This window comes from Microcaecilia unicolor, chromosome 1, assembly GCF_901765095.1.
Source record: "Microcaecilia unicolor chromosome 1, aMicUni1.1, whole genome shotgun sequence".
Taxonomy (NCBI): domain Eukaryota; kingdom Metazoa; phylum Chordata; class Amphibia; order Gymnophiona; family Siphonopidae; genus Microcaecilia; species Microcaecilia unicolor.
The window spans coordinates 408,289,717-408,361,805 of record NC_044031.1 but is presented as its reverse complement, the minus strand read 5'-3'; the positions used below and the strand labels follow the sequence as shown (position 1 = coordinate 408,361,805).

The 72,089-nt window shown below is 41.2% G+C and overlaps 1 long non-coding RNA gene across 1 annotated transcript; it reads left to right on the top strand.

Moving 5' to 3' along the window:
* The first annotated feature begins 36,614 nt into the window (after positions 1-36,614).
* Positions 36,615-61,971, top strand: LOC115460301. The gene is made up of 3 exons (XR_003940452.1): positions 36,615-36,677; positions 41,881-41,886; positions 61,952-61,971. It is a non-coding gene; the product is annotated as an uncharacterized LOC115460301 (long non-coding RNA).
* Positions 61,972-72,089: the final 10,118 nt, after the last annotated feature.

The following is a 72,089-nucleotide window of genomic DNA, read 5'->3' as shown; positions in this document are numbered from 1 at the left end:
GTCAGAAAAGGGGTAAATTGTTGAAGACCTAAGTCAGAAATGAAATGAAGAAAATGCGATCAATAGATTGTAAGAGATTATCAAATTGAATATTAAAATCACCTAGAATTATTTTGGGTCCTTTTACAAAGCCACGGTAAAAAGTGGCCTGTGGTAGAGTGGGCGCATCTTATGGCACGTGCTGGGCCACTTTTACCACAGCTGTAAAAAGGCCATTTTTTTAATGGGCCAGGAAATAGGCTTGCACAAAAATTTAAACTAGAGTGTGCCTATCTATGGCCTTAGCCCTTACCGCCAGCCATTGACTTAGTGGTAAGGGCTCATGTGCTACACACGTGGTAACCATGCAGCTCGTGCTAACATGGCCATGCTGCCAATTATGGCCGGGAACTCCCCCTGTGGTAGAAAAAAGAAAATAGAAAAATATTTTCTACTGTGGGATTCAGTGCGTGCCAAACTCAGAATTACCACCAGCACAGGCGCTACCCTGGCAGTAGTGTCAATTTGACATCACGCTACCCACACTTTAGCCCTCCCGTGCCTTTGTTAGGGCCCCTAAATTAGGGTAAGAAGAGGTGGAGGGTAATAGATAAGAAGAAAATGAATAGCAGATGATGTAAATAGGCGCAGAAAGAGAAGTTCAGGGTATGAAAGGTTTAATAAAGGGAGTTCAGTCAGAGAGAGATTCACTAAAAAAAATTAAGGCAACAACCCCACCTTGTCTAGAGATTTTGGAGGTTAAAAAAAACAAAACAAATCATTGTCTTGTGGAAGACAATGAAATAGAAATAGTTCCTTGCTGACTTTGGGCCAGGTTTCTGTCAGGAATAGGAGCTGCAGGTAATGAAAGTGAATGAGATCATTATTATGCAATGGGCAGAGGAGGTGGCAGGCAGCTATACATTAGCTGCATCCTCCTTCACTGTCATTTTGGCTCTAAATTTCAATTGCAAGAAATATGGTAGAACTCTGCAGTCAAAATTATGTTTTATTGTATGCGATGTATGTTTTTAAATGATGTTATGCCTTGAAGGTTAATGATTGGTGAGATATAAATGCTACAAATATTTATCTTGCTTTAATAGATTATCATGTATGGTTTTGGTTATTGATCTGCAGGATGTATAGCCAGTGGTGGTCAGCATTTTTTTGGCTGCCACTCATTATGCATGGAAATTCAATGCTTCAGTGCTATGCCATGTCTAGGCACCAGTATTGAATATCCAGATATGTGTGGCCAGCTACTGCTTATGTGGTTACGTGGGATATTCAGTACATAACTGACTAAGTCAAACCAGACAGATAGGACAGAGTTTTATGCAGTCTGAAATGTCCAGTTATCTTAGGCGGTTAAGTGCTGAATACTGACACTTAACTGCATAAGTACCAACTCTACCGTCAGAATACCTACAAAATCACCGCCTATGGCTTTAGTAGTTTGTGCTGATATACAGTGGCACTAACCAGTTCAGCCCCACAAAAGCAAGTTAATCAGTCAGGAGCCTCTCCTGCCCAGTTAAATCGCTTAGAATAGCGACCCCATAGTGACTGCATTTTCTGTTTAAGGGCTTGGAGCTAGATTTTTTAAAAAACATTTACTATGAATTCTACCTCAAAAATTAAAAATTCTTGGAAACAATTTGCACCAGTGTGGACATTACATTGTGCAAACATTTTTTCCAAGTAAATGGTAAAGAAAAAAAAAATCTCATTCCCAAACATTGACCAACAATACAGTCACTATGCGGCCCGTTTACTAAACTGTGTTAAAAAGTGGCTGGAGGCTTTCTCACATGTTGAGGCCTCTTATAGCATAGCTGTAAAATAGCTGCATTTACAATTTTCTGTATTAATGGCCATGTGCTAATTTCCCAATTAGCACATGGCCATCAGCGCGGGAGCCCTTATTGCCACCTATTTACTAGGTGGTAAGGGCTCCAGCACTAATCACACACTAATCGGTTTGCACATGGCAATAGAACTGTACTAACCAATTAGCACTGGGGATGCCTACTCTCTGCCCCCCCCTCCAAAAAAAACATGCCCCAGTACTAAAAAATATTTTTAAGCACATGGGTAGCACACGCCGAACACAAAACTACCACGAGATGCCTTAGCACACCCCTTGGTACTGGATTTTAACCTGCAGTAAGCAGCTTAGTGAAAGGACCCCTATGTTTATTCCTCTTTCCCTGTACATTTGCATTAGAGGACAGTCTGACTAGACTGGTTGTCAGTTTGAAGCAACAGGTACACAACAAGTGTCTTTGTAATAATGTCCCACAACATTTAGCACTGAATGTTAAGCAAGCCAGTAAGTGCCTCTGTCCTAAGGGGCCTTTTTACAAAAGCTTAGAACAGTGGCTCCCAAACCCAGGAGGCACCCTAGCCCAGTGGCGTAGCCAGACAACTGATTTTGGGTGGGCCTAGGCAAGAAGTGGGTGAACATCAAGTGTTCTCCCCCCTCCCCCACCACAAAAAAAAATCTCTCAGCTGACGGGATAACACTTCTTTCCACCTAGGCAGTCTGTAGCAAGCATGCGCTAAAAACTGAGAATGCACAGGTGCCAGTATCAAGGAGAGTAGCGTTTTCGTTACCATCAGGGGGAAGTCTTCAGCTGGCAGAGATTGGGATTCCCACCAGCTACCGCTAAACATGTGCTACTGTTAGGTGGGCCTGAGCAGTGGCATTCCTAGGGGGGCTGACACCCGGGGTGGATCGCCGATGTGCCCCGTCCCCCGGGATGCAGCGCAAACCCCCCCCCCCCGGTGAAAGGACCCCACATGAAGGAACCCCCTGCCCGGGTGCACGCTGCTGGGGGGGTGCTGCGCATGCCTGTCCGTCATTCGTGCCATGCTCCCTCTGCTCCGGAACAGGAAGTAATCTGTTCCGGGGCAGAGGGAGCATGGAACGAACAACAGACAGGCGCGCGCGGCACCCCCCCAGCGGCGTGCACCCGGGGCGGACCGCCCCCACCGCCCCCCCCAGGAACGCCACTGGGCCTGAGCCCTAAGTGGGTGAGCCCTGACCCACCCAGGCCCACCTGTGGCTACGCCACTGCCCCAGCCAGTAAGGTTTTCAGGATATCCACAATGAATATTCATGAGAGAATTGCATGCACTGTCTCCTTGGTGTGCAAATCTCTCTCATGAATATTCATTGTGGATATCCTGAAAATCTGACTGGCTGGGGCAGTGGCGTAGCCACAGGTGGGCCTGGGTGGGTCATGGCTCACCCACTTAGGGCTCAGGCCCAGTGGCGTTCCTAGGGGGGGGGGGGGGCGGACCAGGATTGGGAGTCACTGGCTTAGAACACGATAAATGCTAAGAAGCCCATAGGTATAAAATGGGCTTCATAGCATTTATGGTGCACTAAGCTTTAGTAAAAGAGCCACTAAGTGAAATGCCACTGTTTATAATGCTACCCACTCAAACAAGCTGGTTACGTCAGTCTACCACTGGGAGCTTGAGGCTCCTTTCCTCTTCCCCACAAGAGTCCAAAGTTAAATCTGGCACCAAAGTAAAATGAATCTTAAGTAAAATCAATGATCCCATAACTTGCATAAAAGGGCCATCTATTTTTATTACAGAAATAAATTGGATACAATATTCTGCAGTGAAAATCATTACCGAAAGAGTCCTACTGACAAGGACAAGGCCAGAAGACAAGGAGAGAGAAAAAAAAACTCCTTCTCAGAGAAATAAATTACACATTAAAAAATAAAAAAAGTTATTAGATCTGATTTCAAAAGGGAGTCATACATTTTGCAGAATATGGCGTATATTTTCAAAAATTATATGGATTCAGATGAGAAACATCCATTATAATCTTATTCACTTCAACCTCCAGCTGGGAGGCTATATCTGAGTGGGGAAAGTATTTGGTTCCTCAGAGTAATGCAATGGCTAAGATTACTCTGAGGAACCAAACACTTTCCCCACATAGATATAGCCTCCCAGATTGTCTCAGCAGTAAGCGTCTTAAAACAAAGGGGGCCATCAGAGGAATTGCTGTTTCAGCAGCAGAAGAAACTGTGAAAGAAGAAGTTACTGGTTGAGGATCAGAATTTGGTTAATGCTATATTTCGTATTTGGTTTTCTGTTCTTTTATATATTTCATTATTTGCTTGGCTTGTTTGGAATAATTGCACTAACAGAGAACCTCAGAGGGATAAGGAAGAGAGGTTGCAGGAGGTGGAGGTGGAAAAATGGGGACTAGGTATGAGCATGGAGAAGAGATCCTTGTGCTTCAAGAGCAAGGATCAGATCAAGCACAAAACATTCTTTACGTGACATTCCCAGTCCCGTGAACTTCCCCTCTATGCCAGTTGCTATTTGCTCTAGCAGCTTCAGCCCAGTAGCCATTGTACTATCCACATCGAAGAGAAAAAGTCACAGCCTTGCCTTGAGCCCCAGCAGTGGATTTGTAGTGGATGCCTCTGGGTCAACAGAAGGAAGCTGGCTAGCAGCACAGAATGGGAGGACCTGCAAATAGAGGACTACCTCCTAACTACCATGGAAGGAGACCTACATGGAACGACACAGAAGAATGGGGGGAAACAAAAGTGGAGGTTGTTGTTTAGGGCCAGAAGCTTCTGAAAGCTCACTGTTAGTAGGTCATGGAGGCTCAATGCCCAACTCCTTGGCTCCTGCTGAAAGTAGAGATAGACATTTGAAACAGTATGAGAAATGTCACTGATATTTGCCAAGTAATTTCATGTCAATTATACCCACTGTACCCCAGGTTCTATAAGTATGGTGCATGCACAACTTAATTGAGTAACGAGCCAATTAGAACCAATAATTGGACACTAGCAATCAATTATCGGCAACAATTTGGATTTGCACCTGCATCTTGCTAACACTATTCTATAAAAATGCACACGTAACTTGTAGTGTGCAACTGAAAAGAAGAACACAGTCATGGGAGGGGGGCATAGGTGGGTCAGGAGCATTCACTAAAGATGTGTGCAGTATTATAGAATTTGGGGGGATCCATGCCTAGCTTATGCAAGAGGATTTATATCAGGTTTCAGTTGGTATAAATCCTTATGCCCAAAGTTGAGTGTGGATCCCAGCGCTAGATGCTATTGTATTAATGGCGCCCAACTTGGAGCACACTCGGGAGACAGCAAAGGTGACTAAATGAAACAATGATACTGTATGAGCTATTCTTTAGACAACAGACTAGATGTCACAAGTCTAGAGGAGATTCTAAGTGACTCCTGAGGTAGGCCATTTGGCCGAAATATGTCTGTGTCAAGTCATTCTTGCCGATCAATAAATCTTCTAGATCATATAGCATCATCATTTCATTTAGTCACCTTCGCTGTCTCCCGAGTGTAATTTTCTCTGCAAGGTTTTTGTTCTTCTGTATTTCTGCCCAACTTGGAGCACTATTTATACAATAGTGCTCAACACTCATTTTTTTCAGTGCCCAAATTTGGGTGCCCTTTACTGAATCTAGTTCTATAAGTAGGCACCCTGATGTCACATGGGGACTCTCCTCGAGTCACTTCACTGGCTTCCTATCCGTTTCCGTATACAGTTCAAACTCCTTTTATTGACCTATAAATGCATTCACTCTGCAGCTCCTCAGTACCTCTCCACTCTCATCTCTCCCTACACTCCTCCCCGGGAACGCTGTTCACTGGGTAAATCTCTCTTATCTGCACCCTTCTCCTCCACCGCTAACTCCAGACTCCGTTCCTTTTATCTTGCTGCACCATATGCCTGGAATAGACTTCCTGAGCCGGTACGTCAAGCTCCATCTCTAGCCGTCTTCAAATCTAAGCTAAAAGCCCACCTTTTTGATGCTGCTTTTAACTCCTAACCCTTATTTTATCATCCTCACTTTAATATTCCCTTATCTCTTATTTGTCCTGTTAGTCTGTCCTAATTAGATTGTAAGCTCTGTCGAGCAGGGACTGTCTCTTCATGTTCAAGTGTACAGCGCTGCGTACGTCAAGTAGCGCTTTAGAAATTATAAGTAGTAGTAGTCTTGGGATTCCGGACTCTTGCTACTCTTTGTCCTTATCCCTTATTCGTCCTGTTTGTCTTAATTAGATTGTAAGCTCTGTCGAGCAGGGACTGTCTCTTCATGTTCAAGTGTACAGCGCTGCGTACGTCTAGTAGCGCTATAGAAGTGATAAGTTGTAAAAGAGAAAGAGAAAAGTTACTGAAATACTGGGGAATAAGAGGCTGTGAAAGGAGATAGAGATGGGCAATGGGGAACTGGAAGCATTAGTATGCTTTACATTGAGGAGTCCAAAGTTACACCAGCAATAGACTTGGTCTAACATTGAGCACCTAAATGCAGCAAATGCCTGCATACATTGCAGTATTCGGTAAGTTGTGCTTATAAGTGGCAGTTCCACCTATGCCCCTCCCATGTTCCACCCCTATGCATTCACACTCTGTGTTCTTTATGTCAATTTGCTGCCACCTACATGCGTAAGTGTACTCTTATCCAAAAAAGTGCTGGGATTCTGCATACTTACACAGCCTGGACCTGTCAAACAAGTGTGGGAGAATGTGCCTGATCACATGCTCAAGGAACAATCCTCCTGCACTTCAACCCTATGATCAGAAGAACTAATAGCGTGCCTAAATTTGCATGCTATTAACTTTGATCATAGGGGCGTTGTAGCCTCATGCTGTTCCAGCGCTATTTGTAGAGCACTGTTTGGAACAGCGCAAGGCTACTGATCATCAGCACATAAGTGTCTTTTTTGCCTTTTTTTTTAAACACTGAACTTGGGGTAGAATTTTTGAAAACTTAGGAGTCTTTTTATTAAACTGCGGTAAGCACTAATGTGTGCTTATGGCAGCTTAAAATGCTTTATCTCTGGGTATGCTCAGGTGTCCCACAGCCATTTTTCCATTTGTGTGCACTACCTACACATTAAACAATAAAATTTCATATTTTGCGCTGGGGGCAGGTCTGGGGGTGATTCAGTGGGCAGAGACTAGACTTGTACTCTGCTAATTAGTTAGTGCAGATACATCACCATACACTAACTGATTAGCATATGATTAGTGCAAGAGCCCTTACCCAAGTGGCAAAAGTGACCTTAGCCCATGGGAATGACCCGTGTAAGCACACACTGAGGCCAATTTTTACTGCAGTATGGTAAAAAGGTGCATAGACTTGAGCCCTTAGCGATGTATAAATGAACTGCAAGTGCATCTTGAAGTGCTTTACTATATTATTATAATGATAAAATAATTGAAAAATAAATATTAATGAGTTTAATAAAGCTCGGGATAATGGATGTCGATATTCAGACTGCGGGAGGTAGCTAGGACGCCACGCTGAGCCCAGATATTCAATTTCGGGACATGGTGACCAGCACTGAATATTTGGGTTAATTTTGGCCAGTTTCAACTTAACCGACAAAGTCAATATTTAGCGCTGGTTGCTTAAGTTGAAACCAGCCATAGATAGACCTGCTGTTTTGGTGGCCCAATTTGGCCACCATACCTAGCTGGTGATGTACAACTACTACTACTAATCATTTCTATAGCACTACTAGATGTACACAGCACTGTACACATTATAAGCAGGTACTTTCTCTGTCCCTAGAAGGCTCATAATTTAAATTTTTGTACCTTGGGCAATGGAGGGTTAAGTGACTTGACCCAAGGTCACAAGGAACTGCACTGGGAATCAAACCCTGCTACACTAACCATTAGGCTACTCCTCCACTCTGAATGTGCTGAATATTAATGGATAGCCAGTTATATCATGCAATATAACCAGTTATTTGCTAAGTGCTAACCAGCAATATTCAGCAGGAGATAGCAGGTTAAGTGCCATTTAACCGGCCAGGAGCCATTCCTGGCCACTTAAATGGTTTTAAATATTGGGCAGTTGGTCCATATAGAGTGGTCTGGTGGGACAAACTCAGTATCTCTGAGGTCTTTTCCTCCAATATTTTGACTAAATAAAAGAGATTCAATCGAATGAATTACTATTTTAGCCAGCAGTTGCTCAGGCTTTATTGTTGCAGGTTATACATACTGCTTTCCTGGCCTACATATCTGGGAGGATTTGGAATTAAGAGAGTAAGTAAAACAAAACAACAACAACAACAACAAAAAAGATATTCAGGCTAGTTTATGAATTCTAGGTGGAAATAAAAAAAAAGTCTTACGGGCAAATATAACAAAAGATGAAAACATATACAAATTAAAACCTTCCTTACACATTGAAATGGAAGCGGCTACATCTCAGTTTCATGCATGAGCCTGACTGGAATTTCAATACTAGCAGAGAGATCAAGCTGAGTTTATTACAGCTCCATTATGCAAGTGTGAAAACCCACAATTCCCTCTGGTGGAAAACAGCAGTTACTTCCAAGAGATCCCTCTCTTACAAAGGCATGAATTCATTTTTTTTAAACATTATCCTGCATTACTTTTGTATGATGAACAGACAGGCAGGCACTCCTGCTGCATCTGTTCAATTTGTGCTGCCGCTTCTACTATTGAAACATAGGGACCAATAAATATCACCAGTCGAATGTAGTCTGTTTTTGAAAAGTGGACAAAAATGCTTGGAATAGAAAAAAAAAAACCTTAGCATAGTGAGAATGATGTTCTTCCACCATCTTCAGAAGACTGAATAAAACAAAATTTGGCAACTTCACATTGGAAAGAAAGAAAGAAAAAAGAAAGAAAGAAAAAAAAAAGAAAAAGAAAGAAGGAACGAACCTGCTTCATTATAAAACTATTTGCCTATGATTAAACATATGCCAGGGTAAGGGACGGTTTTTAAATGAGTATGTATAAAACAGATTTATGTAATAAATTACATAGGCTATGAAAAGACAAGCATTTGGACAGAAAAGGAAAATAAAAGTGTTGGTCAATGTTAGGATGGCTTGCATCATTCCTGTATGAAACAGATCTGAAGATGAATATAAACCTGCCACGCTGCCTAATGAATAGTGGAAGTCACGTTCTCAATTTTTCTCAGAACATATCCACCAGAAAAATCAGTGTGTCATCACCTTAATCTGTAATATCTCACCATGTTTAGAAAGCGATTTAGAAATCCAGATGCTCCTTTCATATGGTACAATTGATGTTTTGCCTAGATCGGGTGAATGAAAATAACCATCTCCTACATTTTGGCAAAAAATAACTGGGAGAAACCCAAAACAGTGTGACAACACTGCGTAATCCCACATGGCATGGCTCCTGCATCCTATCATGCTCTATGTTCCTGGCATCATTGTAGTATATGTGACTCGTGGCTTCTTTTCAGATATGTAAAGGCACTCTGCAGACTGTAGCAAAATATGGAACTGGGCATAGAGGTGAGAAAAAGGTGCCCTTTTACTACGCCCATTTTTAGCGCAGTCGTCAAAAAGGGCTTTTTTCCTTTTTCAAGTTCAGCTTTGTCTTTTATTTCATATACTGCCAAGGGAGAATTGCATTGTAGTGAGTCACAATGACAAAATGAAGATATCAATAGAAAAGAACTACGTTTCTAGGACAGACAAAGGAAAAGAGGTAAAAGTAAGAAGGACAGGGAGGGATGTTAAAGAAGAAACTAGCAATGGGAGGGAATACAGAAGAAGAGATCAGGCAATACTCATGGAAGCTATCACTACAATGTCATGTGGGGGGTCATATACTTGTATGAACAGGTAAGTGTTTCAAGCAGCACAAAACTCAAAAAAAGAATGTTGTTGCTGGAGCTCTCCAGGAAGAGCATTCCAAAGAGCTGAACCAGCTACCCAAAACATTGCTTTCTGGAAGGTGACCAATGAGACTTGTTTAAGAGAGAGAGTCTCTAATAATTGTTGCTTTGAAGAATGGAGTGTCCAGGAAGGTGAGTAGAATGATAAATATTGTAATATAATAGGGGGCTGACCCAAATGAAGAGCTTTGTGGGTTAGTATTAATATCTTATTTATTTATTATGATTTATTTACCACATTTTTGAAGGAATTCACTCAAGGCGGTGTACAGTAAGAATAGAACAAACATGAGCAATAGGCAATCACAGCAGTAAAAATATTTAAAAATAATACAAAGTACGGCATGGTATACTACTTACAATGTCAACAAAATACGTGATAGAACATTATAATTGATAGCGAAGGGTAAAACAAAGATGTAACATATAGATAGGTAAGAAAGTAGGAAGAGTTAGAAAGTAAGGTGATTGATTTAAAGAAAGTTGCACATGAGGTCAGAGAAATGGCTAAATATTAACTTAGCTAGGGTAGGAGTGGATAAACGTGTCCTGCTGCAGTATATGCAGCCTGAGTCACTCCTTGTGTATGTGAGTGAGACTAACGAGTTAGTTTCTTCTTCCATTAAAGGCCTGGTTGAAGAGCCATGCCTCCACCTGCTTCCTGAAGTAGAGATAGTCTTGTGTTAATCAGAGCCTCTCAGTCAGTGCATTCCAGAGTGTGGAGGCTACTCTGGAGAAGGCTCGCTTGCGGGTATCACATCGTGTAATGAATTTTGGAGAGGGTGTGGTTAGTGATAGTCCTTGGGAGGACCTTAGTGTCCTTGGTGGTGTGTGGAGGATCATCCTATTCTTCAGGTACTCGGGGCCATTCCCTTTCAGGGCCTTGAAGATCAGATGGAGTTTTAAATTTAGCCCTATATTATACTGGTAGCCAATGAAGTTTTTGCAAAAATGGTGTGATGTGGTCATGTTACTTGTAACCTTCTATGAGTCTTGCTGCTGCATTCTGAATCAATTGAAGCTGGTGCAGGCCGTTTGTAGTCAGACCATTGTAAAGTGCATTGCAGTAATCCAGTCTTGATGTTATCATGGCATGCACAACTGGGATAAGATTTATTTATTTGTTACATTTGTATCCTACATATTTGCAGGCTCAATGTGGCTTACATAATACCGTAAAGGCATCCGCCAAGTCCAGTAGGGGACAAGTACAAAAGATGTAAGGAGAGAGGCAGCTCTTCAAGGTTGCTTGGATTTGGGGAGTCAGAGTAAATGTTGAATCTAAATGTATTCCAAGGTTCCTGACTTGTGATTTGAGGGGGGAGGGGGGGGGGGTCGTACTTCCCAAAAGGGATTTTGATTTCAGGTATGTATACACTTGTGTTAGGGACCCAGAGAAGCTCAGTTTTACTTGGATTCAGGCAAAGTTTGTTGTGTTTACCCCAATCTTGAATTGATGTTAGACAGGTAATCAGTTTATTCAAGGCTGTAGGTAAGTCAGGTTCAATGGGTATGAGTAGCTGCACATCATCCACATAGATGTAGAACTGAGTGAATAGTAAACCAATGTTCCTGTTTCAGAAAGGGAGTGGCATGGTCATATTTCCAACCCCCAGTAATTAAATTTGACCACTACATTCTGCATTGTCTGAAGATGTTGTATCTCCCTTTGGTGTAAGCCAAGAAACAAGGCACTGCAGTAATCAACAGTGGGGAGAACCAGAACATGTGTGAGGATATAGAGGGCACCAAGGTCTAAAAAAGGTTAAAGGGAACAAATCTGTCATAGGTGTTAAAACCCTTTAGAGATCACTGTAGAGATATGACATGAAAAGGTCAAACCAGTGTTGAGAGTAACACCCAGGATCTTAATGGAATCTGAAATGGGGAACAACAGGGTCAAATGTTCAGGTAACCTGAGACACTGCAGCCATGATTGAAGGATTCCGATCTACTGAAGACGGAGAAAACTTACTGATGTTATGCATGCCTTGAGGCAGCCTTTTATGGCGAAACTTTTGGCCTTAGTCAGTGTGATTGATTCTTCTTACATTACCAAATTGAGAAGTTTTAAATTAAGTACTTTTTTCAATTCTTTCTTTTGAGATTCATAAAAGAAAAGATGATCTTCCTCTGAAGTGTTTTAGCAAATGCAGCAATGAGAAAAGGGTTTTTTATGCTGATGAAGAGAGTGACCCATGTTATTTCCTCCTTACCCTCTAAAGAATATAGATAGGGAGGAGGCTAGGATACAGAGGCTTTTCCCATTTCTCTTGAATGGAATTTTTGCACTTCACAGGAATATAGTATATGATTAAGTAATCTTGCAGATCTATCAATTTATACATATATGTAGGACCTAATCCATAACAGATTAGATAAAGAGCAAGCATGTGGGAAAAAAGAACCCAAATTATAGCTACGTCATGCAAGGTTCCACGTTGGGAGTTACGGACCAAGAAAGGGATCTGGGTGTCGTCGTCGATAATACACTGAAACCTTCTGCTCAGTGTGCTGCTGTGGCTAGGAAAGCGAATAGAATGTTGAGTATTATTAGGAAAGGTATGGAAAACAGGTGTGAGGATGTTATAATGCTGTTGTATCACTCCATGGTGCGACCGCACCTTGAGTATTGTGTTCAATTCTGGTCGCTGCATCTCAAGAAAGATATAGTAGAATTGGAAAAGGTGCAGCGAAGGGCGACTAAAATGATAGCGGGGATGGGATGACTTCCCTATGAAGAAAGACTAAGGAGGCTAGGGTTTTTCAGCTTGGAGAAGAGACGGCTGAGGGGAGACATGATAGAGGTATATAAAATAATGAATGGAGTGGAACAGGTGGATATGAAGCGTCTATTCACGCTTTCCAAAAATACTAGGACTAGGGGGCATGTGATGAAATTACAGTGTAGTAAATTTAAAACAAATCTGAGAAAATATTTCTTCACCCAACGCATAATTAAACTCTGGAATTCGTTGCCGGAGAACGTGGTGAAGGCGGTTAGCTTGGCAGAGTTTAAAAAGGGGTTAGACAGTTTTCTAAAGGACAAGTCCATAAACCACTACTAAATGGACTTGGGAAAAATCTACAATTCCAGAAATAACATGTATAGAATGTTTGTACATTTGGGAAGCTTGCCAGGTGCCCTTGGCATGGATTGGCCGCTGTCGTGGACAGGATGCTGGGCTCGATGGACCCTTGGTCTTTTCCCAGTGTGGCATTGCTTATGTACTTATGTAAGCTTTGAAAATAGTCTGCGTTTTAACTGGAAGCCAATGGTGTTTCCAAAACTACTACTACTACTACTATTTAGCATTTCTATAGTGCTACAAGGCGTACGCAGCGCTGCACAAACATAGAAGAAAGACAGTCCCTGCTCAAAGAGCTTACAATCTAATAGACAAAAAAATAAAGTAAGAAAATCAAATCAATTAATGTGTATAGGAAGGAGGAGAGGAGGGTAGGTGGAGGCGAGTGGTTACAAGTGGTCACCCCGGATTCAGCTGTGAGGAAATGCAGAAGTGCTGAAAATCCTCCACAGCACCTGGTGGGAGCACTGGGCACCTAGAGCGGAGGCCCTGAGTGGATCGGAGTGGACCTGGGTGTCACCCCGGAGAAGGCTGTAAGGATATGCAGATGAGCTGCAAGTCTTCCACAGCACCTGAAAGGCAGCCGGTAGTAAAGGTGGGCACCTCTCAGCTGAGGAAAGGCTTACCAGGGGTTAGGCCGAAGCCAGCATTCCTCCCCTTGAGGGTCGCCTGATCCTAGCCAAAAAGCACCTGGAAACTCTGTGCACTTGGAGCGAGGGCCCTGGGAAGATCGGGGTGGACCTGGAGTCACCCCGGATTCAGCTGTGAGGAAATGCAGAAGGGCTGCAAGTCCTCCACAGCACCTGGTGGGAGCGCTGGGCACCTAGAGCGGAGGCCCTGAGTGGATCAGAGTGGACCTGGGTATCACCCCGGAGAAGGCTGTAAGGTGTTCTTGTTTCATATTTGGAAGATCTGTAGATGAGACATGCTGCTGTGTTCTGCAACATTTACAGCTTTCTGAATGCTGAATCGCTAGCTCCAACTTCAACAATTAATTGCTAACACCCAATTATTAATTGTTCTGAGCTTGTTATTCAATTAATCTTTTATGCAATTCAGGAGCATGCAATTTGGATGAGCAAATCTGAGCACCATACATAGAACCCGGGGGTCACTGCCTTAGAATGTGCAGATAGCAAAACTAATGCAGAACATTTTAGCACATCCTGCGTTAGGCTATTTTTGCTACATTAATCATGTTAGTACCTAACGCAGTTTAGTAAAAGGGCTTCAACAGCTGCCCTACACTTAGAAACATAGAAACATGATGGAAGATAAAGGCCAAGGGGGAGATTATATATATGTGCCTGGAAAATCCATGCAGAAATCATTTTCACCAAAGTGTATTCTATAACATTTAGGTGCGATATACCGAATGTGCATAGTTGATATCCCAGTGCCTAAAACTATGTGCATCCATTTACATCAATAAAAACATGGCGTAAATCCTTGCACATCTATTTACGCGGACTGGGCCATATTCTATAACAGCACACGTAAATTTGGTAATGCTCACAAAATGCCCATTTCCCTGCCCATAGCCACACCCCTTTTTACTGAACACTTTAGAATTTAGATGCAGTTCGTTACAGAATAGACTTAGCGAGTTATGTGTGTAAATTCTATTTGTTGCCAATTACTGCTCATTAATACTTGTTAAGTGCTATTAACAATGCTGAATCTGGGGGCAAATGGCCCATCCAGTCTGCTCATCTACAGCATCCACTGTCTCCTCCTCTCACTGAGAGATCCCATGTGCCTGTCCCATGCTTTCTTGAATTCAGACACAGAGTTTGTCTATACCGCCTCCACCAAGAGGCTAAGCCACGCATCAACAACCTTTTCCATAAAAAGGGTATTTCCTTAGATTAGTCCTGAGCATATACCCCCAGATTCATTATAATGTGTCCGAAATTGCTTGCAGAAATCCATGGGCATGGACCTTCTGAAAATCTATTCACAGGGTTATAGAATATACCTGCTCTGTGCCTAACTTAGGCGCCAATATTTACACCAAGTTTTACATGGTGTAATTGGATACGCCTAGAGTTAGGCACAGGCTTGATTGCTAGGCATATTCTATAAACCTAAATCTAGGCACGGTTTACAGATTACACCTAGGTGGAAATATCTTTTGCCCAGATTTTTCAGGCGCCATATATAGAATCTAGTCTATAACCTCTTAACTTCATCCTATGTCATCTCATTCTGGAGTTTTCCTTCATTTGAAAAAGGCTCCCCTCCTGTACATTGATGCCACAGAGATATTTAAACGTCCCTATCATATCCTTCTCTCCTGCCTTTCTACCAGAGTATACATATTGAGCTCTGTAAGTCTATCCCCATGCACTTTATAACAGAGACTACTGACCAATTTTGTAGCCGCCCTCTGGGCCAACTCCATCTTTATAGGGTGATTGTCTAATTGTGCACTTTTTTTTTTATAAAGGAAAGTAGAAGCCTATTTTCCTTTATAGAATACTTGCGTAACTGAGTTTATACACACATATGTGCTTAGATGCAAGCACTTTCACCACCCATAGAACTGGTGTAAGTGAGTGTTATTAAATCTCCAATATACACACATGAATTATATTATTCTATGAATTATGCTCGAGTTCCACCTGTGTACACATACCTGTAAAACATATGCTCTGTAAGTTACATGCACATTTACAGAAAACCACTTAGGGGCCCTTTTCCTAAGCGGTTTACCGTGCACCAGTCTGGAGTAACCACTGGCTCGACATGGGTGCCAGCAGTAGTTCCATTCCCGCAGCATTTCTGGTGCTAGTGGAAATATTCAAAAATATTTCTTCAGGGGGTTACTCGGCTGTAATCGGGCAGCGCCGCACACATGTAGGCTAATGAAAATATGAATGTTCATCAATAAGTCTGTATTTTTACCTACATTTTCATATAGCCATTCCTGGGACAAGGTTAGCTGAGATATGCCACAATTCACATAACTGTTTTTTTCAGGGAAAAGGTTTCCATAGGAGGAAAAAGTAGGTGAAAACCTCAGCGAGAAACTTTTAGCTACCCTTTGAGAATTGGTTCAAAATCCACTTATAAAAGCATCCATGGACGTTGCAGCTATCCATGCTATTTTGAACATTGCACCTTAAGAGATGTGCATCTCTAAAATATTGCATTTAGATGACAGAGACAAGCAGGGAACTGACCATGGCCGTTGTCTTTTTCTATATTTATTGTGAGCCACTTTGAGCCATGACCAAGTTAGGCAGAATATAAATACCTATATTAAATTACATTAGATTAGATTCTGACAATGAATGGTAAAACTCAACAAACTGAAGGCATTTTTGTTTTGTGTCACTTTAATTGAACTGGACACCCATGGGATAAAAATAAGAAAAATCATTGGTGTCTATTTAATAGTACGCTTTTAGCAGTGTTTAAGAAAGGACATCCAAGAATCAAAATAAACATCCAAATAGAGAAATGCAGGTGAGCAAGAGTATTTAAAAAAACAGGGATATAAACATCCAGGAGCAATGCAAAATTGTCCCATAAATATCAACATCCACCCAAGAAAATGGATGGAAAAACAAGAATATCTATAAAACTATGCACAGGGGCCATTGTCAGCCACTGTACTGAAAATAGTCCTAGCAGCTTTGAAATTATCATTTTGCAATGTAGATAGTATACCCACCATATAATACCAGATGCTATATAGCATGCCTAGAGATCCACACTGAAATCCAAGAACATCCTGTAACAACGCGCGTAACTTAATTGGCTTAACAAGCCAATCAGTGTTGTTAATAGCACTTAACAAGCAACAATGAGCAATAATAGTCAATATTTAGAATTTATGCGCACAACTCCTTAAGCGTATTCTGTATCGCACTACACCCAAATTTTAATGCTTGAATGCTGTAAGGGGCATGCTTATGGGTGGGGAGATGGGTGTTTTGTGGGTATTTCAAAATTTATACACTTTGTTATAGAATATGGTCCTCTGCACCTAAATCTCTATGCCGGGACTTATGCCACATTTTCATTGGTAGAAATGGAGGCATGTAGTTTTAGGCACTAGGTTATCAACTATGCATATTCTATATACCGCACCTAAATCTAGGCACAGCTTATAGAATACGCTTAGGCAGAAATGTTTTCTGCATAGATTTTCTAGGCATCATATATAGAAACTGGACCATAATGTCTCACCTATAGCTCATCACTGAAAAGTAATTGATGGTCACCATTTGTAACTGACAGGGATGCATGACATTTACCACTGTACATCCAGTGGAGCTGCAGGGAACCTTAACATACAGTTTACAGTATGTATAACATAATGCCCACTATTTCGAGATGACATCATGCTTACAAGATGGCCACCACAAGGGAGCTGAATTCTTTCAGGGAGGAAAGCAATCTCCTGGTGGTGTTTTTCACCATACACTGGAGGACCCACCTCATGCAGAATCACCCTGGATGTGGAGGAAGATCAGGAAGATGCTAGCAAGGTAAAGATTTAGGTCGACAGCAGGTGGCCTGCACCTATATGAGGAAGTCCACATGAAACAAGTGGACAGCACTTAATGCCCATGTACTGTAAAATATGCTGTCACCACTCCAAGTATCCACTTGCATGATCAGAGTGCAAGGTTACAACCTATCCTTCAACACCATTGTAGATCCACACCATCCACCAGGGAGTGGAGGAGTGGCCTAGTGGTTAGAGCACCAGTCTTGCAATCCAGAGGTGGCCAGTTCAAATCCCACTGCTGCTCCTTGTGATCTGCAAGTCACTTAACCCTCCATTGCCTCAGGTACAAACTTAGATTGTGAGCCCTCCTGGGACAGAGAAATATCCAGTGTACCTGAATGTAACTCACCTTGAGCTACTACTGAAAAAGGTGTTAGCAAAATCTAAAAAAAATAATAAATCTAAGGACAATAGATAGGAATGGAGTCCACAAGAAATATATTGGATCATTATCTGACTAATTTATGAGTAGCCAGCCAGCTACTCATAAATGCATATTAGTGGCATAGCACCACACACAAATACCCTTTAGAGGAAGAAAATCTCAAACTTATGACTAATATACACCATGCATCCTAAAGGCACATTTCTCACAAACAATGTCTAGGTGCATGCCTTGTATAGAATACGCCATGTTCCCTTAAGCACTCACATTGACAGTATGTGCTATAGGATTGCCAGGACCACAATATCTCTAAAGTGCATACCATTCATTCAAGAGCTAGGGTCATGCCAACACAGTAAGCGGAGTAAGCACCGCAGGGGGGCACCGACCTCTGGAGGGCGCCACCATGGTGCTTACCCTCGCCACTTACACCAGCTCCGCGCCACCCTGGGGGCTTTAAATCTGTTATCTAAATTTACCTCCGACGTCACAGCAGCTGAGCAGCATCAGTGAAAGCACTGCTGACGTCTTCAGCCTTCCATTTGTGCTCGTTCGTTCCCTCAGTGTCCCACCCTCGCAAGAAAATGATGTCAGAAGAAGGCAGGACACTGAGGGAACGAATGAGCACGAAGGGAAGGCTGGAGGTAAATTTAAATGAAAGATGGACATGGATGGGAAGACCCAGGGCGAGGAGAAATTGCTGGAAATGGAGGGGAGGGGAGAGAAGGGAAGACAGAGGAAGGAGATGCACATGGATGGAGGGGAAGGGAGAGAGAAGAAATGCTGGGCATGGATGGAGGGGAGGGAAGAGAGAGGAAGGAGATGAGATGAGGGAAAAGGAAGAGAGGAGGAAAAACTGCACATGGATGGAGAAAATAGGCAGAAGCTGGATCCACTGGACAGTCAAGTCTGCGGAGGACCCAGCTTTTACGTATGGATATAGAGCAAGAAAAGAAGAAGAAAGGAGGAAAATAAAGAAATAAATGGAAAGGAAGCCCTGGAAACGGAGTTAAGAGGACAGATAGCAGCAGAATCAGATACTGGGCCAGCATGATCAGAAAAAAAGTCACCAGACAACAAAGGTAGAAAAAAATCATTTTATTTTCATTTTAGTGTTTGGAATATGTCCACTTTGAGAATTTACATCTGTTATCTTATTTTGCAATGTATAGCAATTTATTTCTAAGAATATTGCTGACAATTCCTGTCAGTGTGGCAAGTGGTGAGCGATCATTTTCACGGTTAAAAATCATAAAAAATTATTTGCGATCAAGTATTTTGCAAGAAAGGCTTGTAAGCCTTGCCATGATTGCTATTGAGAATGATATATGTGCCCAGTTAGATATCAAAGATGTAATTACTAATTTTGTGAACATGAAAAGCTAAGTGGTTGTAAACTCTCTATTTGTTCAGCAATCCCAGAAAGATGCATTCCATCTTTCAGCTCCTATTTCCTTTGCATCTTGAGCCACACCGGGGGGGGGGGGGGGGGGGCACCAACTGATAGTCTACAGGGGGGCACCAGAGACCCTAGGCACGGCCCTGTCAAGAGCCAACAGATATGACTGTCTAGTCAAAAGGTATGCTATTACACATGCCAAAGAAACTAGGACCTAATGACAGACAGGGTAAAACACAGGGGATGGCCCAATTACTATGTTTTATGTGACATTTGTCTTACAAATGTGGTGAGGCTGATTTTGAATTATGCTGAATATATATTGATTTCCCTGAATGACATCCTATTTTTGCTGTTGAGAAAAACCCAAATATCCACCTTTGAGAATTCAAAAACAGGAGGCGGAAGTTGGCCTCCACATTTCTGAAGCCATATTAATAAAACCACAGAGTATTGGCATGGTGTTGCAATATTGTGGCATTGTATAGGATTGCCTATATGTGGTAGGAGTTTATGTGAAGTAGTATAACCCTCAAGTGGTGAGTGTAGCTCAGGCTGCCTCTGTTCAGGCTGGATGGACCATGCAGGTCTTTATCTGCTGCCATTTACTATGTACTATATGAATGCTTACACTAAATAACTAGCTTCCCGAGTAATTTGAAGTTGGGCTGCCATCAAGAAACATTGCTGTGCTATTATTTTTTCTTTCACAATTTGCTGGGCCTGAAGAAAAGAAAATCACATAGAAAATGTTGCTAATAACAGATGAGCAATCTTAAGACATGAACAAGTAGTTTAAGAGGTGCTGAGCAGTATGATTTGTGGAGACAAAAAGGCTATATTACAAGCTTCTTGATCTGGATCGTGAAATAGAGCAGAAGATGTATTCTTGTACCCTTACTTGGATAATGGAACCTATTTCTCCCCAAGGGAAAATGAGGCAAAAAAAAAAATCTTTCATTAACATCACTTTGCTACTGATGAGCCCCAACACAGGAGGGTTTTCCAGATGGTCCAGATGGCAGAACAAGAAATTGGGTTTTTGATTATTTTATTTCCTTTTATTAAACAGCTAGCACATAAAAGTCATAATTAACAGCAGTGGTATACTAAATAAGCTTACAGACAAACACAGGCACACACAGACACTCTACAAAATAGGGCACATTTTCAAAGACTTAGGACCTGATATACAAAATGTTTTCTCCTTTGTAGGCTTTGTCAGGGCCTGTAGCCAGCTTGGATTAACCAGTGCTATGCGGGGCAATGGGAAAAGAAGGTCTCTGTATTGTAGTGTTATTTCTACTATTTTATTGTGATCTTTTATTTGTTTATTTTATATATTATGCTTTTTATGTATTGTCTTTTATGATGTAATTTGTTCTATAACAAAAAGGGGAATGACCAGAGAAGTACCAACCATGGTCTATTTATTAAAAATCACATGGAAAGACATACAGTCCATAGAGATCTATAAAATCCATAAAAATTATATCAAGACAACACAGTCCTGCTTTTTGGCGCGGTGTCCCTGCCTCATTTCTTTATTGATTTAAACCACAGTTTTGTGTGTGTTTGTTTGTGTGTGTGGGAGAAGGAGATTGCTGTCAAAACCAAACGCTCAGTTTGCCCATCAGCTGTGTAACATTCAGCAGTTGGTGTCATTTTGCTGCCACAGCCCATATTGTGGTTGACTGTTTGATGGTGTTGTGTTTATATTTGTTTCTAAACAGTACAAGAAATTTACGTCCAATTGAAGTTGAGACTCCTGAGGCAGGCGCAATACTCGCCAAAATGCAGGACTGCATTGAGTCTTGATATTATATTTATAATGGTACTTAAAGATCTCTAAGGACTGTATTTTTTCCCTTTGGTTTTTAATAAATAGCCCTTGGTTGAAACTTCTCTGGTCATTCCCTGTTTTGTTCTGTTTATCCTTGGTTGGATTTACAAAGGGGGTACTTCAACTTTTGTGTTTTTTTGTAATACGTTTTATAAAATGTTTTACATGTTTTAACGGCACCATGTTTTGTGAATCTCTTTTTATTCATTAGGGTATGTTATCAAACTGAATAAAATAAAATAAAACGTTTGTTGATAAATTTAAATTATCACTATTAAGCCCCTCCTCTTTCACTTGTTCTTTTCCCCCATCAGTTTATGTACTGTTTTTACATGCTGGATTGAAAACACTGACATATTAAATGTAATACTGAGTACATTGTTTCACAAGGAAGTTATCTGAAACAAGAAGCAAAGTCCAAGCTCCTTTTGGTGTTCCTCTACAGGATTGTCCTGGGTCGGAGTTAGCTATCTGTGGCATCCTGTGGTTTTATAATCTTGAGATTATCTTTGAAAAACTTATCTCAAGAACATATTGTTTCTGAGATCATCTGGGAATCGTTTTAAGTGTAGAACAGCATGGCAGTCAGTTCACTCCTTGCACAATGTTTTTGATATTGGCATTAAAGAGTTTTCTTGGAACCCAACTGTCAAAGCAACCACTACATTTTACTATTTCCCCAACTCTAGTTTGACCTTATTTTTGGATACAAATTCAATAAACTTTGAGGCATGAAGCACACATATAAGCAAAAAAGGACTAGAAATGATTAGAGTATTGCAAGGAAAGTATGGGAATAAACAATACCAATGTTCCTCTGTGCAATTGCTTAAATAATGCATCAAGACTACAACCTCAGGGTTTTGAAACTCAGTGTACTCGAGATGTGAGTGTTCTAAGATCAAGGAGGTAACAAAATCTGTAATAACTAAAATAAAATAAAGTAAATGTTATTATAACCCTGAGCAATGAAACTGCAGAAGGACAGGTAAGCACTCATGTCTTTATAAAATTACTCCGGTGAAAGTAGGGATACACATTTACTCATGCAGTATATGTTGATAATAGGGATGTGCATAGGCCGAACATGTTTGACTTGTTTTGTTTTTGTTTTTTTACTTTTTAAAAAATCATTTTTATGCATTTGTTCATTTTATTTCAGACTATCTGGGTTTTTGCCAGGTACTTGTGACCTGGATTGGCCACTGTTGGAAACAGGATACTGGGCTAGATGGACCATTGGTCTGACCCAGTATGGCTGTTCTTATGCTCCTATTAATTTTCATAACTATTGTTTAACATTACAAATTTTCACACTTGAACATTGATCATAAGTACATTAGTTCATAGGTTACATGTGTACATGTGAAGAGTGTCTACTTTATTTTATAAAATACTAGTACAATCTGGTATATATATGCATGTATGTGCTTAGGTATGAGCATTTACCCCAGCCATAGAGCTGGTGTAACAGTTGGCACCTAAGTGCTGAAGACACCCACATCTACTTGTGTGATGGGTATGTAAATGTTAGTGCTTCTGTTACAGAATTGCCCCCTGAAGGGCCCTTTTATTAAGCTATGCTAAAAAGTGGCCTGTGCTTGTCTCAACATGGGTCTTTCCCGCATTCTAAGGCTACTTTTAGTGTAGCCATTAAATAGCCGATTTTTCCATTTTTGCAATAATGGCCATGTACTAGTTTTCCCATTAGCGCATGGCCATTAGCATGTGAGCATTTACAGACACCTATTTTCTAGGTGGTAAGGGCTTATATGCTAATCCAGCACTAATCAGTTAATGTGCGACAATGATCACGTGCTAACCAATTAGCATAGCCTTGCCCACTTTTTGCCCTCAAACACATGGATAGCACACACACATGCAAAAACTACCACAAGATGCCCAAGTGTGCCCTGCGGTAGCGCTTGGTAAAAGGGCCCCTTAATTTTTACAGAATGCTAACCAACCAAGAGGCTCTTCTACTAAAATGTTTTAAGTATTGGGCTTAACGTGCTATAATGCAGAATTTTAACACACGAGCCCAAAACTAACCCTGCATCAACAAAGGGGTGTTCCTACTATTTTTTTATTGCAAGTCATGCGTTAACATTCAGATGAACACACAATCCCTCGGATTCTACATAGTGCACTTAGAGATCTGCACCTAAATCCAAGCATATTCTATAACAACGTACATAACTTAATTGGCTTAACAAGCCAATCAGCATTGATAGCATCACTTCACAAGCAATACTGGGCACTAATTGGAAATAATTAGAATTATGTACACAACTCGCTAAGCGTATTCGGTAAAGAAGTGCACCTAACTTCCAATGTACGTAGCCAAAAAAGGGGCATGGTTCTGGATGGGGAAATAAGTATTTTGTGGGTGTTCCAAAATTGCATAGTTATAGAATATGGCCCAACGTGCCTAATTCTATACACCGGGATTTACGCCAAGTTTTCATTGGTGTAAATGGATGTGCATAGTTTTAGGTGCGGGGATATCAACTAAGCACTATATACTGCACTGCTTATAGAATATGCGTAGGTGAATGTGTTTTCTGCGCAGATTTATTTGGTGCTATATATAGAATCCCTCCCCAATACCTGTTCCTGGTGAATGAGGTGGTAAGTGGTCCCACATTAACTCTGTGTTAGCCAGTTGGTAACTGTAACACGCTATCTGGCTAATGCTTCTATGCCCACTGTCTTCCCATACAATGCCCCCTGACAGAAATCTGATGAAAAATTCAGTAAAGTGTAGTTTAAAATGTAGAAAAAGGCAAACTAATGCAAAACTCCTTAACACGGTCATGCGTTAGCCTATTTCAGCACATTAACCATGTGTTATGTGCTTGTAGAAGCAAAACAAGCACCATGAAACACTATGGGGGGGGGGGGGGGGATTCTATATATGGTGCCTAAAAAATTGGTGCTAAAATCAGTGTCAGCTAAATATATTCTATAATCAGTGCCTAGATTTAGGCACAGTATATAGAATACATTTAGTTGATATATCAGTGCCTAAATCTATATGCATCTATTTACATCAAAGAAAGCTTGGCGTAAATCCGTGCACGTAGATTTAGGCACACTAGGCCATATTCTTTAACTATGAGCATAAATTTCAAAATGCCCACAAAATACCAATTTCCCCACCCATAAACATGTCCCTTTTTGCCTGCGTGCATTAGAAGCTCGGCGCACTTCATTACAGAATACTCTTGGCGAGTTATGTGCCCAACTTCTAATCAGTGTCAATTAGTGCTGACAAGGGTCCCAAGGTACTAGAACAACAAGGTTGTTATCAGCATCAACATCATCGCCAGAACAGCCAAGGATTCTTGGAGTCTCCCATGCATCAGATAGATACTGTTGCTGCCAAATTGCCTATTATTTATGAAACCCCGGGCTCTTGTCAAGGTGACCCCATCAATGTGGAGCCAGTGAGACAATGTTGGGGCACCTGAAGTCATAATAATTGGGATAATGATGTTATGTGTTCATCAGCCCCATGGCCAAAATTCATATCATTAGCATAGCTGCAGCCAATGATTTCTGTATGAAAAGGGACTCTTATCTGAGGCAAAAGGCTGCTGTGTTGACATTCCATCTGAGAAGCAGACCTACACTGACTCTTACTGACCATCTGAAGAACACAATCCAGCTTATTTTCGAAAGAGAAAAACGCCTATAGTGCAACCTAAATCGGGAGATAGACGTTTGTTTCGCAAAGGTGCCCAAATCGGTATAATCGAAAGACGATTTTGGGCGTTTCCAACTGCACTCCATCGCGGAAACGAATAAAGTTGACGGGGGCGTGTTGGAGGTGTGGTGGAGGCAGAACTGGGGTGTGGTTATCAGCCGAGGAGAGATGGGCGTCTTTAGCTGATAATCGAAAAAAAAGGCGTTTTTACCGTGATTTTGGGTCACTTTTTTTGGACCCTTTTTTTCACGAACAAGTCCCAAAAAAGTGCCCCAACTGCCCAGATGACCCAGTGGTCACTAACCCCCTCCCACCAAAAAAAACCCACTTTACAAACTTTTTTTCCAGCCTCTATGCCAGCCTCAAATGTCGTACCCACCTCCATGACAGCAGAATGTGTTTGATCCTGTCACAGCCTTTCCCTGGGTCAGATGTGGCTCTCGGGTGCACTACAGGGTCACATCAGCATTGCATTGTGGTGGGTGTAGGGTATTGGGCTCCGTGATTTCATTAGCTTGTGTTACAGTCTCACGATGTTGGTAGTTGGTAGGCTCTTCTCCCATGGTGCTTTTCCCCCTGCCTACTGGGTCAGAGTGTGCCCTGTTGTGTTTCCTGTTGTAGTCCATGCGGTAGTGGCCATTTTTGTAAGCCAGTTTTAGTTCCCTTTCCTGTGTTAGCCATGTTAGACAACTTAGTTCTTCCCTTGAATGTGGCTGAATGAGGGCATTGTACAGCATTCTGCCAGTTCTGACCTACTGCTCATCTCAGTACCAGGGAGACTCGTTGCCAGTGGGGCACAACCTCTGATCTGCAGTTAACTGTGAGTAAAGGCGGTTATTCCAATAAAGGACGTTTTCGTAGAGATTAGTCTTCAGGTGTCAACTGGTATGCCAAGGTTATATAGCAGCAACCAGTCCTAGAGGCCTGCATGTATGCAGGTCCCTGGAGCACTTTTAGTGGGTACCGCAGTGCACTTCAGCCAGGTGGCCCCAGGCCCATTCCCCCCCCCCCCCACCTGTAACACTTGTGCTGGTAAATGGAAGGCCTCCAAAACCCACTGTACCCACATGTAGGTGCCCCCTTCACCCCTAAGAGCTATGGTAGTGTTGTACATTTGTGGGTTTTGGGGGAGGGGGGTTCGGTGTTCAGCACCCTTGGTAAGGGAGCTATGCATGTGGGAGCTCTTTCTGAAGTCCACCGCACTGACGTAGAGTGCCCAGTTAGTGTCCTGGCATAACAGGGGGGCGAGTGTACTATGAATCGTGGCCCCTCCCACGACCAAATGGCTCGGATTAGGACGTTTTTGAGCTGGGCGTTTTTAGTTTCCATTATCGCTAAAAAAAAACAAACGCCCAGCTCAAAAACATCCATTTTTTCAAAAATACGGTTCGGCCCGCCCCTTCACGGACCCGTTCTCAGAGATAAACGCCCATGGAGATAGGCATTTCCGTTTGATTATGCCCCTCAATGCCATCTAGAAGTCTGCGCCAGATTGTATGTGTGCCACTTACCTTTGAATAAGTGCTGTGGGTTTAGTGTGACTCTTTCACTTAGGAGTCTAGTTAGGGTTATGTGTGCATTTACTCTGAGCTGTTTCTATGGTAAGACTTCCTGTGGAGTGGAGGAGTAGCCCAGTGGTTAGTGCAGTGGACTTTGATCCTGGGGAACTGAGTTTAATTCCCCCTGCACCTCCTTGTGACTCTGGCCAAGTCACTTAATCCTCCATTTCCCCTGGTACAAAATAAGTACTTGAATATATGTAACTCACTTTGAATGTGGTTGCAAAAAATCCTTAGAAAGGCAGTATATCAAGTCCCATTTCCCTTTATTCTTGCCTACTTTGCACATTATCGTTGCTGCTATTATAAATAAAGAAGCACTCTATTTTTTTTTATAATACTTGGTTGTGGAGTTATATATATCAAAGAAACTTGGTGCTGACTAAATTGCACATTTTGACACATGTATATCTCTTTGTTTAGTTCATTGAGTCATAATGACCAATTGCATCACAAATTTATCAGCAGCAAGATCAAATTGGAAGCAATATTTTTTTTTTTCTGCAAATGTGTTATCCAACCACATGAGTGGAATTTTCTGAACATTTGGGAAATGTTTTCTCCAGAATACCAACAGTATTCTAAGTATAATTGAACACGCTGGGGATCTTTCATTCTGAATTCATATTAGTTCATGGTTCAGAACAGACAAATAAACTCCTGCCTCTTAGAACTAATGGCAAATCAATCAGATGTCCACAACAAACAGGAAAAACACCTCTACAAAGACTCCAATGAAAGCAGATAAGTAGAGAGTACATCACAAGCGTCAACGCAGGAAGTGTTTATCAAGCCACCATTATTGCATCAGAGACCCAACACAGGGTCGTGTTTCAGCGGAAGAAACTGCCTGCCTCAGGGGTCAGGAGTTACATTGCTGGTAAGACAAGGAAAAGTTTGGTGTCTGTGATGATGTTATCCTTGTTTAATTATAGTGAATAAGTAACAATGGTGGTTTTGGCACCAAGGCAACTTTTTGTTAGTGTTTTCGAATCCAAGTGATCCCAAGTTAAACAAGGATAATATCAAAATAGGCACCAAAATTTTCCTTGTCTTCCCAGCAGGGTAACTCTTGACCCTTGAGGCAGGCGGTTTCTTCCACTGAAACATGGCCCTATGTTGGGTCTCTGTTTGGTTCAATAAAGGTGACCTGATCAACACTTCCTGAGTTGAAGCTCATGTTGCACTCTTTTTCTGCTTTCATTTCTTTCAAATCAGTCAGATGCACAGGATAGTTCTTCTGCTAACATTTCAGTTTTATTAATATTTTCTATATGGCAATACATCGAAGTGTTAGAAATGTCCAAAGCCATCAATGAAGTCTATGGTGTTTGAAACTCATGCAAAATTCAGAGAATATGGCGCACAACATGCATATTTCAAAATTTTGATTCAAATACATGTTTATCAATGACAATGCCATAAAAAACAGTTTTGAAAAAGTAATTTCATTCTGAATGAAAGGTTTTTGCCCAGAAGACCTGATATCAGTTGTGTCTCAATGACCTGTACTTTTGCTATCCAGTGATTTTCTTTATAGCTTTTAAATCTTTATTTTCCAAGGGGGAGGGGGGAAACAATTCAACATCTCTAATCATTAAACATAGAATAATTTAGGATCTTATTGTGCCAGTCATGAATTGTCATTCTCAGGGAGCAGAAGTCACAATATTCTTTTTGATTAATGAGTATCTCAACAATTACACAGTGGAAATTGTCATGGCATACTACAGAGCCTGTCTAAAGGCAAAAATTACATTCAATGCTAATGCATTGGCAAAGAGATGCACAGGAAATTATTACTATCATTAAATCTAAAAAGTATGCAGGCAGAAAGATGATGTTTGTAGCGCATATAGGGGCCTGTTTCCTAAAGTACAGTAATGATTTGCAGTTACCATGTGGCTATAAAGCCCTCTGCATTAACTGCTGGAGGCATTTCCAGCATCTTGCCATACAGCTAATGCAGAGACAATCTCCTTAGTATGTACTAACTGTATTGCAAATAACATAATGTATTTAGCTCCTCCCTTACCCATCTTACTTACTCACATCTAATTGTCCACCTCTTTATGCACTATGTTATAGTTGTTATCCATTCTATGTTACTTTGTAAACCTGTTATACTATGTAAGCCGCATTAAACCTGCTAACAAATGGGAAAGCGCAGGGTATAAGTGTTACAAATAATAATAATAATAATATCAATTGTGCCACATTCTCTGCTGCATTAACGAAGTTATTCAAAGTTGTTAAAATGCAAGGAGATTGTGTAAAATTACAAGAGGACCTTAGGAGACTGGAAGATTGGGCATCCAAATGGCAGATGACATTTAATGTGAGCAAGTGCAAAGAGATGCATGTGGGAAAGAGGAACCCGAACTATAGCTATGTAATGCAAGGTTCCACATTAGGAGTCACCGACCAGGAAAGGGATCTAGGCATCATCATTTATGATATGTTGACAACCTCTTCTCAGTGTACAGTGGTGGCTAAGAAAGCAAATAGAATGTTAGGTATTATTAAGAAAGCAATAGAAAACAAAAATGAAGACATTATAATGCCTTTGTATCGCTCCATGGTGCCACTGCACCTTGAATATTGTGTGTAATTCTGGTCACTGCATCTCAAAAAAGATATAGTGGAATTAGAAAAGGTACAGAGAAGGGTGACACAAATGATAAAGGGGATGGTATGACTTCCCTATGAGGAAAGGCTAAAGTGGCTAGGGCTCTTCAGCTTGGAGAAAAGATGGCTGAGGGAAGATAGAGGTCTATAAATGATAAAGGTCTATAAATAATGAATGGAGTGGAACGGGTAGATGTGACTCACTCTTTCCAAAAATACTAGGGCTAGGGGGCAAGCAATGAAGCTACAACATAGTAAATTTAAAACAAATCAGAGAAAATATTTCTTCACTCAATGTGTAAGTAAACTCTGGAATTCATTGCCAGAGAATGTGGTGAAAGCAGTTTTTTTTTAATTTAGATTTGTTCACACCTTTTTCAGTAGTAACTCAAGGTGAGTTACATTCAGGTACCACTGGGTAGTTCTCTGTCCCTGGAGAGCTCACAATTCAATTCACAATCTAGTTAATTTAGCAGGGTTCAAAAAAGGTTTGGATGGCTTCCTAAAAGAGAAATCCATAGGCCATTATTAAAATGGACTTGAAGAAAGTCCACTGCTTATTTCCAGGATAAGTTGCATAAATGTATTATACTGTTTTGGGATCTTGCCAGGTACTTGTAACCTGGATTGGCCATTTTTGGAAACAGGATGCTGAGCTTGATGGACCTTGTCTGCCCCTGTATCGCAATACTTATGTACTTAACTGTTACCATGCAGTAAATACCTTCAAAGGCTACATCTACCGCCTTGTTATATTGATTCATCGCCTTCAGATCCTCAGACATTTTCACTCACTTCCCACTCCTGATCCACATACATCAGTCTTTTTCCCCCTAGCACATACTACTCTTTTGTATATTGTTGCTATTACAGAGAAATGGTTCAATGATTTCCTTGAATGGGATGTGACCATTTTAGGCTATAATCTTTTGGAAGGATAGGGAGGGTTGAAGAGGTGGAGGAGTGATGCTGTATATGAAAAACAATATCAGAGTGGCTGAAATGCAGGGAACCTGAGGAAAGGAAGAAGCTATATGGATTGTCCTGGAAAGAGAAGATGGAACCTGTGTCCACATGGGTGTTATCTACAGACCTCCAGCACAAATGGAGAAACTGGACAAGGATCTGATAGAAGATATTCAAAAGCTTGGTATGAAAAGGGAGGTGCTATTTTTAGGAGATTTTACTTGCCTGATGTGGATTGGAATGTCCCGTCAGCAGAATCGTAGAGAGATCATGGATACCTGTCAAAGCACCTTGCTTAGACAAATAGTGACAGAACCAATGAGGGAAGGGTCAACACTGGATCTAGTACTCACAAATGGAAGAAGTATTTCCAATGCCTGTGGGTGTCCACCTATGTAATAGTGATCATCATCGATATAAGAGTAAAAGTAGCATGCAGATGTACACAACTAAATGTACTTGATTTCAGACGTACTGATTTTGGGAAAATTGGGGAATGCCTGAAGAAAGAACTGATGTCATGGGAAGGCATAGATAAAGTAGAAGTGCAGTGGTCCAAGCTGAAAGCTGCTATAAGTATGGCAACTGATCTTTACACAAGGAAAGTAAACAAAAACAAGAAAAACAGGAAGCCTATATGGTTCGCCAAACAAGTGGCTGAAAATAGAGGGCAAAAGAGGCTTCCTTCAAGAAATACAGAAGAATGCAGCAAGAGGATCACAGCAAAGATTATCAGATTAAACTCAAAGAAACGAAGAGGAAAATATGGCTAGAGAAAGCGCAGGAGGAAGAAAAAAATATAGATGTTAAGAGAGGTGACAAGACCTTTTTCAGATATATTGGGGAAAGGAAAAATGATGGACAAAATGGCTATGTGGAGAGTGTTGAGGATAAAGCAAACGTGCTAAACAAATACTTCTCTTCAATATTCACAGAAGAAAATCCTAGAGAAGGACAACAGTTGGTTGCCTATGAAGTATCTGGGAATGGAGTGGATATTGTGCCATTCATGGAAGAAAGTATTTATAAATAGCTTGAGAATCTGAAAGTGGACAAAGCCATGAGGCTGAAGAAAAAGATAGTTAACTTCTAGAAGACAACGGATTACAGGATTCAAGGCAACATGGCTTTACAAAAAGAAAATCCTGTCAAACGAATCTTACTGACTTCTTCGACTGGGTGACCAAAGAACTGGATGAAGGACATGTACTAGGTGTAGGCTACTTGGATTTCTGCAAAGCCTTTGATATGGTCTCTCACAGAAGACTCATGAATAAGCTGAGACGGTTGAACTTAGGACCCAAAGTGTTGAACTGGATTGGAAACTGGTTGACCAACAGGCAGCAGAGGGTGGCAGTAAATGAAATCCACTCGGAGGAAAGAAAGTGAGTAGTGGAGTGCCTCAGGGGTTGGTATTGGGACCGATTCTGTTTAATATATTTGTGAGAGACATTACTGAAGGATTGAAAGGGAAAGTTTGCCTTTTTGTGGATGACACGAAAATAGCCAATACAGTGGATACCCTGGAGGAAGTAAAAACCAGAGAAGTGATTTCCAAACCTTATAAGAATGGTAAAGGGTCTGGCAGATAAAATTTAATCTTAAATTACAAGTACAAAAACCTAGAATACCACAAACATCAATCACAACACAACCACACACATAAATATAATATTTTTGTATAATATAATTTTTGAGTAATAGTGAAAAGTGCTAATTTCAAACGTACAGTCACCATATATGAAACTGACTGAAGAACCATTATTGCACTCACCATGTTCTCATAAAGCCACCCATCTGGTTGCGGAGGCTGGTCGGCCCCTTCTCTTTGGCATTCAAAAGAGAGAGAGAGAAAAAGAGAGAGACGTTTAAATATCTCAATGACATTTATATACAGGAAGAGAGCCTTTTTCAAGTGAAGGAGAGCTCTAGAATGAGGGGGCATACGAGAAAGTTAAGAGGGAATAGGCTTAGGAGAAACCTAAGGAATTATTATTTCATAGAAAGGATGGTGAAGGTTTGGAATAGCCTCACTGTTCCAGAATTTTAAAAAGGCATGGGATAAGCATGTGGGATCACTTAGGAACAGGAAGAATTAGGGGATACAGAGGATGGGCAGACTGAATGGGTCATATGGCCTTTATCTGCCATCATGTTTCTAGGTCTGTTCTGACTGCTTTGAATCTATGAAGCTGCATGAAGATTTTCTAAGCACAGCAATGCCCTAATACACCGTGTATGAACAGAAGTTAACTGTGGCTGGATAAAAAGCTGGTTTTGTTCTTCATAGAAAAGGAATAAAAACACCTTCCTGATTAACTCTAGTGCTGGCTGATGTGAGGTACAGTGCTAGTTGAGTGAAAAAAAAAAACAGCTCCTGAAAGCGGTTTTAAATAATACACAGATAAGAATAGGATTAGGTTTATTGTGCTTTCTGAAGTAGATACACCGATGTTCTCTAAGATAACCTGTGAATGAGGCACACTGAGTACTCAGGGAGCGCATTTCTTTTATTTTATTTAAGCATACATAATAGGTATTAAGGAAGAAATGACCTGGCCAATAATACCCCACTTGCAGTGCAGAGCGCTTTTCGGGGGCTGCGGAGGGGTTAAAACCTTAGCTTTTTTCTGAAGTACTTCCTACTTATGGAAAAGGAGAGAAAAGTTTAAAAATACCAAGACTTTCAATAGGTGGCTCAAAGCCTGAAGTCATCAAGATGGTTTAGATACATAGGAGGATGGGGCAATACAATATAGTATTTTGTTTTTCCATGTAACAAAGGGCTGCATCTCACTGTGGCAGGAAAAAAATCCTTAGTGAAAAATTCAGACAACATGTTTCTAAGCATTTAAACTAGAAGGTGGGGGTGGCATATGGAAGCAGGTCACTTCCACTGGTCACCCCCCAGCTAAAGAAAATGTGACAGTAGTTAAGAAAAACAATGAAAACAATCTTGACAAGTCATTTCTTAACTCAGCAGAAACTAAAGACAAAACTAAACAGGAGATGAGACTGCCACTTATATGTAGCTGGAAAGCAAATATCACAAATGTTCAGTCTAAGCAACAAAATTCATGATCTGCAAGCCCTGATGTTAGAGGCAGACTTAGACATTGTTGCTATCATGGAGACATGGTTCAATGACTCCTATGAATGGGATGCAAGCATACCAGGTTACAATCTATTTAAGAAGGATAGATATGGTCGTAAAGGTGGAGGAGTAGCTCTGTATGTGAGAAATGACTGAAACGCCAAGGGCCTGGGGAAAGGAAGAAATTATATGAATCAACTTGAAAAGAGATGATGGAACCTCTGTCCACATGAGTGTTGTCAGCATACCTCTGACACAATTAGAGGAACTAGGTAAAGATTTGGTTACAGATATCCAAAAGTTGTAAAAGAAAAGAAAAGAGGTACTGTTGCTGGGAGATTTTGAACCTGCCAGATGCAGATTGGAAAGTTCCATCTTCAGAATCATAAAGAAGTAGAGAGATTGCGGATGACTTTCAAAGTGCTCTGCTCAGACAAGTGGTGACAGAACCTATGAGGGAAGGATCAGTACTGGATCTGGTGCTCACAAAAGGGGAAAGTATGTGTCTCAAAACGCCTACCAACCACCTGGGGCAAATCCTGTGGCCACTTATAAGGTCTGTCCTCAGCACTGCTCAGATCTGCCTGCACCTGGGCATGTGCTCTACTTTAGCACCCTCCACCCCACCAACTGGGTCCCACTTGCCTTTGGGCAACTCTTCCACTCTCGTTATTTCCCAGTGATCTCTAGGTACTGGGGCCACTCAGGGGTCCCACAGTTCCTGGAAAGCACCCACAGACCCAACACACAAATCACCAGGATTATTAGTCAGTTCAGAACAGAGCCAATAAACTAACAGGTTTATTGTCATAGTAGAACAGTGAATGCTTGAAAAACAGGTGGAAAAAAGCAAGCAAAAACAGATAACCAAAACAAGGATCAACGTTAAAATTAACAAGTGTTACTACCTGGGTAGCACCTGGGGAGTTTCAAGAAATTAAGGGGGACTTTTACTAAAGCTTAGCTTGAGTTATCTGCAACAGGACCCATTTTATTCCTGTGGGCCCTGTAGCAGATAACTTGAGCTAAGCTTTAGTAAAATACCCCCTTACTATTCACAAGTCATGAAGAGGGTCTCAGGAAAGAGATGTTTCTCCTCTGTATTCCCAAACTGAGACTAGGGAAAATCTAGTACTCCCAGGGCACCCACTAATTTAAAAGTATCTGGCCAATGGTAGTACTGCATATTGCCTTTTCACAAGCTTAAACTGGGCAAAAACCAGCTTTTTCTGCAACATATTTACAACATGAAATTATTACAATTCAAAGGCTTGAAAGCCCACTGCTTTGTCACAGTGTGTCTAATTCGGAATGGGTGCACACCTGGGCAACAGTGATCAAAGAGTTTGGTCTGATCTAACAGCTAAAGTGGAGGGCAGCCACTGAAAACTCAAAGTCCTGAATTTCAAAAATGTGACTTTAGTAAAATGGAAGATTACCTGAAGAAAGAGATGATTGACTGGGAGAACATATGAGAAGTGGGAAAGCAATGGTCCAGGCTGAAAGGAACTATAAATATGGCTACTAACCAGAAGTAAATAAAAGCAATGGTTCTCCAAGCAAGTGGCCGAGAAAATAAAGGCTAAAATGTTGGTGGTCATGAAATATAGAAAAACTCAAGAGGAACACAGAGGAATACCAGATGAAACTGAAAGAAGCCAAGAGAGATATACGTCTGGTAAAAATGCAAGCGGAAGAACAAATGGCTAGAAATGTAAGGATGGGTGGCAAGAATTTTTCAGGTATATATTAGTGAAAAGAGGAAGACTAATAATAGAATGGTGACACTGAAAGATGCTGTAAACCACTATGTAGATAATGAGGAAAAAGCAAATAGGCTAAACAAATACTTCTGCTATGTATTCACCGAAGAAAAACCCTATGAGAATGGGGTGGATATAGAACCATTCACAAAAGAAAGTGTTTATGAACAATTTGAAAGTTTGAAGGTAGACGAAGCCAGGGACCAGACAGGATCCATCCCAGGATATTGAGGGAACTCAAGAGAGGTTCTGGTGAGTCCTCTTAAAGATTTGTTTAATAAATTCTTAGAGATGGGGGTGTTTCCATGGGAATGGATAAGAGCAAATGTGGTCCCTCATCACAAAAGTGGCGACAGAAGAAATTACTGGCTGGCAAGCATCAATTGTGTTATTAGAAAAGTAATGGAAGCAATGCAGAAGGAAAGGATAGTGAATTTCCTGGAATCCAATATACTACAAGATCAGAGACAACATAGTTTTACCAAAGTTAAATCTTGCCAAAGAATTTGTATCTGGGATGTGCTCTAGATGTAATCTACTTATTTCATGAAAGCCTTTGACACGGTTCCTCATAGTAGGCTGTTGAATAAACTTGACAGACTGAAGTTAGGACCCAAAGTCATGAACTGGATTAGGAACTAGTTGACAGACAGATGCCAATTCATGGAATTCACTCAGAAGAAAGGTGTGTAGTGGAGTGCCTCAAGGATCAGTGCTGGGGTCGATTCTGTTCAATATATCTGTGAGCGACATTGCTGAAGGGTTTGAAGGTAAGGTTTTCCTTTTTTGCAGGTGATACCAAGATTTGTAACAGAGTGGACACCCCAGAGGGGGTGGAAAACATGAAAAAGGAAAGTTAGATTGGTCTAAAGTTTGGCAATTAAAATTCATTGCAAGGAAGTACAAAGTGATGCACTTAGGGAGTAGAAATCCAAGGGAGACATATGCACTAGGTGGTTAGAGGCTGATATTCATGTCAACTGAGGCTTAGATGGCAACTCTGGTTGTATCAACTATGGCTGGTGCTGGGCTGGCTTGTACAGTCTGTGTCCCACATATAGCAATCTGGTTGTAGGATGGGCTGGAGAAATTTTTGACGGAACTCCAGTAATTTGGAATGCGAGGACAGTGCCGGGCAGACTTTTACAGTCTGTGTCCCACAAATGACAAGACTGATTCAGATGTGTTGGAGTGGGCTTTGACAGCAACTCCAGTAGTTGGAACTTAAGGACAGAGCTAAGTGGACTTCTATGGTCTATGTCCCAGAAACACCAGACTATGATCAAGTATATAATATGTTCATTGTTGATTTAATCTCAAATTGATAATGAATATGACTGTTGGGCAGACTAGATGAACCATTCAGGTCTTTATCTGCTGTCACTTACTATGTTACTATGTAGATTTGCCAGTGTTTTAGATCCAGAGTACAACAGATGCCAACCAATTCATGCAAGAACTTATTTTTTTCTTGGAATAAGATAAGTGACTGCACCTAAACAAAAATAGAGAAACATACAATTAGTGCACATTTTATCTTAAAACAATTTCAGAGAAAATGCTACAGCAATGGTTATTTGCATCCTTACCTGAAGGTTCCAAAAGTGGCTCTATAAAGAAAAAGTGTTTAAATAAAAAGTTTACATACCTAGAGTTAGTATTTGAAAATTATAAGCTGCACTGATTTAGTGAAACTTACATAGAAACAGAGAAATATAGAAAAATGTAGGCAGATAAAGACCATATGGCCTATCCACTCTGCCCATCCATATTATCTACTCTCCCTATCACTCCTTTAGAGATGCTATGTTCTTATCTCAAGCTCTCTTGAATTCACATACTGTTTTTGTCCCCACCACTTCCACCAGGAAGGTGCTCAATGAATTCACCATCCTTTCCATGAAGTAGTATTTCCTCAGGGTATTTCTCAGTCTATCCCCTTTCATAGTCATCTTATGCCCCTTCATGCCAGAGCTTCCTTTTCATTGAAAGACTTGCCTCCTATGCATTTGTGCCACATAGGTATTTTAAATATTTTTATCGTATCTTCCTTCTCATCTTTCTTCCAAATAATACATATAGATATCTTCTAGTCTGTCCCCATATGCTTTATGATGAAGACCACTGACCATTTTAGTAGCTGCCCTCTGGACCAACTCCATCCTGCTTACATCTTTTTGTATGTGCAGTCTCCAGAATATTCTAAATGAGGTTTCATCAGAGTGTCTTATACAGGGGCATCATCATCTTTTTTCCTACTGGCCATTCCTCTCCCTATGCACCCAATCATCCTTCTAGCTTTTTCTATCACCTTTTCTACCTGTTTGACCAATTTATGATCTCATACAAATCGCACACAAGTTCCATTGCTCTTTGTTATTTGTACTAGCAAAAGAAACCTGTGGAAGGAAAGGTTGATTTAGGATTGTGATACAAAAAACACTGTAGGATTGAAAGTTCTTTAAATAAAGTATTGCTATAGGACTGACTTGAATTAGTTGATATTGCATAATTGTTTTGTTGCTGTTGTGATAAATCATATGGCAATTCCACTGCTTGAAAGTGCTAGAAATATACTAGAAGCATTTGCGCTATAACATGGAGGGATCATTTTCAAAGCACTTAAGTTCCATAGGTTACATATGTAACTTTGTAAGTCTAAGTGCTCCACAAATCATACTATTTTACCATCTAGTACTGTAAAGTTCTGCAAACTAAATGCTACTGTTGTATTTTAACATCTCAGTGTTCTTTTCTCTGTACCTCCAGGAACAACACTGCTATAATTAATGAATAAAATGCATTCTTTTGAAAGAAACTGTCATAGTATTTTATGTGAACCCACTAGTTAACCTGGCTGTCAATTTAAGGTAGGGCTACATTTTGATTAAAAATTGTAATTGATTAATTGCATGATTAAAAAATTTAAACCCTGATTAATTGTACAAAAACAGGTATTTTTATGTATTTACAACTGCAGCTCCTTGTGACTTTAGGCAACTCATTTAACCCTCCATTTCCCCAGATACAAAATAAGTACTTGTATATAATATGAAACTGCTTTGTTTCTATTTATTCATTGGGATTTATTAACCACCTTTATGAAGAGATCCACCTAAGGCGGTGTACAGCAGGTACAGTTTAACATAAAACTTACAATTTTATCAACAGCATAACAAAAGTAAAATAACCAAGAATAAACTACAATAAATGAGGTAAACCTGAAAACAGCAAATTGAAACCTAATAGAACTACTGTGAAACAGTATCAAAAATATACACATTTAACAGCACTGCAATTCACATACCAGAGATATAATACAAAGTTAGCATAATACTAATGATACACTTAATAAGCATGCATTAGAGCATTCAGCTAATATAGATATGATGCTGAATAGTTTCTACAATATGGTTTACCATATAGAACAAAAGAACATAATCATTGCCATACCGGGACAGACCGAAAGTCCATCAAGCCCAGTATCCTGTTTCCAACATTGGCCAATCCAGGTCACAAGAACCTGGCAAGATCCCAAAACAGTGCAACACATTTTATGCTGTTTATTGTAAAAATAAGTAATGGATTTTCCCAAGTCCATCTTAATAATGGCTTATATAATTTTCTTTTAGGAAGATATCCAAACCTATTTTTAAACCCTGCTAATCTAACTGCTTTTACCACATTCTCTGGCAAGGAGCTCCAGAGCTTAATTAAATGTTGAGTGAAGAAATATTTTCTGATTTGTAGCTTCATTGCATGCCCCCTAGTCCTAGTATTTTTGGAAAGAGTAAATAAGCAGTTCACATCTACCCGTTCCACTCCACTCATTATTTTATAGCTCTCATATCTCCCTTCAGCCGTTTTTTTTCCAATCTAAAGAGCCCTAGCTGCTTCAACCTTCCTCATAGGGAAGTCGCCCCAACCTCTTTATCGTTTGTCGCCCTTCTCTGTACCTTTTCCAATTCCACTATCTGGAGCTAATCCATATGGTCACCGCATGCCTCTATATCTTTTTTGGCATGCGGTGACCATATGGATTAGCTCCAGATTATATGCACCATCTAATTGAACTACCTTCATGTAATTCCTTCCTTGAAGCCAGATTTCCTCAGACTCCACCTGCCAAATTTTAAAATTGTCTGCTACAAATCTGTACTTTCCTCAGATTTCTCCAACATCAGAACTAAATGTTGGAACTCTATCCCTAACTCCACAATGTGGAGATTTGGGCGTCCCTGACCGTATTATCGAAACAAAAGATAGCTGCCCATCTTGTTTCGATAATACAGGTTTCCCCGGCCCCTTCGCGGGGACATCCTGCGAGGACACCCTCAGGAAAACTTGGGCGCCCTGTTCGATTATGCCCCTCCATGTGTCACAGTTCAAGGTGAACTGAGCCCTTGAGCTGTAGCTGTGGACTGACTATGGCAGGTGAGTCACACAGGCTAGGCACAGCACTAGGCAAAGTACTAAGCAAGACAGAACTCAACCTGGAAACAGGTGGAGCAGGCAAAACTTGGCTGGAGACAAGACAAACAAGACAGGAACAGAAGTCAAGGCTTAGAAAGGAAAGACTGGTAACAAGGTAGACAAGGCTTTGCAAAGCAGGACTGGAAACAAGATGAACTTGGCTGGGTCCAGCCAGAGCACAGCAGGACAGAGAGAGAACTGGATCCAGACAAGTCAAGGCAAAACTAGTCAACAAGGCTAGAACTGGATCCAGACAAGGCAAGGCAGAACAAGGCAAAAACTGGATCCAGAAAAGAGAAGACAAGGCATAGCTAAGACTAGAGTCAGGGCAAGGCAAGGCTAGAAACAAGCAAGACACATCAAGGCAGGAAACAGTCAGGACTAAGCAAGGCTGGAGACAAGCAGCATTTGGCAAGGCAGGAAACAAAGCATTACTTGAAACTGGAACAAGGTAGGACTTGGAAATTAAGACAAGATTAGGCACATAAGGCTGGGGAAAAAAAACAGAAAACCTATTACGTAGGCACTGGAGGAGGCCTTGGGCCTTCCTTAAATACACCCAGGACAATGACACTACTCCCGGTACACCTGCACGGTTTCCCACCACTAGCCCTATAAACTATGGGCTGCGGCATGCGAGTGCACCCTAAGAGGCCAGCATGCAACTGCAGGAGGGAGGGAGGACACCATCCCTCAGAGAACCACGGAACGGTAAGTCCGTTAGGGATTTGGGGCAGAAGTCAGGGCAGGGCCATGACACTATGAAGGTAATTCTACAACCAAGTACCTCCAAGTAGGCACCTCCAAGGATGCTCGGGATTTACAGGATTCTGTAACAGCATCTGAACACTCAGATTCCATTATAATATATTAGTATAACCTGGTATCAGCACCTAACATTTACATGTCTACAATTAAACTAGTTATAGACTTAACATAATTGTGGTCATGTAAATACAGTGAAAATGAGCATAATTCACTGTATTTTGTAAATTACATGTATAAGTGGGAGCTCTGTCCATTTCCTATCCATGCTCTGCCTATGTTTTTATGTGCTATTTAAGTTATGCATACTTTTGTAGAATAGCTCTTAGGTGCCCTGCTGGCAATTTCACAGGTAAGTGTACACTTATGCATATTAGGTGCTGTTATTTTATACATGAATATGGCATGTAATTGTAGCTGTCTAGATAATAGAATTGCCCTTTCTGGGCCAGATTCTATAAATGGTGCGACCATACCTTGAGTATTGTATGCAATCCTGGGCATTGATCGCACAGGACAACACGCAATCTTCATCCATTTCGACCCTCCACTTATACCTCAGACAATCACTATACAACTTTGTATTTGTTATCCACCAACTGGAAAAACGCCTTTGACGGTACTACGTAAGCCACACTGAGCCTGCAAAAAGGTAGGAAAATGTGGGGTACAAATGCAATAAATAAATAAATAAAGATATAGCAGAATTAGAAAAGGTTCAGAAAAGGGCAACCAAAATGATTAATGGGATGGAATTCCTCTCATATGAGGAAAGGCTTAACAGGATAGGACTCTTCAGCATGGAAAAAGAGATGCCTGAGGGGGGATATAAGAGGTCTACAAAATACTGAGTGGTGTAGAATGGGTAAATGTAAATTGATTTTTTACTCTTTCAAAAAGTACAAAGATTAGGGGACACTCAAAGAAGTTATATGTTACTACTTTTAAAACAAACAGGAGAAAATATTTTTTTACTGCAAGAATAGTTAGGCTCTGGAAGTCACTGCCAGAGGATATTGTAACAGCGGTTAGTATATCTGGGTTTTAAAAAGGTTTGGACGAGTTCCTGGAGGAAAAGTCCATAGTCTGTTATTGAGATGTACATGGGAGAAGTCCCAGGATTGGTAGCATGGAATGTTGCTACTATTTGGGTTTCTTCCAGGTATTTGCTACCTGGATTGGCCACTGTTGGAAGCAGGATGCTGGGCTAGATGAACCATTGGTCTGACCCAGTATGGCTATTATGTTCTTATAGTGCTCTACATTAGGCGCCAGAAAAAATTGGTGCTAAATGCTAGTCTGTAAAGGGAATGCATCCTTAATAGAATACTGCGTAAGCACTGATCTTGCACCCAACTATGGATACCAGACAAATTCCTGCGGCACACACATTTAATGCTCCTGACATGCCCATGCTCCTCCCATGACTACACCCCCTTTTGAGATATGTGCTAAAGGAGTTATGCACACTGCCTTATAGAATAGTTCAGAACCACATGCGTGTGCAAATCATCATCAATAATTGATTGTTAGCGTCCAATTATTGGTGTTAACTGTCTTGTTCGACAGCCAAACAGCAGCAGCGATCCAAGGAAGGATGAACACAGCAAGAGTTTATCCAAATGTCAGCGTTAATAGAAACAGGACCCAACCTGGCCAAGTTTTGGAAAACCTTCATCAGGGTCACATAGGTTTCAATACATTTACAGTTTCAAAGCATGTACTGTAATACCTGTGTTTAAAAGAAAAATGAGGTCCAATGTCAAAAGTAAAAGAATGCAGCCAACAGCATCTGCATAGAAAAAGCTCTGGTCCAGTTCCAAAAGTCAGTAAAACACCAAGTGTTAACTGTTTTGTTAACCAATTAAGTTGTGCATGCATCTCCAAATCGTGCCCAAATTTGGACACAAATTTGAGCGACCTCTATAGAATCCAGGGGTATATGTCTACCCAATGTGTTTTTTCTAGCAAAAAAGATGCCAGTACTCAAATGCTAGACCACCCTTCAGGAGTGGGGTGATCACTGAGGGACCCACCCCCATAACAGCCAGGCCCCCTGCAACCAGTCATAGAATTGATGACAGGACAGAATTGGTTTGTAGAGCCTGAGCTCTATCATTAGAACTTGGGTTCTGTGGGTCAATTTTAGCAGACAATGGAAAAGGTGCCGGTACTCAGTACCCCCAAGTACCCCCTCAGAAAAAGCCCTGTGTCTACCACAGTGCACGCATAGTTTTATGTGTGCACGTCTGCTGAAAATGAAATTCAAGTGGCAGACTGCTAATTGTCTAAGGGCCCTGTTTACTAGGGTGCGTTAGTGTTTTTAGCACGCCTACACTTAGCTTGCACGCTAATCATGTAGGCGCCTATATATTGTAGGAACGTATATGGTTAACATTAAAAATGTTAATTTGGCCTATAATGCTGCTTAGTAAATAGGGCCTTAAGTGCCATTTGAAAACTGACTTCAAGATAAACAGCTTCAAAAACATGTTTTTGCCCCACCTTTCTCAGAGGCTTAAATCTCATTCTTAAACTCTTTGTTATGCTGTTGCCATTGAAAAAGAATAAATATGCACAGAATAGCTCAGAATTCAGGAACATGGAATAAATTGGATTTTTTTTCCCTACAGATGCAATAAAAGATTTTATGTGGGTTTTTATCTGCTCACAGTAAGTAGTCTAGTTATAAACACAATATTTCAATTGGCAGATTAGTTAGATAGCATGGAAATTTGGTAAGAGTTCCATCACTCACTGTTGACTGAAGCAATAAAATCTGGATTTTTCTCCAATTAATTCAATGGGGGAAATATCTGACTGACTGGGCACCTGCTGAGGACAAGGAGAAAGTGTTTATGTTATTGAGGTAGACTGCCATAGAAAATATGTTTATATTATGTTATTCACATTTTGTGGAACAGAAGAGGATATGGTAGTTTCATATTATTTTATTCATCTGAGATTTAAGTACTACAACAATTTATCTTTATGGGAAGGCACACACACACACACGCACAAATTCAGAAAATGAGCCCAAAAGCTCAGTGGCAATTAAAATGTATTTCTCTTGAACAGCTTGATAGTAAATCATGCAGAAAGTAATTTTATAGGTCGGGTAGTCAGAGCTGTGTGCCAAGAAATGGGGCTATCTAGAGGTCTTCTGGTATTATAAACTGTGTGGCAGGAACCATTCAATTTATAAAACTGACATATCTTTATCCTCCTATTCCCTAAACACAAATGTGCTTATCAAAAGAATGCACAAATACACATGTGCTTACATTTTTTGTGACATGCAACATTACACGCATGCACAAGGACACTGGCGAAATGGCTCCTCAAGCCCAAACACCTAAGCCAAGAATAGTGGAAAACCTTCTAGTCCAGTTAACGGTAGGCCTGTAATAGACATGATTCCCCATATTAGTTCAGTGGAGTGATCATCAGGTCATGAACCAGTCCTTGATGCACCTGCCAAGTTACTACAACTAGCAGGCATTTTTGCTGATGAGAGAGAAGTACGTACAAGGGGTTTCACTAAAGAGCCACAATGTAGGAGTAGAACAGGTTAGAAGGATACCTGGAAGAAAATACTATGTAGTATAGGCAGGTATGCCATGCTAAAAGGACCAAGACAAAACCACTGCTTTGCATAATCACAGTGTTGGCAGATGAACACCTAGGGGACAATTCTATAAAGGTGCCACAAACCTGTGGACTAAGATAGTATTCTATAATGGCATTTGAGCACCCAGATTCAGTTATAGAATAGAGCTTACAGTAAGTTGGCGTTAGGGTGCCTAACTTTAGAGGTCAACATTTAGACATCAACACTGCTCCTTATGATCTTGGCCAAGTCACTTAACCCTCCATTGCCTCAGGCACAAACTTAGATTGTGAGCCCTCCTGGGACAGAGAAATATCCAGTGTACCTGAATGTAACTCACCTTGAGCTATTACTGAAAAAGGTGTGAGCAAAATCTAAATAAATAAACACTAACACCATGTGAATGGTAGGTATAAATGCTAGCGCCCAAAATATTGGCACCTAGGCATACAACTTACAGTACTCTGTTTGGGGATCGATATTCAAAGTGATTTAACCAGACAGAAATGGCTCCTGGACAGATTTAATCACTTGTGTGGTCTATCTGCATATTCAGTGGCACTTAACTGGTTTGTGTTGCTGCATATCACCACAGACCGCTAAACTGAAAGCTGGCTATTTTGTGGGCGGTCCTGGAGCAGAGTCGATACTTATGCAGTTTGGTGTCAATATTAGTCACATTACTACTAAGATAAGTAGTCATAGACCACATAAAAGTCAGTTCTATGTTCATGCAGTGTTGCTTAGGCAGTTAAGTGCTGAATATCGCACTTAACTGCATAAGAGATAGTCGACTGCATAAACCCAGATATTCAGTGCTTGTGCCCTGATATAGCCCAGCATTGAATATCCAGGAATTATGCCACTGGTAGCTAACAAAAAAAAAAATGACCGTCACTGGTTGAATACCCCTTGGTATCTAAGTGTGTGCCACACCCATGTCCCGCCCATGCACACCCTCTTTGAAGTTTTATACTAAAGCACATAGTGGACCTTCTACCAAACAGCAGTAAAAAGTGGCCTGCAGGGGCATCTGTGTTTGGGTTTGCAATGCATTGAGGCCACCTTTTACTGCCTTCAGTAAAAGGGCCTTTTTTCAGGAGGACTGGTAAATGGCCATGCGGTAAACAAAATATTGCAATGCGGCATTTACAGCTGGAGCCCTTACCACTTCCTATATAGAAGCGGTAAAGGCTCTGGTGCCAACCCAATGGCAACTGGGCAGCCCATGGCACTGCCCAATTACCACCAGGCACACTCCCCAGTGCTACAAATTAAAATTTTTATTTTCTAGTACTGGATGTGGTAGACCTGATTTACAACACACCAAGACTGTGCTACCCCTTCTGCCCTTTAGTAAAAGGGCCCCCTAAGGCATTAACTGATAAAATAAAATCTAAGTGCAGCGAGGCGCCTAACTGCTGTTTACCGGCCATTTTGGCACCTAATTTCCATTTGAGTACCTAAAGTACTTCTGCAATTTGTTAAAATGCTGCTGTGATTTATAACTATCTGACAAACGGTTTTAAGTCCAATCCTGTGACGATTCAGTTGATATGTAAAAATTAAAGTAAAAATGAAATTTAAATTCACTTAATCTCTCCCTCAATTGCATTCCTTCATTTTGCATTATACTCTCTTCAGTGAGACTAAGGATGTTTAGTCTAACTTCCATAAGTTAACTTATGTGCAAAACATTAAATCATGAACAACATTCTAGCCATCATGTAAGGTTGAAGGTTATGCAGCCAACAGCAACAAAGAATGGCAAGAAGCAGTGGTCAATCCAAGCAACCAGAGCTATGAGTGAAAAAAAATGTATCCAAGTTCCACACAACAGCTCTCTGCCAACACAAGGAACTATTTCACAGAAAGTTTGATCATGAAATCTTGTTAATAATTGTAGAACATACGATGTCACTTGCAACAGCTGAACGAAGACGCCAGAGTTGCACTGGTGGGGGGGGGGGGGGGGTTTGGAGAGATGTCAGACCAAGGTGCAGGGGAGGTGGAAAAAGAAGAGGAAATTTCAGGCAGCCACTACCATTGAGCGGCCCTGGACATTTTACTGGATTTGCCCAATGGTAGCTATGTCTCTGGTCTTTCCATTGTCTCATTTCTTTACCTTGCTTCCTAGGATCTTTGCCCGCTGATCCTTCACACTACCTCTCCATTCCAGACATACTTTCTCCCTTCTTGGCCCTAAGCCTCACTAAAAGTTTTTCTCCCCTTAGCCCATTAAAGGCTCGTCCCTCCTCTCTCTCTAGAAATGTTTCCTTAGTCCTTCCTCTCTAGAAATGTTTCCTTTCTATCCATTCCTTCACTCTGTCCTTTTTTGTTTCTTCTTTCTCTTTCTTGCACCCTCTACCCATTAGAGACTACCCACCTATTCACTTGATGCTCTGTATCCCTTTCTCACTCCCTTCCACTCGCCTGTCCATTCAAACACTGGAAGCATCTCCCTCTCTCTCCCTCCAAAAGAGTGCTCCCTTCTTACCTGCTCCATAGGATCTGTAAGATTTTCTCCTAAAGTATATAGGTAAAAGTATATAGTTTTCCCCATGTCTCATTTTCTCATTTACATGAAGGTAGTATGTATTATAAATACTTTGTGAATATTTGGGCAATGGTCAAAACATTTTAGTTCATGGTCTTCGTTGACTATTTTTCTGTCTCTCTCTTTATTTTTTTTGTATGTACAAGTATGTGTGTGTATATATTTTCTAGAGTTCGTTTTAAGAATATGTTTTTCTAAGGAGAATCTGGGTAATTTGTGAACAGTGCTGTATGGGGAGAAGGGGATATTTATCCAGAAAGTGGTCTTGATGTTGCCACTAACCAGACAACTTCCCATTCTACCTTTGTTCTGCCCACACACTGCCCTGGCTTTATTCAGATAGTGCTATGAATATCTTTACAGAATGCCCTGGTACTATCTAGATCAAAAGTGGGCAGCCATCGTCTTTGAGGGCCACAACCCAGTAAGTTTTTCAAGATTTTCACAATGATTGATTTGCATGTACAGCTTCCATTGTATACAAATAGATCTCTTGCATATTCATTGTAGAAATCTTGGAAAACCTAACTGGATTGTGGCCCTCCAAGACTGTGGTTGCCCACCCCTGATTTCTGAATTTCTGGATAAATGGCTATGAATACCAGATCCTGTATTTCTCTACTCGGGCAGAGAAATAACTCACCTTGAGCTTTGATTTGGAAAATGTAAGTAATTAAAACTACAATCCAAATCCAGAATCATTCAGTCAGCCAGAATCAATAGATTCTAACACTAAATTGATTCAATATAAGGACTTGAGAGAGAGTGTGAACAAAATATTTCATAAGTTTCTGCTGCAGGTTTTACTGCATCAGTTTTAGGAGTGAACATTGTTGAAAACAGCAGCTTTAACATATTCACCTCTGGAAGATAAAAATACTCTTAAAACTTTGTTTCAAGCTGTATTGCACATTGAAAAGAGTATAGATTGGCCTTCTGATTTAATTAAAAAGAGGCAGAAAGATAATGAGAATTCTATTCAGCTTTTAAAGAAAGAATCTGTTGTAACAAATTTAACTCTCTAAATTGTCTAATCAGTTAGAAACTGCTAAATTATTACCTACATCCTTAGCTAAGTAAAATGTTTTATTTACCATGCAGCAAAACACTTAAAAATGGTTGAGGTACCATAAAAAGCAGAGGAAGAATACTGGTTAAATTAAGATGGGAATAACTTTTCTAGGAAATTTTGCACAATGTATTAAAAAATCAATAAAGCTTAGCATATGCTCAGATAAGATCTGGTGAGATCATAGGCCTTGTAAAAAAAAAAAAAAAAAGTCAAACAGAACCAGTGACATCAACATCCAAGGCAACAGCCGAAAAATTTGCTACTCATTTTTGGCTTGGGCAGCTGACTAATGAGCCACTACTTACATGAGCTGAATGTCTGACTCTCTGAACCCACTTTGAATAGATTAGTTACGATCATCAGATGCATGAAGGTAGAAGGAACTCCGGAGGATGGCACATTCTAAAAAGCTGTTCTGCATTTTCTTCTTGAAGACTACTGCAAAAACTAGCTTGAGATGACTGAGAAACTAAAATAATGCATGGTGTACCTGGAAACTCCCAAAGAGTAGGAATGTGAATTTGTTAGTATGAATATGATCCACTGGTCCACCTTAAAAATGTAGTGCATGCTAACCTTTGAATAAACACACACTAAGAATTTCTACTTGGAGTCCTCAGTCTTTCTAATATTTTACTTGCTTACCAGCTTTTTATTTCCCACAGCCACACCTTTCCCACTACTCCCATCCCTTTCTTAAATTCCTGTTTTCTTGTTTCACACATTCCCTAGTTTGTGTGTTCACCCATCTCCAGTCATTGCTGATTTTTATACAACTCCATATCATCACCTGCTTAAACACTAGTCTCTAGTTTATTTTACTTTATTCTTATGTTTCATATACTACTTTTTGGACCACAATAGACACTTCAAAGTGGTTTACAATATCATACAAAAAGAAAAGGGGTCAAGAAAGGATTAGAACAATAAAGATTAGTTCAAAGAAGTTTCATTGGGTCATATCCCTCTCATCCTCAACATGCCCTGCAAGGGCAGCTGCAACAGAGGCTCAGGTTTTCAAGCCTGCAAAAAAAATGGGGGAAAAGGGATGAATAGTGTCTAGTCAAACAGACCCTGGAGAAGGCATAGCTAATTGTTGCATATTGAGAAACTAAAGGGTGGCACAAATAAGGAATGATGAGATTTCATTAAATAAATAGAAATACCAGGAAAACAAAAAAGAATCTTGCGAACTAGAAGTGAAACCACAATCCTGATTCTAAAAGGAATTGGGAGCCAGTGCAATTGCTCCAGTGTAGGGGTGAGGGGATTATATCTTCCAGCACAGTCAATCTGGTAACTGTGTTCTGGATCAACTGCAGATGCTGAAGGGATGAATGCTCAGTGCCCACATATAAGAATTTGCAATAATCCAGACAAATCAACACCAGCACAAAAACCAAGAATTTAAATCTTCCATATTAAAAGAGGATCTAACGGAATTGATCTGATGTAATGCAAAGAAAGAGGATATAACAATTACATAGACTTGAGCATTGAAGTTTTAACAGATAATCAATTTGAAATCCTACAATATTACAGCAAAGTATGACATGATGCTCTCTAATGTAGATGAAGCTTGCAAAGATATCAGAAGAGATCTAGACACCCACATAGATTCTGTCTTTTATTGGGAAAGTTTTAACTTGACGTGAATTCAATCTGTACTGAATTTAAACTAAAGTCAGTGTTATGAAGGTGTGTTTCCTCAAAATGGCTTGAATTAGAGGTCATGATCATGGTGGGGGGGGGGGGGTCTTGTTCTGGTTGGGTGGCAGATATGGAGGGGAATCCTGGGAGGGTCTTGAAGTTCTGGGGTTGGGAGAAATCATCTTAGAGCGGGGTTCATGTGGGGATGGAAGATAGGACCTGCACACCAGACTGAGACTTGGAAATTATGCAGGTGCCAACTGATATTCAGCTAAATGATCAAAGTTAGGACTGCTATTTATATGGTCCTATTTAGTATTTTAGCTATGAAGGCACCAGCACTGAATATTGCAGGCACTCCCATAACAGCCAACTCCTCCTTGACTGCCTCCATGCCTCCAGAATGTCCCTTTCCAGCCTATGTACAAAAAAACCTGTCAAAGCTGATATTCAGTGGTACTCCACAGTTAAGTACCACTGATTATCAGCAGCCAGGCCACAAAGTGTGGTTTAAGCAGGCAGGGACCTCTATTTCCCTCTTAAATTATTTTGAATACCAACTAGTGTGCTACTATAGATGCTCAACTGAACCCATTCCTTCTGAACAAAGTCCCCACTACCATCAATGTGGAGCAGCATAGACCAGAGATAGAAGGTGTAGGCCTAGCAAAAGCTGCATGCTTTGTGGGGGGGGGGGGGGGGGGGAGAAAGAATCTGTAATTGTTTCTTTGGGCTGTGTCATGGCTGAAGATCATCTCTGGCCCTCTTGTCTGTTCTGGAGACAAAAGTCTGCTCAGGAGATGACAGTTGTCTATGGAATGAGGTATGCTTATATTGTTAGCCTAAGTAATGTTTTCAGAAGGTAAAGTCTTTCCAGAAAATACTACCTTTCATAAAAATTTCTGCCTAAAAGGGTTATTTATAAGTACTGGGTTGTAAGTGCTGTCCAGAAGTGCTATTTTTTTCTATGGAACTGTGCTGCTTTTCAATTACTTATTAGCTGATTGTGCTGTCTGTGTACCATGTTTTCTTCCTAGGAGTGCCATTCTCAGGAACTGCTAGCTATAGGTGCTATCTGTCTCTGTTGCCATCCCTATAATCAGTACCCTGAGTTGTCTGATGGTAGTGATTCTTCTGTAATTGATGACCAGTTTTTATGGCTGAAACCATTTTTTTTAAACTATGGGGCTATAGGCTCCTGAAACTGATATTTTTCATGGAATTACTAAAAAAAAAAAAAAACAATTATCCATATTATTGCCTAAAATGACCTGATAGGACAAATACTACAAAATACTTCTGGTGTTCTAAATCTTTCATACAGGGTTACCAGAGATTGTCACCTTGTTTACAGCCCTATATTCCCGAATGACCTCCGTGTTCCAGCCATCACTCAACTATATATAAGCACATAAGTGTTGCCACACAGGGACAGACCGAAGGTCCATCAAGCCCAGCATCCTGCTTCCAACAGTGGTCAATCCAGGTCACAAGTACCTGGCAAGCTCCCAAAACAGTACAATACATTTTATGCTGCTCATCCTAGAAATAAGCAGTGGATTTTCCCCAAGTCCATTTTAATAATGGCTTATGGACTTTTAGGAAGCTATCCAAACCTTTTTTAAACCCTGCTAATTAACTGCTTCTACTACATTCTCTGGCAATGAATTCCAGAGTTTAATTACACGTTGAGTGAAGACATTTTCACTTGGACTGGCTGCTCCTCAAGACTGCTGATTTTGTCTGGGGGGCCGATGGATTTTCATCTTACCCATAGTGCATTCACTAAGGCCCAAGTTGGAGGGGGGAGGCATTCTGTGAAGGAACTTGAATTGGAATTGAGCTCTGGTGACCACTCTACCCCGTTGCAACTCATGAGATATCCAAATGTAACAACCAGAAGCGAATGGCTGAAGGTAATGCTGTGAGGTACAACTGCTGTAACCAGTAGTGTTTGTGGAGGAGTACTGGTGGAGAAGAACTCTGGGAAAGGGAAGACCTTACCAGATCTCTCTATGAGAGGTGTGGATGGGTCTTCCAAGGTAGGTTTGATTTCTTCATCTGCCTTTGTTCCTCTGCCAAAAGTAATCCCTGCAGTGCCTCAGATTGACCAGAGATTAGGTGAGCCATAGAAGACAATCCTAGAAGACATTTGGGAGGTTGTGTGTAGAATAAGGCTTCTCTTGCTAATTTTGTTACACAGGCTTCAACATTGTCAGGACAGATGGTGGCCTATCAGAACATGATGTTAGACTGAATGTGATTCAATGACAGATGGGGAATTGGACTACTTAGTTTACAATCTTCCTGACAGCCAGTGGTTCCTTTCCTAAGGAAAGTCTAATGTTCCACTTGAAAATGGAACCCTTGGAAAATGTGACTATAATTAAGAATTTAGGATTACTGAATTTCCCTAAGTCTTAGTATCTTTTTTCTATTAGTTCTCTGGAAAACACCCCGTGATGAGGTCTAGATGCATGTATTTGTTTTGTTAGGTTTTTTTCCCTCATATTATTTCTTGTGTATTCCTATATTTTTCCTGACATATTTGAAAATGTCAATTAAAAAAGTAAAGATTACTGTTTTACCTCTAAGACAAGGTTCTTCGTGCCCTGAGAATTTTGGAATAAGTATTTGAAAGACACTTTGAAAATTTTGAAACCGGAGGAGACTAGGGTTTCCAAGTTAAGGGACCTTTTTACTAAGCTGCTCTAAAAAAATATCCTGCGCTTTGATTATCCCATGGGTTTCCCCATATGCTGAGGCCAAATTTAGCGCAACTGTATAAAGGCCATTTTTTATTTCCTCAAATTAATGACCACACACTAATTCCCAAATAGTGCACGGCTATTAGCATGTGAGCCCTTACCAACACCTATTTAGTAAGTGGAACGGACTCATGCATTAACCATTTACTAATCAGTAGGTGCAGAGCAATGTAGCTGCACTAACTGATTAGCATTGTGCGCACTTAGGGCCCTGTTTACTAAGCCGTGCTTTAAGCAAGCTAACTTTTTAGCAACTTGCTAATGCTAGAGACACCCATAGGAATATAAGGGTGTCTCTAGCATTAATAAGTACATAAGCACATAAGCACCGCCATACTGGGAAAAGATCAAGGGTCCATCAAGCCCAGCATCCTGTCTCCGACAGTGGCCAATCCAGGCTTCAAGAACCCGGCAACCCCAACCCCCCCCCCAAAAAAAAAAATAATTAATAATGTTCAATGGACTTTTCCCTCAGGAATCTGTCCAAACCCCTTTAAAATTCTGTAAAGCCAGTTGCTGTCACTACATTCTCCGGCAACGAGTTCCAGAGTCCAACTACACACTGAGTAAAGAAAAACTTTCTCCTATTTGTTTTAAATCTATCATATTCTAGCTTCATCTTGTGTCCCCTGGTTCTATTATTGTTTGAAAGTGTAAGCAAATGCTTCACATTTGTCCACTCTACTGCGCTCATTATCTTGTAGACTTCTATCATATCACCCTCAGCTGCCTTTTCTCCAAGCTGAAGATGCCTAACCTTCTCAGCCTTTCCTCATAGGGAAGCCGTTTCATTCCCTTTATCATTTTCGTCGCCCTTCTCTGCACCTTTTCTAATTCCTTTATATCTTGCTAAAAGGTTAGTGCACCTATAGAGCAGCTTAGTAAACAGGGCCCTTACTCTTTGACCCCTCCCCTCAAACACACCCCCAGCTCTAAAAAAATAAAAAGTATTTTTTATGACGTGGGAAGCATGCGCAGATGCCAACACTATTGCAGGATCCTGAGAGTGTCCTGTGAGTGCATTTTTGCAGAGATGAGGTCGTTACTTTTTAAAAGTACTAGCTTCAAATGTAGTGAAGTAAAAGTAGAAAGTCTTATCTAAAAAAAAAAAATAAAGTAAAGCTCTTAAAACTACTTTATTACAACTTAGACCACAGAATCTAGTACGTTTACAAGCAATACCGTATTGCGATTATGTACCTATCAACTTAAAAACTGTCTACATCTCTATGGGTAGAGTGGAACAGAAATAAATTAAATTACAAATTTAGATTAAATACCTTTAACAAGCTTGTTGCATTTAGTTGTGAAAGGGTAGAAGAGGGAAGGAGTTTTATTTTACATTTTCAAATGATTAAAACTATAAAAGTTAATAGATATATGCACGGAATTTTTCAATGTAGATTTTACATGTGTAAACGATTTGTCTTTTAATCATTTCCATGATAGGCTTCCTTTGGGAAACTAGCAAGAAAGGGTGGGCCTGGGAATGGGAAAGAGAAACCCTATCCCAGAAAAAGTGACAAGCACCTGTGTCCACTGCTTCCTCTCCCTCCCCCCTCCCCCCACTTCCTCTGCAACTGTAAAGAGGTCAGACAAGCCAGGGACAAGATTTGTAACAGAGTGGACACCCCGGAGGGAGTGGAAAACATGAAAAAGGATCTGCGGAAACTAGAAGAATGGTCTAAGGTTTGGCAATTAAAATTCAATGCAAAGAAATGCAAAGTGATGCACTTAGGGAATAGAAATCCACGAGAGAAGTATGTGCTAGGTGGGGAGAGTCTGATAGTTACGGAAGGGGAGAGGGATCTTGGGGTGATAGTATCTGAGGATCTGAAGGCGACGAAACAGTGTGACAAGCCGTAGCCAGAAGGTTGCTAGGCTGTATAGAGAGAGGTGTGACCAGCAGAAGAAAAGAGGTGTTGATGCCCCTATATAAGTCGTTGGTGAGGCCCCACCTGGAGTATTGTGTTCAGTTCTGGAGGCCGTATCTTGCTAAGGATGTAAAAAAAATGGAAGCGGTGCATAGAAAAGCTATGAGAATGGTATGGGATTTGCGTTACAAGACGTATGAGGAGAGACTTGCGGACCTGAACATGTATACCCTGGAGGAAAGGAGAAACAGGGGTGATATGATACAGACGTTCAAATATTTGAAAGGTATTAATCCGCAAATGAACCTTTTCCAGGGATAGGAGGGCGGTAGAACGAGAGGACATGATATGAGAGTGAAGGGGAGCAGACTCAAGAAAAATGTCAGGAAGTATTTTTTCATGGAGAGAGTGGTAGATATTTGGAATGCCCTCCCGCGGGAGGTGGTGGAGATGAAAACGGTAGCAGAATTCAAGCATGCGTGGGATAAACATAAAGGAATCCTGTGCAGAAGGAATGGATCCTCAGAAGCTTAGCTGAGATTGGGAGGTGGGGCTGGTGTTTGGGTGGTGGGGCTAGTTCTGGGCAAGACTTCTACGGACTGTGTCCTGAAAATGGCAGATACAAATCAAGGTAAGGTATACACAAGAAGTAGCAAATATGAGTTTATCTTGTTGGGCAGACTAGATGGACCATGCAGGTCTTTCTCTGCTGTCATGTACTATGTTACTATGAATGATACCTGCAAATATCCAGTTGCTCTCTCATGGTTCAGTGGTAGGCTGATTGCTTAGCATGCTGTAGCAAAAATTTATACACCTGACCTGGAATTGCTGCGAAATGCAGAACAGACTTAGAGGGGCATAATCAAAAGGGGCGCCCAAGTTTTCCTGAGGCTGTCCTCGCAAGACTCCCCGGTGAAGGGGTGGGGAAACCCATATTATCAAAACAGGATGGATGTCCCATCTTTCATTTCGATAATACGGTTAGGGACTCTCAAATCTTAACATCTAGGTCATCCCTAGAGATGGTTGTCCTTGGACTTGGTCGTTTCTGATTTCCGGCGATAATGGAAACTAAGGCACATTTGGAGATAAGAGGCTGTTCATACGACCTCAGGTCCATAACTATTTGTTTCTGCATTTCTGGATGAGCCGTTTTTTTCAGGATATTGACCATATACTTGCTTTTATCAGCATATTTCTGTTTTGGTAGTGGAGAACTACTATATAGCCCCTGAAGCAGCCCAGTTGGGCGAAACACGGCCTGTGTCGGGCTATTATATGCATATGGGCTATTGTATGCATATTTTATCTTTGTCATATCAATAAAATATATTTTGGTTTATTAACGATCTGCCTGAAGTGCACTGCACCCATTGCTCCAGGGACCTGCATACTGCTGTCAGAGCTGGGGCTGGCATAGAGGCTGGCAAAAAATATTTTAAAAAGTTTTTAGAGTGGGAGGGGGTTGGTGACCACTGGGGGAGTAAGGGGAGGTCAACCCCAATTCCCTCCGGTGGTCATCTGGTCAGTTCGGGCACCTTTTTGTGGCTTGGTCGTAGCAAAAAAAAGGACCAAGTAAAGTCATCCAAGTGCTTGTCAGGGATGCCCTTTTTTTGATTATGGGTCGAGGATGCCCATGTGTTATAGTGAAGGCGGGACTTGGGCGTGCCTGCCTCCGACATGCCCCCATGAACTTTGGTCATTCCTGCGACAGAAAGCAGTTGGGGACACCCAAATTCAGTTTTCGATTATGCCAATTTGGGCGACCCTGGGAGAAGGACGCCCATCTTCTGATTTGTGTCGAAAGATGGGCTTCCTCTTTAGAAATTAACCCTAATAGTGGGCTGGTATTCAGACCACAGGAGGGAGCCGACTTACTTCCACAGTCGGCAGTCAGCCCAGATATTCAATGCCAGGCCGTTTCCGGTGACCGGCATTAAGTATCTTGTTTATTTTTACCCTGTTTAAAAGTTAACCGGCTAAGTCAATATTCGAAGATAGAAAGTTAACTTTAAGCCAGCTAAAGATATGCTAGCTATTTAAGCTGCTGTATGTGGCCACTTACAATAGCTGGATATGGATTGAATATACGGGGTTAACCAGCTATATTGCGCAATATAGCCAGATATCTCCTAGGCACTTACTGGGAATGCTCAGTGGGGATAACTGGCTATCCCTCGCTGGATAATGCTGGATAGCCGGTTAAGTGTCACTTAACCAGCCAGGTGCTGTCCCTGGCCGGTTATATGGTTTTTAATATTCGGGTGGGGGGTTAAGACAGAGCTAGCTGACTACTAGTTAGTAGCAATGACTAATGCTACTGTCGCAGGCAGCAGGCAAGCAACACTACTACTTTCTGGCTGCATGTGAAAATCTCTGGAAAATTCGCTCAGCTGCATGTGGAGGTCCCCACATGCATGTGCCAGCAGTCAGGTGACCTCTAATGCTGCTCACTCGTATGTGTGACAGACAGTGTGAGCCTACAACAGCCCAGGCAAAGACAGCTTTGTTCTAGGGAGGCTTTTCCTGCAGATTGATTGCAGACTTGCAGAACAGGGCTAGAAACGGAAGAGTTATAGGCAACTTGGCCAGGCTGCAGGAGCAGGACTTCGCTGAACACAAGGTACACATGTGACAACTTCAGTGCATAAGGACTGCTTCCTCCGAGTCCTCCTCACTTCAATCAGAGCAGCCACACTACTCTTTTGCTAAATTAGGAGGAGGAAGAGGAGGCAGGAACGGGGGCCACCTCAGAGGACTCTAGGTAGGTGAGGCTGATGGTACACTTCCTTGGCCTATCATACTTGTGGGGGGGGGGGAGGGGAGACTAGGGTTTCCAAGTGATGTCAGACATTGGTTTGCATCAGATTGGGCATGGACTTCAGTCTCAACTCAGCTGTTTCTGGGACCAGAGGTTTGGGCCCCAATCAGCTGCAAGCCGGGTCTGACATCACCTGTACAGGGGGAGAAGCAGAGGTATGGAAATACTTTTAAAAATACTTTCTAAATTTGTACTTTGCTAATAAGTACAAAAGTATAGTTTAATTGTAACTCATTACAAGTACAAAAGTATGGCAAAAAATAGTAACTCATTACAAGTATAAGTACTGCCAATTGTACTTAAGTACTGCAACAAAGTATACGTACTTCATTACTACCCATCTCTGCATTTTCCCACGTGTTAATCATGCATTAGTACTTACTGCCGCTTAGTAAAAAAGGGCCCCTATATTATTTGCCAACATGAAAAAATAGTGAGAATACAGAAGGTAGAATGGATTCAATAGTATCAGTGGATAGCTTGGATATGTCAGAGTTCATGAAATCATCTCTTAAGGTCACTTTAGTAGTTCTGTGCTGAAAATAGATCTTTGATTTAAAAAATATTTAAAATTTAAAGATGTTTCTTTTTGTGGTCAGAAAGTATCTGTGCTCTCTGATGTTGTTAAGGACACATGCGCAGAGGAAAGCTTTTATACAACGTAAGCCATGGTTGTTGGCTCCAGGTGCCATGTTCCATGTAAGTGACTGGTAGGCTTTCCAGCTTATTTTCCAAAGTGAAAGACGCGCATATTTTGACCCAAATTGGGAGATGGGCGTCTTTCTCCCATGGGCGCCCAAATCTGTATAATCGAAAGCCGATTTTGGGCTTCTTCAACTGCACTCTGTTGCGGGAACAAACAAAGTTGACGGGGGCATGTCGGAGGCGTGGTGAAGGTGGGACTGGGGCGTGTTTATCAGCCGAAGAGAGCTGGGCACCCTCGACTGATAATCGAAAAAAGAAAGGCGGTTTTACCGCGAATTTGGGTCACTTTTTTTGGACCCTTTTTTTCACGAACAAGTCCCTAAAAAGGGCCCCAACTGACCAGATGACCACAGGAGGGAATCGAGGATGACCTCCCCTGACTCCCCCAGTGGTCACTAACCCCCTCCCACCCTCAAAACAACAACTTTAAAAACTTTTTTTGCCAGCCTGTATGCCAGCCTCAAATGTAATACCCAGCTCCTTAACAGCAGTATGCAGGTCCCTGGAGCAGTTGTTAGTGGGTGCAGTGGACTTCACCCAGGTGGACCCAAGCCCACCCCCCCCCCCACCTGTTACACTTGTGGTGGTAAATGGGAGTGCTCCAAACCGCCCCCAAAACCCACTATACCCACATGTAGGTGCCCCCCTTCAGCCATAAGTGCTATGGTAATGGTGTAGAGTTGTGGGCAGTGGGTTTTGGGGGGGATTTGGGGGGCTCAGCACCCAAGGGAAGGGAGCAATGGATGTGGGAGGTATTTTAATGTTTTTTTTACTTGTTACAAGTGCACCCTAGGGTGCCCGGTTGGTGTCCTGGCATGTGAGGGGGAGCAGTGCACTACGAATCCTGGCCCCTCCCACGACCAAATGCCTTGGATTTGTTTGTTTTTGAGCTGGGCGCCTTCTGTTTCCATTATCGCTGAAAAACAAAACCACCCAGCTCAAATACGCACAAATCCGATGCATTATCCCGGCACAAGCTGTATTATCGAAACAAAAGATGGACGCCCATCTTTTTTGAAAATACGGTCTATCCCGCCCCTTCATGTACCCGTACTCGGAGATAGATGCCCATGAAGATGGACGTTCACGTTTGATTATGCCCCTCTTTGTGAACCATTACATTTAGAAGTATTTCTTGCATGAAAAGTTTATAATTACAATTATTTCCTTATATCAACTGGAGGCTATGAGTTGTGCTAGTGTTTAATATTTCAGGGTGGGCACTGTTTAAAATGGTATTTTAATTTTTTCCTTTGTTATCGCATATTGACTCTACCCCCCCCCCCCCCCCCCCCCACTGGTGTGGACTTTAGAAGGTTTGTGATTTTGATTGCTAATTACAATTTCCTATTATATTACTTATCTCTTATGTTTATGTTAAACATTATACTGACATTTCAATTTAAAAAAACACATTCTTGTTGCTAGATGTAGGGGTGTAATCCAATAAAGTTCCTTTTGTCACAGATATGTAAAAATTCCATTTTATCATGATATTAAAGAAATTGTGCAACTATACAAAGAAAATAGCTTTAAAAAATAACACAAAATGGCTAATTATCATAGATAATGCTTCAATTGAAGGGCATTTTTTGCTATAATGTTGTCTGAATTACTCAAAACAAAACCTAAAAGCCCTTAGCTCTCCATAATAATGCCTTCTTTAGTGTGCATTATTGCATAATTTTTCTTACTAATGTGCTATTCATTCAATTTTTATTCAAAGTTATAATTTCAGTCACTATTCTATATTGCTGGTCTCATCTGGACAACTCAATAGAATTCAAATTATTGCATATTATATTACCGTGCCTGTCATTCATTTTGAATGCATATAGTTATGTAAATCTGAATAAAATACATTTTTCTATTTTTGCAGATGTTTTACTTCATCTGGATCTAATTGTATTGCAAATGCTTGACTCTACGCATAATGATCCAGCACCAAAGACTAGAACTATTTCTCAAAGCAAATAAAATGTCTGATGATCTTTCATATAAATTATACACCAGGAAACTTCAGAACAGATTCTTTGAAATCCTGGATGCTTATAAAGTTATTATGCCAACCATGCAGTGCATAATTATCACAGTTAACATCAGTCTGCTTGCATTCACCTCCCACAGTTGGAAGTATACTATATATCACCAAAATAAGTGCTAATGTTACTACTACTTATCATTTCTATAGTGCTACTAGACATAAACAGTGCTGTACACTAAACATGGAAGAGACTGTTCCAGCTCGGCAGAGCTTACAATCTAATCAAGACAGACAAACAGGACAAATAAGGGATAAGGGGATTACTTAAGGTGGAAACAATAAAACAGACATGGGTATAGAGTTAAAATCTGCCTCAAACAGGTGGGCTTTTAACCTAGATTTGAAGACGGCCAGAGATTGAGCTTGACGTACTGACTGAAGAAGGCTATTATTGCCAGCAAGATAAAGGAATAAAGTCTGGACCTGGCAGTGGAGGGGAAGGGTACAGATATTAGACAGTGTGTAGTTAGTAAGCACAGAGTAACTGCCTAATTTTAAAGGGGCTTATTCATTTAGTAATAAAAAGGTAGCACTGAGTGCACATTTGTTATAAATTGACGTGCTTTTGAGAAATGAGGGATTCTGAACTTAAAGGCTTAACTGGACAAAACAGTCCAAATATACTAAACAGAAATGAAATATTTTCTCCAAAGTCTTTTGTGATGTATTTTGGATATTCAACATCCCTACCTGGAACACAGAGGGCACTGAATATACATGGTCATTGATGAACGTCGCTAGCTCTACAGATAGCTGTGATATCCAGCCACTATCCAGAGAACTCTGCGGTTTCTGAGCCAGCTGCTCCATGAATCAGTCATTCATCTCATCTAGAAACTTTACCTCCCTAGCATTTCATGATGCAACATGTATCCAGTCAATATGGGGTAATTGAGACTAAAAACAATTTTAGTACCTTTGGTTGAAAATTGGAGATTGGAGCTAAAGAGTTCTGCTGTTGCCAGGCTACAGAGCCATAGAAGTTCATTAGTACATGTTGCTGAACAGTTCTCTGTTATTAACAACAATAAAACAGAACTGGACAGAAGAGGTCTGCTTCCTACAAGCTTGATGACCTCAATTCCTTTTTGTTGGATAAGCAATCTATAAGTGATGCACCTTGTGAAACTCGGTTATCTTTATACATGTGTGTTCTGGCTTTTTTCATGCCCTAGGAAATAGTTGTATTTTGTAGTGACAAAGTTGGCTGTTTTGACAAGCTGTGGCACTCATCTCTGTTTCAAATGGGGCGTATGTTACTTCACTCTTCTATGTTTCCTGCCTTGAAAAGTAGTTCATTGTGCCTGGATGCTCATTGTATAATATATAATTCCCAGTAAAACCACTGGTATATAACTTGATAGTAACTACAGATCAGGGTACTAAGTACCAAATATCATGGAGGACATATAAAGCAGTTTCCACAATACCAAATCAACTGAGGACAATGTATGTATGTGAAGATGTAAAGAGCACTAAATTTTTCCAAAAAATATCTGGAGAAATTCTCAGAGTAATAACTCACCCGAGCAGAGTGCCAACCCTAAGGTAAAAATCTACTCTTAGAGGGTGGATAAGCTTCTCAATCATTGAAATTATCCTTATTTTTTTATATTTTTAAATTTTGTATATATGTAGATAGATAGATAGATAGATAGATAGATAGATAGATAGATAGATAGATACCCTGTGCTCCAAAATTTTTAAATATATACTGTATGTGTGCTCACACAAACCATACACTGTAAACAGTGAGAAAACGCAATGGAAATATCTCAGCATTTATAGCATTCACAACACCTATAACATTTTTTTATGTCTCCACATCTATGCAGAGCACTCACTTACAAGAGTAAAATACTCAATATCTCATAGAAATATCTAATGTCAATGACAAATGAATAGTTTGTGAGCTAGAATGCTTAAATTTATTTATTGCATTTGTATCCCACCTTTTTGTAGGTTCAATGTGGCTTACATTATGATTAAATGCCAACCTATTCTTGGTCATCCAATTAGTTCTGCCAACAAGCACTTATGTACACTAGAACATTGAAAATGTGTCTGTGTCTAGACAGGAAAAAAAAACAAAAAAAACAACAACATCTGTATACAACAGTAAATGCATGAGCATTCAAAACCAGGATGCAAACATATGTTAAATAAGGATAAAGGGAAACAGAAGTGGTCCAACCATAAGGTGAAAGGAAATACACCAGTAAGGCCAAGAAGAAAACACAAGACAACCAGTATAGCAAGATTATCTATTAATAAAACGAAGGCCAAAGCAGCCACATTTGGCAATTGCCTCCATCAGGGGAAACCTCCAAAAGAACTAAATTTAGTGTTCTAACTTAGATCCAATGTCCGACCTTAAGCTTAGTCTTATGCTTTATCAGGAAGCATAGCCTCTAGCGGCCGCAAAGGTGCACACCAAAGGAGAACACGTAAGGAGCAGGCTGTTCTCCTTTGAGCATGCCCGAAGTGCACATCCCCTTAGACACTACAGCCTGCTCCGGTACCCATTCCTTTAAAGTTTTTTTTCCTTATCTATTCTGCTCAACATGTGTTTTGTACAGTCTACGGGGCCATTGATCACCACCACCACATTCTCTGCAACCACAAGTAAGACGCCTATTCCCAAGCCCACATTGTTTTCCTGCACCTTTCACCAATCTATTTGTCTTAACTAATGGCCAATCTGAGGCAAAACTCGACTCTTAAGTGACCTTATTCAGACATCCTTTGCCTCACTAAAACTTGGCTTTCTGATGCTGCTTACATTAACAACTCGACAAAGGATTATTTATAGTATATCCTTACTAACCAATAATATCCAAAAGAAAAGTAAGGAATAATCAATTTTTCCCTGGTACACACACCAAACTCATATCAAACTAAAAACCAGGTGAGGGGACAAGATCAAATTCCTGTAACCCACAGCGTGGAGGGGCATAATCAAACGGAAACGCATATCTCCATAGGCGTTTATCTCCGAGAACGGGTCCGTGAAGGGGTGGGCCGAACCGTATTTTCGAAAAAAATGGACATTTTTGAGCTGGGTATTTGTTTTTTTTTTAGCGATAATGGAAACTAAAAACGCCCAGCTCACAAACGTCCTAATCCGAGCCATTTGGTCGTGGGAGGGGCTACGATTCGTAGTACACTCGCCCCCATGATAAGCCAGGACACCAACTGGGCACCCTAGGTCAGTGCGGTGGACTTCAGAAAAAGCTCCCACATGCATATCTCCCTTACCACGGGTGCTGAGCTCCCAACCCCCCTCCCCCAAAACTCACTACCCACAAATGTACACTACCATAGCTCTTAGGGGTGAAGGGAGCACCTACATGTGGGTACAGTGGGTTTTGGAGGCCTCCCACTTACCAGCACAAGTATTACAGGTGGGAGGGGGATGGGCCTGGGGCCACCTGGCTGAAGTGCACTGCAGTACCCACTAAAAGTGCTCCAGGGACCTGCATACATGCAGGCCTCTAGGACTTGTTACTGCTGTATAACATTGGCACACCAGTTTACACCTGAAGACTAATCTCTCTGAAAACATCCTTTATTGGAATAAGCACGCATACTCACAGTTAACTGCAGATCAGAGGTTGTGCCCCACCACTGGCAACGAGTCTCCCTGGTAGTGAGATTAGCAGGTCAGAGCTGGCAGAATGTTGTACAATGCCCTCTTTCAGCCACATTGAAGGTAAGAACTAAGTTCTCTAATGTGGCTAACACATGTAAGGGATCTAAAACTGGCTTACAAAAATGGCCACTACCTCATGGACTACCGGAAACACAAGAGGGCACACTCTGACTCAGTAGGCAGGGGGAAAAGCACCATGGGAGAAGAGCCTACCAACTACCAACATCGTGAGACTGTAGCAGAAGCTAATGAAATCACGGAGCCCAATACCCTACACCCACCACAATGCAATGCTGATGTGACCCTGTAGTGCACCCGAGAGCCACATCTGACCCAGGGAAAGGCTGTGACAGGATTGAACATATTCTGCTGTCATGGAGTTGGGTACGTAAAGGGACATGGAGTTGGGTACAGCATTTGAGGCTGGCATAGAGGCTGAAAAAAAAGTTTGTAAAGTGGGATTTTTTTGGTGGGAGGGGGTTAGTGACCACTGGGGGAGTCCGGGGAGGTCATCCTTGATTCTCTCCAGTGGTCATCTGGACAGTTGGAGCACTGTTTGGGACTTGTTCATGAAAAAAAGGGTCCAAAAAAAGTGACCCAAAATTGCAGTAAAAACGCCTTTTTTTCGATTATCAGCTAAAGACGCCCATCTCTCCTCGGCTGATAATGTAACCTAAGGGTTAATGGAAAAAAATAAATAAATACTTACCTGGGTTTTCTGGGGTGTGTCTGGGCCCCAGAAGATGATGAACTGGCAGTGCTGGGTAGTTGTGGCTGATTCTGGCCATTCAGAAGGAGTCCTGCAGGTTAGAGAAGCAGGACAGGCTGGGGCAGGTATTAATAATAGGGATTTAGTAGGGCTGACCAACATTCCGTTGGTCAGCAGGAAGGTTTGGAATTCTGAAAAAGGCTTGGGATTGTCTGGGGAGTGCTCAGAATGGCAAGCCAAGGCTGGGTTTCCTAGGAAACGGGTGTTAGTGGCAGTTGAGCGGAGTTTGCTGCTTTGATGGGGAAAGGTGATGTCTGATTGAGCTGTGAGTGCTGGTGAAAAACTGAGGATAAATTGAGGGTAAAAATAGGATTTTCAGAAGTGAGGTGTGTGAATGAGTATGGTAAAGGTGTGGTAATAAGGGAAAGTGCAGGAGAATCTGTTTGAGATAAAGTAAAGGGAATTGATGGTTGACAGAGAATGAAAGCCAAATGGTGATTGGGTTTGAGTGAGCAGAAGGGGGGATTGAATGAGGTTGGATGTGAAAAGGGAGAAAACCATTTATTTAAAATTTTAAAAAGGAGTTAAATGGTTTATGAGGTTTTTTTGTATCCAATGTACCAAGAGAGAGCAGAATAGAATGTTCACTGCCTGAATGAAAATGGAACCTGGTGTAGAGTGAGTGACAACCAAAGCAGTGCAGTGCCTCAGATTAGGGAGTTTCAGTACAGTATAGGTGTTTAGAAGGGAATATTTAATTAAATTTATTTTAATTAGAAAAGCTGACCACAGTATTTAAGTCCTGATTAAAATTCCCACTGAGGTTGCTGAGAACTGATAGGAAGATAAGGTTTTGCTTCCAGTTATTTTTTTTAAAGAGTGTGAGGTTTAGGAAGAAGAATACGGAAGGGAAGGAGAATATTACAGCGATCGTATGGGCCCCCACGCAAGAAAGCAATTGCTCCATCTGAAGCTTGCCGTGCAGCTAAGTGACTGAAAAAGGAAGAGAACCCCCCCCCCAACAAAGAATAATTTTCTTGCAGGGTGATTTTACATTTTATAGTTTGAAAAAGGGAAGGAAAGGGAGATTTGAATATTTTAAGTGTTTTAATGATATATGTACTAGCTGGTTGTGGGTGGGACACAGTTCTGTAATGAAGTAAAATCATACAAGTGTTCACATGGTTATGTATAGTTGAAATATTTTGCAAAGAAAAGAAATTTTATGCAGAGTGATAGTACTTAAATGGTTATTTTAATACATGCAAATAAATGCTGCATTTGTTAAACCAAAGATTTGAATTTGTGCTTACTAAAACAGGAAAATCTAACTTTATTTTCCCCACACACTCTTTGAGAGTAGGTGGCGAGGTTAGTGATTTGTAAGTCCCTCCGGTTTCAGTGGTGAGCCTGAATATTCGTCACGACTACTCACAACAGATATTCTGATGCATCACCTTTGCTGAAACTCAGGGGGGGTCTTTTACAATAACCACGCCCCAGTCCCGCCTCCGACATGCCCCCGTCAACTTTATTCGTTTCCGCGATGGAGTGCAGTTGGAAACGCCCAAAATCGGCTTTCGATTATACCGATTTGGGCGCCTTTGCGAGAAAAACGCCCATCTCCCGATTTGGGTCGAAATATAGGCGTTTTTCTCTTTCGATTATAAGCTGGATAGTGTCTCTTATAGCCCCAGCTATTTAAAACCCATGCCTTTGGGCATTATTTCTTGTCACTTGTATTCCAGTCACACTTATATCTCTAACCCTTTAAATATAACTTTACTGAACAAAGAAAAGGCACTTATCTCAAGGCTGTCATATGAGTTCACCACACCTGACAGCCATTATAACTTGATGCTGTTTCTCTCAATTCTTCTGAATGCCAAAAAACTTTCACTGGTAGGTTCCTCTTAATGTCCGACAACGTGGGGTTTTGAGAACATCTTCATCAGGAACCTGGATTCCTGCTACCACAACCTACAACCAAATGCGCCAAGTTCTGTAACAAACAACAGTGCCTAAAATCAACTACTTAAATACTCCCTCGGCAGGAAATGATGTAACCGATTTTCAACCGATGTCAAACATAACAGGGGGAACCAAAAACCTGGAATCCCAGAAGAACTCTCTCAATTAAACACTCATGGCCACCATGGTTAACCATTGCATTGAGTATAAACATGACTTTGTTAAGATGCATTGGTTTATGATAGAAGAAGTTTCTCAATATTTCCAGGGGGGGGGCATGAGGCTTATTTAGCCATGTGTGAACAATGATGGATTTTTGAATTAAACTCAGTAGTTCACAGGGGATTGAATGATTTTATAGAATGGAATGCTACTGTTTAGTGTTCAATAAAGTTGTGTCAATTGAAAACGTCATCATGGTTAATGGAAGTTTGTTCTTGTTGCCACGCTGAGTTTACGTTGAAAAGCGTTCACCATGTGATGGGCCTGACAAAGGAGATTTGAAACGAAATACTCTGTTGGACATCTTGTGAGCAGTTTATGAAAAAAAAATGAAAGTATCTGTAGATGGAGATAAGTTTTTCTACTGCCTTTTAAATTTCCGGTGCTGGTTATTCCAGTTCAATTTGTGGACTTGTTTTGGTTATTTTTCCAGCTTATGGACATTGTAATATAACACTTGTTAGATTGTTGTGGACCTGTTAGTCTTTTTATTTAGTAAAAAAAATCTTCATTTTTTTTTATTAATTAAAATAAATAGAGAAAAGGAAGGGGAATCTTGGCAGGAATTCTAATGATGTATAAAGCTTCCTAAGTGAGCCGTATTTGCGGCTATCACTGAAGTAAAGCACAGCTATATTTTTCAGCCTATACTGAATTCTCCTTTTCTCTTCCCGAATCTCTCTATATATTGTTAATATAATACCGTTTAACATCCTGTGAGACAGGATTGATTCTTTTTTTTGCTACTGCAGTTAATATGGCATTTAAGAAACATCTTACAAACATGACCCAGACCATGAAGCCAATATTGAATTTAGTAGAAGTGTTCTACTAAATTCAATATTGGCTTCAGTGCACAATGCTGGAAGTCCTATTCTCTGAAAGATTTTAGGAAGGGGCACCATTTGTCTTTTCCTATGAATTATTGTAAAGTACTGGAATGTGAATGTCAAGGGAGGCACTGATGATGTCATTGAGGTTATAAGCAGAAGTGCTGTTGGAAGGAAACTTGGGGATCATGAGTGCTGAACAAAGCCTTGGGCAGCAGTAATGAAAAGGAGAAGAGATTAAGGAGGCAAATTTCTTCTCCTCTCCTTTAACCTGCAGGAAAAGCAGAAGGGTACACTGAACTGCTGAGGTCTTTGACCAGTAGAGGAGCACACAGGAAAAAGAGGAGAAATTTTTGAAGTGTGATGGGCTTACCACCAATAAGGGTGTACTAGGAGAGATGGCATATAAAAAAGGTTTAAACATATACTGGCACTTGCTGATAAACTCACGTTCAATAATTAAACTAGCAAGTATGATTCTCTATCATTTTATACAGAGGAAAAAAGACTTCAGACGCTCAACGATCTTTGCTCCTGAGAACAATAAGACCATTGCATACATCTATCCACTATTGGGGAATATTCCCTTGTGGATAATAATTTGAGCTCCTCATCAGTCTTAAAAAACCTCCTTATGTATGGACTGTAAAGTAAACATTACTTATCTGGGCTTTTCAAGATCACTGCGGCCGGGCACACTCTACAGAAAATTTCCGTTTCACTTCAGGCTTCTTAAGGAGTGAGTTCCCTGCCCATAATACAGCCCTACAATCAATAATGCATATAACATCATCGTATTTTCAGGCTGGTTCAGCATGCATGCTAAGAAATAATTTTATGACTGCATGCACCCATGCTAAGTACACATCTAATTTCCTTGGGTGTACAGTGCAATCCGCTTAAGTGCAAGGGTCTAGGACCAAAGAAATACATGCAGTTAACCGGAGCGTGCACTTAACCGTTGTGACCCAAAGAAGCTTGACATCTGATAAACATATGTACAGTACTGTTTATTATATGTATAGTATACAGTCTCCGTTAACTGACGTTAGGCTTACTTGAAGTAATCAGTCATAGTCCTCTGTACACTCTTGTGTCTGTGAGTTCCATAGACTATGTCTGCCAGACGGTAAAAACTGTCATAGCACTGACATCCAGTGGTCTTCAGATAGGCCCGCACAGTGTTGAGACTCTACAGCACTCTTGCAAAAGTGACAGGAGCTTGTTGAATTTCGTCAGCATGTGCCTCGCTGCTCATTTCATCATCTGTTTCATCATCAGCCATTGCCTGCGTGTAGGCACATATCTCAACACCGGTGCTGTCGTCAGCTGTTTCTAGATCGTAATCAACAGCTACATAGTGATGAAACTCCTCTTCAGTAACACAGGCTGGGAAGTCAATAGCCTGTTCATCTGACGCATTTGCAACAGCTGCATCTGTTTTGTCCCTCTCCACATCCCTAACAAAGCTTGCCTGCTTGTAGCAGTTCACAACGGTTGCCTGTGTAACATGATTCAAGGCTTCTTTCTGCATATGTAGGGAATCCAACAGTGATATATTACGAGCCAGTTCAACAGCATGTTTATCCTTGCTAGTCTGGTCATCCATAATGCTCATCAGACGACATAGCACAAGTGCCCGATAATGTTGTTTGAAATTGGCTATTATGCCCTGATCCATAGGTTGGATCAGAGAGGTAGAGTTTGGTGGCAGGAAGACCACCTTGATGTTAGACAGCCTGACATCATCACTGTGTGCAGCACAATTATCACAAAGCAACAAAATCTGATGCTTTTGTGCCCGCATTCTAGTGTCTAACTTCTTTAGCCACTGCTTCCAAATTTCCCCAGTCATCCATGAATTTGCATTAGCCTCGTATGACACAGGAAGTCGCTTAACATTTTTGAAGCAACGGGGCTGTTTGCTCTTTCCAATGACCAGTGGTTCCAACTTTTCACTCCCATCTATATTGCAGCAAATGAGGCTCATCAGTCAGTCCTTCGATGTTTTACCTCCTGTAGTTTTGGCTAGTTTGAATGCAAGTGTTCCATCAGGAATCGCTCGCCAGTAGAGACCGTTGTTGTCAGCATTGAAAATGTCATGAGGTGCAAACTCATTCAAGATGGTAGGAAGAACTGAAACAACCCAATTTTCAGCACCAAAGTCATCAGCATCTTGTTTTTCACCATGCTGTTTCTTGAATTTTATGTTGTTCCTCCCCTTCCATCTTTCCAACCATCCATCAGTGGCTTTGAATTCAGTTAGTCCGACTTTCAGCTAGCTGGTTAGCTTTCTCTATAAGCAGTGGACCACTGACAGGAAACTGTCTGCTCCTGACTCGAGAAAACCACCGAAGAAGAGCATCTTCTACCTCCTCAGCTTTTCCCGGCAGTTTTCGTTTCCATTGTGGATTTGTATTGTTTTGCCAGTCTTCCAGAAGCTGGTCTTTCTGCTTCAAGATACGTGAAATTTGGCTGGGATTGACACCATATTCTTTAGCAATAGATGCTTGACTTTGTTTGTGTTCTAATTTTTTAAGAACTTCTATTCGTTCAGCCAGTGTTAGAGTCTTACAGTTGCGTGACGACAACGACAACAACAACTCCAGTGTACACTCTAACAACATTCTTTCACTTATTCTGCCCCTATATCCAGGACCTCTTTATCTCGCGTCACCTCCATCTGCTCGCCATAACAGAAACCTGGCTCTGCCCTGATGACTCTGCTTCAGTCGCAGCCCTGTGCCATGGCGGTTATCTATTTTCACATACTCCTCGCCCTGCTGGCCGTGGGGGCGGTGTTGGACTACTTCTCTCTCCCTCCTCCAGATTTCAACCCCTTCTTCCACCTCAATCTCACTGTTTTTCCTCCTTTGAAGTCCACTCTATCCGCCTTTTCTCTCCTCTGCCTCTTCGAATAGCGGTCATTTATCGTCCCCCTGATAAGTCCCTTTCATCCTTTCTCAGTGACTTTGACGCCTGGCTTGCCTTCTTCCATGATCCTTCCTCCCCCTCTCTCATCCTTGGTGACTTTAATATTCCTGCTAATGATCCTTCCAATTCTTATATTTCCAAGTTACTCGCTTTAACATCGTCCTTTAATCTCCAACTATGCTCCACCTCCCCCACTCATCAAAATGGTCACTGTCTTGATCTCATCTTCTCCTCCAACTGTTCACCTTCTAGTTTCCTTGCCTCTGATCATCCCTCCTCTGATCACCATCTTATAACTTTCACACTTAAATCTCCTCCCTCCCAGTCCCGTCCTATCCTATCTCCTATCTAATTTATCTAGGAATCTTCACCATATTGACCCTTCATCTCTATCCTCCCATGTTTCAAACCTCCTCTCTACTGTGGCACCATCCACGTCTGTCAACGAGGCTGTTTCTTCTTACAACAATACTCTATCCTCTGCCTTAGACACTCTTGCACCTTTGATGACCCGCCCTGTAAGGCGTACAAAACCCCAACCTTGGCTGACTTCTAATATCCGCTACCTACGTTCCTGTACCCGCTCCGCCGAACGCCTCTGGCGGAAATCTCGGGCCCTTGCTGATTTCTTACACTTTAAGTTCATGCTGACCTCCTTCCAATCTGCTCTTTTACGTGCCAAACAGGATTATTATATCCAACTGACCAACTCTCTTGGCTCTAATCTTCGACTTCTGTTCACCACATTGAACTCTCTCCTCAAGGTGCCCCCTCCCCCAACTCCCCCTTCATTATCTCCTCAGACCCTTGCTGAATTCTTTCACAACAAGGTTCAAAAGATAAACCTTGCTTTCTCTACCTCACCAGCTCTCCCTCCACTAGTCCGTTCCCCTCTCTCTCCTTCCCCTCATTCCCTTTCCTCCTTTCCTGAAGTTACTATTGAGGAAACTACACTTCTCCTTTCTTCCTCAAAATGTACCACCTGTTCCTCTGATCCCATTCCCACCCACCTTCTTAATGCCATTTCTCCTACTCTTATTCCTTTTATCTGTCACATTCTCAACCTCTCACTTTCCACTGCGACTGTCCCTGCTGCCTTTAAACATGCTGTGGTCACACCTCTCCTTAAGAAGCCTTCACTCGACCCTACTTGTCCCTCTAATTACCGACCCATCTCCCTCCTTCCTTTTCTCTCCAAATTACTTGAGCGTGCTGTTCACCGCCGCTGCCTTGATTTTCTCTCCTCACATGCTATTCTTGACCCATTACAATCTGGTTTTCGCCCTCTCCACTCAACTGAAACTGCGCTTACTAAAGTCTCCAATGACCTATTACTGGCTAAATCCAGAGGTCAATATTCCATCCTCATTCTTCTTGATCTTTCCGCTGCTTTGACACTGTCGATCACAGCATACTTCTCGATACCCTGTCCTCACTTGGATTCCAGGGCTCTGTCCTTTCCTGGTTCTCTTCCTACCTCTCCCTCCGCACCTTTAGTGTTCACTCTGGTGGATCCTCTTCTACTTCTATCCCTCTGCCTGTCGGCGTACCTCAGGGTTCTGTTCTTGGTCCCCTCCTCTTTTCTATCTACACTTCTTCCCTTGGTTCATTAATCTCATCCCATGGCTTTTCCTACCATCTCTATGCTGATGACTCCCAAATCTACCTTTCTACCCCTGATATCTCACCTTGCATCCAAACCAAAGTTTCAGCGTGCTTGTCTGACATTGCTGCCTGGATGTCTCAACGCCACCTGAAATTAAATATGACCAAAACCGAGCTTCTCATTTTCCCCCCCCAAACCCACCTCCCCCCGTTTTCTATTTCTGTTGATGGCTCTCTCATTCTCCCTGTCTCCTCAGCTCGAAACCTTGGGGTCATCTTTGACTCTTCTCTCTCCTTCTCTGCTCATATCCAGCAGACCGCCAAGACCTGTCGTTTCTTTCTTTACAACATCCGTAAAATCCGTCCCTTTCTTTCTGAGCACTCTACCAAAACCCTCATCCACACCCTTGTCACCTCTCGTTTAGACTACTGCAATCTGCTTCTTGCTGGCCTCCCACTTAGTCACCTCTCCCCTCTCCAGTCGGTTCAAAACTCTGCTGCCCATCTCATCTTCCGCCAGGGTCGCTTTACTCATACTACCCCTCTCCTCAAGACCCTTCACTGGCTCCCTATCCGTTTTCGCATCCTGTTCAAACTTCTTCTAATAACCTATAAATGTATTCACTCTGCTGCTCCCCAGTATCTCTCCACACTCGTCCTTCCCTACACCCCTTCCCGTGCACTCCGCTCCATGGATAAATCCTTCTTATCTGTTCCCTTCTCCACTACTGCCAACTCCAGACTTCGCGCCTTCTGTCTTGCTGCACCCTATGCCTGGAATAAACTTCCTGAGCCCCTACGTCTTGCCCCATCCTTGGCCACCTTTAAATCTAGACTGAAAGCCCACCTCTTTAACATTGCTTTTGACTCGTAACCACTTGTAACCACTCACCTCCACCTACCCTCCTCTCTTCCTTCCCGTTCACATTAATTGATTTGATTTGCTTACTTTATTTATTTTTTGTCTATTAGATTGTAAGCTCTTTGAGCAGGGACTGTCTTTTTTCTATGTTTGTGCAGCGCTGCGTATGCCTTGTAGCACTATAGAAATGCTAAATAGTAGTAGTAGTAGTAGTAGTAGTAGTAAATTTGAAATCTCGTTGGTTGTTATGCGCCAATCGGCTTCCATATTACGTGTGCATGCTTATTCGGAGTCTT